Genomic DNA, 72,089 nt, shown 5'->3' with positions numbered 1-72,089 from the left:
AGTAAAGATACATGACGACATGAGTAGCCCGCCACATGTTATCCAACATGAGACCACCTCAAGGCAAGGCCGGAGACCACTCAACCGACCACCCTTCAGGTAAAGGATGGCCATCCCAAGGTTGACCGGCAACCAACTCTATCATTTCTTCACTAATACCTGAAAGTAAACAACAAAGTAAGGCTACGTATACTAATACTCAGCGAGACTTATCCGACTATGGTATATATTTACTCAACTCCTAGTATGCAAGGCTTTTGGCTGAGGGGTTTGTTTCGCCAGAAAGCAACTAAGAGTGGATCCTTACTTTCAAGTTTTAGCATCCAATTTAAAGTTTAACTAACCATTCTACATGAGCAATATTTTCAAAAATTTTAAGTGTGGAAAAATAATTGATTAGATAGCAACATCAACATCATTTTCTTTCATTACACTTCTTACTACGATGTGACATAGTGATCAAGGTTCTCTTAACCGAGAGTGGTGGCGAATCCATTAAATTTATAACTTTGCAAGGTGGACCTATACACATGGCATATGCATGCTCTGTCGAGCCGCATATGGCAAATATCTCCCTTAGAGAACTATGGCAGTTGTGAACTCCTGCGACCCTCGAGTGCTAATCCCTCGGTACCTCCCAAGGCCAGCCATGAGTTACTGACTAGCACATAAATAGGAAACAGGACCAACTCAATCTGCAATCGTGCCCTAAGGTACTAGGTTTTACCAGTTTCAACTACCTCTTACTTCCAGCATGTGTATAGTACAGTTCAAACTTGATCAGCAAGGCTACAATGAATGGACCTTAATCGACACAGGTGGAGCGCAACCACGATACTAACTTCAACTTCATTTCTATCTCCGCCCAGTCTCCAACTTTTCTTTCATCAGCGAGTCATTCTCAAGTAACTTGCCATAAATATTGAAAGGTCCTATGTCTCTCGAGCGACAGGCAATCACTCGACTTCTACCGTTCTTAATTAAGCATGGCACTTATATCTACCTACACATCATAGTATTTGAACCTAGGAGTCCTAGGTATCATGCAACTAATGTTTCATTCAACTCCTAGGAATTTAATGCATAAAAGTAAACACGTATTTAAGATAATTCCATAGTTTTGAAATTAGGGGTTATACTCCGAGGCTTGCCTTCCAAACTAGCCTTGGGCCCTTCTGAACTTTGATTCAGGTCTTGGGATGCTTCAACTGTAGAGGCTTCACGCTGCTCACTCTCGAACCGGCAATCAATTCATTAAGACCATCGACTAGCATGTTATCTACATGAAAATGCATATGTATGAGTTCATTGAAAGGTGATGACATATGCATAAAGTCAAGTTTAGAGAGTGTAGCAACTCAATCATACAACATTTAAAGATCAAAGAAGAGCATGCAAGCATATCATTATATATACAAGGAACACTAGAGTTTTCATGTGAGACATAACATTATCAACTAAGCCAATAATATTTCAGTAACTTTGGTTGTAGCATGACATGAATACCAGGTCCTAAATAAGTGATTTACCATGTCATGATGGCAACAAGATCTAGATAAAACATGCTTATGAGTGAACTATAGCAATAACATACTGGAGGCCAAATAAATGACATATATAAGCAACCATAGAGATTCTGCTAGTAAACTTTTCAAGGATAAACATGCGACTGATAAAGAGCATAAATAATAATTTGTGGGCCTACAAATCCTAGCAGCAAGTATCTTAAATAAATAAACTAACTTTCAACATGAATAAATGTCAAGGAAACCTCTGTTGGTATATGAACATGACTGATTTACAGGAGCTTTCCCCTTACACAAGCAATCTACTGCAAAAAGTTCAGTTTGATTGGGCTACTACCAAATTTATTAAAAATCAAACATGGTTACACTGCACATATGAGGAATAATTTATAACTAGAGTTCTATCATCAATTTAGTGCTACAAACTTTTCAAAATAGTTTTCAACACTATTATATACTACTATGAATTTATCAGGATTTTATGAGCAAGAGAACTATTTTTTCCAAAATAAGGAGATTAAGCAACATGCATTTTAATAAGCCACAGAAGCACATATTTTATAAGAACAAGTATTTTTACACATATTTTATAAGAACAAATATTTTTACTAGGTACATAAGAGCATCAGGAAGCCAAGAAAACATTATTTCACATTTTTATCATTTTCCTATGATTTTATACGAATTTCCCAAGTTTTAGCCATTTGAATTAAAACTAAAATAGAAAAAGAGAAAGTTACTTTCGCAGATAGGTCCTCGAAACAAAACTATCCTAGCATATTGGCCCTTGATTTTGCACTAAAGCCCCTAGATCTAGCACTTAGGCCCCTTGAAGTTTTCCACCTCCGCACCTAAACTCGAACTTTTCTACATAAACCCCCTGAACTTTCTATTCCTTCACAACTCGACCCTTGCCCCCTTTCTTCTACCTTGGGCCTACCCGAGTGCCCATAGTGGGCGGCGGTGGCGTGGCCACGCCAACGCAAGGGCGGCGCCTCCCACCCCAATGACTATTCCTAGGGCTTCCCCTAGTTCAGGCGCATCATCTCCCCTACTTCTCTCCTCAACTTTGTAAACCTAGCCCCTACCTTGACTAGCGGTGGCGCACGGCCAGCGGCGAGCTCGCGAACGCGTGCGGAAACTAACCTAAGAAGCCGAAGTGGCAAGCGCTAGGGCACCAGGAGCTCGCCGTAGCTCCGTTTGTGGGGTTAGTGGGGCAAGAGGAGGCCGGGAGGTGAGGGTTCGACGGTGAGGTGGAGCACGAGCGGGTGGTGGCAATGGCGGCTAATGGAGCTCTAATCTCTAGCGATTTGGGCCATGGCGCAGGGCAAGGAAAGGTGGAGGAGGTAGATGGAGGGGTTGAGGAGTGGTGGGCGGTGGTGATTGAAAAATGGCGAGGGTGAGTGGGAGGAACCGGCTAGCGGTTGTGACTGCTCGCTTGGCTCGTTTTGTTCTGGCACTTGGCCGTGGCATGGGAGTGAAAGGGAAAGGGAGGGTGAGACCGGCCAAGTGAGGAGGAGATAAAGCTGAGGGCGTGGTCATCGGTCGCCCTAGCGAGCAGTGGCAGCTTAGGCGCGAGTAGTGGCTGGGATGGCGTGGCATGGCGCCAGCGGCATGGCGCGGCAGAGCGGTTGGCGACGGGATAGCGGTGTACGGTGCACACAGGGTTTTGAACGCACGTGTGGTTGACTGCCGGGCCGAGTGGGTGGACGCAGGCGTGGCATGGTGGGGAGCTCGCCCTGCCATCTCTGGCAGAGCAGAGGTATGGGAGGAGGGAGAAGAAGGGTGACGAGTGGGCCCGTGCCATTTTTCTTAAAATAACTTTCCCTCTTCAAAAGAGCAAGGTGTCGTTAGTCAAAAATCCCCCAAAAATACCTATTGGAAAGATAAAATCACAAAGAACACAAAGGAGCTTGACCAACTGCAAAGCTAAAAAGGATTTCCCAGAATTTGAAAAGCAAAACAGTTAAAATTGAAAATTCACTGAATTTTTATCACTAGCACACATCACCCAAAAATTAGGAAAATTGTGCAAATTCGTCATTTTTCATCAAGTATTTAAATAAAATAAAAGGAGCTACAGTTATATTGCAAAAACTGAAGTTTCTTCACAAAGTTGCATTTGAAGAATAAATTTCAATTTAATGGAGTTTAAACTGATGCAATGACATGATGCTCATTATGCACTAATGAATTTTGTAATCCTAAGATTAATAGCTGGGGTGTTACAGAAACAATACTAAACTATTCTTCTTTGGCTCCTTCATACCCAATACTTCTGCAACATGTCTTTGTTCCAGGAATATGGCACCTCTTCGCCTTCCAATGTTTGAAGCCTGTAGGCCCCTGGTCTTGTTTCTACCTCCAGGAACGGTCCGTCCTACTTCGACTGCAATTTCCCCACTACTTTAGTTTTTCTTCACAGCACCATGTCTCTCGTAGTAATTTCTCTTGGATGCCCTTTCTTGTACTTCCATCTTCTCATTTCACCTTGGTAGACAGATTGGTTGTGCAGTGCTTGCACTCTTGCTTCTTCTCTTGTTTCTACTGCAACATCCATGTCTTCGCTGACCGGTGGCTGCTGCTCTGTACGCAGTGAACCTAGCTTTATTTCCTCCAGGACCATTGCATCTTCTCCATACAGCAGCCTGAATGGAGAGAACTTCGTTGCTCTCGACTCTGTTGTGTTGTGTGACCAGATCACTCTTGGTAACTCTTCGGCCCACTTGCCCCTTGGCATATCATTTATGTTTTTCTTGATTCCAGTGAAGATTATTCCATCGGCTCTCTCTACTGCACCATTTGACTACGGATGATAAACAGAGGCAAAACACAACTTCATTCCTATTTGAAAACAAAATTGCCTAAACTCTGTGCTATCAAATTGTTTTCTGTTGTCAACTGTTACTTCGTGTGGTTTTGCTAGAAAAACTTTTGAATGATGTTTTGCTAGAAAAACTTTTGAATGATTCATGAAGTTATCGACTGCACTGCTTTGGCTTCGATCCACTTTGAGAAGTACTCTACTGCAACAATTGCGTACTTATAGTTTCCTGGTGCAACTGGCAATGGACCCATAATGTCAATGCCCCATCTTGCAAAAGGCCAAACTAGTGGAAGCAGCTATATTTCATATAGCGAAGTCTTGCTGTAATTAGCGTGCTTCTGACAATTATCACACTTTTTCACTATTTCTTCAGCATTGAGAATTGTCGTTGGCCAATAGAACCCCTGACGAAAAGCTTTGCTCACCAATTTTCTAGTCCCAAGGTGCGAAGAGCACATTGATGACTGTATATCTTGCAATAGGCTCTTTCCTTCTTCTATTGATCGACACTTTAACATTGGTGCACACACTCTGCTGTTATATAGATTTCCCCCTTCATCAAATAACTTCTTGCTCTCAAAGCCATCCTCTTGTTGTCTGCTCGCTTTCTGGCACATAATATCCTCTCAAAAATCCGATTATTGGAGCTCTCCAATCTTCGCTCATGATAGCATTTACAAACATCACTGGGGGCTTCATCGCAATTTATTGATTTGTACTTCACAACTTCGTAGAACACATCTGGAGGCAATGGCTATTTTTTTGGTTGCTTTCTTCGTGAGTTCATCTGCTTCGCCGTTCATTTCTCTCGGTATTCTTTTGACTGTGAGGCTGAAGAAGTATTTTTCCATTGATCTCACTGTTTTCAGGTACTTTGCCATCTCTAGGTTCTTTGCTTTGTAGGATTTGCCAATATGATTTGTTATGAATTCAGAATCTATTCTGATGATTAGTCTTGCAGGCCCTACTGCCCTTGCCTTGCAAAGACCCATCAATAATTCCTCATACTCCGCAACATTGTTTTTGTGTCCCACGAAGCTCAAACAAACTGCGTACCTCAATTTGTTTCCCGAAGGCGATAATAACACAGCTTATGCTGCAGCTCCATCATCACAATATGCCCCGTCGCAATATATTTCCCAACATTTTTCTTGTGGTTCTTCGTTGTCTGTATACTCATCAAATGGGGTCCAATCTGCCACAAAATTAGCTAAGACTTGTGATTTGATCGCCGATCGTGAAGTGAAATTTACTGCATACTGTGACAACTCCGTTGCCCACTTGCCAAGTCTGCCCGAAAACTCTTTGTTTTTGAAAATATCTCTCAAAGGGAAAGAGCTTGGCACAGTGATTGTGTAACTCTGAAAGTACTGTTTTAGCTTCCTGGAAGCCATCACGACTGCAAAAACCGTTTTCTCCATCTTGAAATAAAACTTCTTCACGTCTGCCAAAGCCTCAGAAACAAAGTATACTGGTAACTGCTTCATGTGGCTGTCCACCTCTCTTACCTCTACTAACACTGCACTCAACTCCATATTGGATGCTGCGATGCATAATAGCAACTTTGCTTTCTCCCCCGGGCTTGTCAAAACTGCCATGTTTTCTAAATGTTCTTTCAACTCCTCGAATGTTTCTTGCTCTTGGGCCCCCCAAATAAATTTATTCTTCACTGCTAGTAGCTTGAAGAAAGGCAAACTTCTTTCTGCTGACTTCGAGATTAAATGCCCCAAAGCTGCAATTATGCATGTTAGTTTCTGAATATCTCTTTTTGTTAATGGTTGTTTCATTTTTCTGATTGCCTCAATTTTCTCGAGATTTGCTTGTATCCTAGACTTTGATACCATACAACCCAACAACTTTCCGTTCTTCACACTGAAGACACATTTCTCCGAATTGAGCTTGAGACCATACTTTCTCAAATTTGCAAAAGTTTCACACAAATCCGTGATGTCATATTCTTTCTTCTTACTCTGCACAACCACATCATAAACATACGCGGAGACATTTCTCCTAAGTTGAGGGCCCAACACTATTTGAATCATTCTGTTAAACATTGGCCCAGCATTGCAAAGTCCTTATGGCATTCTCACAAAACAGAATACTCCGAACAACATGATGAAGCTTGGTTTCTCTTCGTGAATTTTCCTCATCCAAATCTGATGATACCCAAAAAAGCAATCCAGTAAGGACATCATCTCGCAGCCTGCTGTGGAGTCAACTAGTATATGTATTCTTGGCAAGGGGTAGTCATCTTTGGTGCATGCCTTGTTTAACAACATGAAATCTATACACATTCTCCAATCTCCATTCTTCTTCGGGACCATCACAATGTTTGATAGCCAAGTAGTGTAGTGCACTTCATGTATCACACCGGCATCTAGGAGCTTTTGAACTTCGCACTGTGCTGCTAAAGTCTTTTTGAGGCTCAATTTTTGTCTTCGTAGAGGCATTTTTAGGTCCGTTTCTAGTTTGTGTTCAATGACACTTTGCGGGACACCCTGCAAATCTTTCTTGCTCCATGCAAACACATCCTAATTATTTATGAGACAATTTATTAATTGTTGTTCTTCTTCTTTGGATAAGTCTCTTGCTATGATGACGGTCTTGTCCAAACCATCTTCGCACAACCGCACTCTTTTGGTATGCTGAAGGGGGCGAATTCTTTCTTCGTCTTTTGACTTCTCATTTTTTTCTTTGAACTCGACTTCCTCTTCCTCCTCTTCTATCAGATGTACTGGTTTTTTATCTGTCCCAGTGTTGTGTTCTCTTTCCCTGGCGTCCTCCTGATCTCCATACACAGAGAGGACTCCGTTGTGTGTGGGAATTTTCATACACAAAAATGGCATGTGAATTACAGCCGCAAACTTGTTGATGACTCCTCTTCCAAAGATGACTAGATAAGAATATGGGATGTCAATCACATCGAAGTTGATCATTTCAGTTAGCATCAGTGCCCCTTCGCCCAAGCTCACGTTCATCTCAATAATTCCGCGAGCTTCCACTCTTTTGTTTCCGAAGCCATATAACGGTTTCATTGTTGTTTTCAATTGGTTGTCTTCAAAACCCATTCTTCTGAACAAATCATAGGTTATAACATCAGCTGAGCTCCCATTATCTACTAAGATTCTACCAACATCATTGCCTAACAAGTGTTTTGTGTTTTTGCCCATGATGGCTCTGATCACTAGCGGATCTTTGTGTGGGAATTTGTTCAATTTCATGTCTGCCTCTGTGAATATTATTGGTATGTGTGACCACTTCGATTTAAATGCTTGACTCGAAGAGACGTGACTGACTTCGCGTATGTGATCTTTCTTCTGCCTCTTGCTTTCAAACACTAGGAAGTTACAACACCCCCCCCTTTATTGCGTTGATCACGTTGACTCTATGGTCCGCATGGCCTTGTTCTTTGATAGGGTGTTGTTGCGAAGGTATTTGCTGAGGTGGGTCTATCTTGGGTGGCTGTGGCACATTGTAGTTTTGGTGCTGGTACTGTGCAGGAGGTCTCATTTGATTGTATGGTGGTGGAGGTCATGGAGGTGGGTAAAAGGTTTGTGGGAAGTAATTTGACGGTTGATAGGAATGCCAATTTGGCGCTGAGCTATATGCTGCTGATTGAAAGGTAGACAAGTGTAGTATACTGTTTTTGCCTGCTCATCTATTTCTTTTTGCTTCACAGCTTCTTTTTCACTTGCTTTGAGCGCTGCTCTACACTCATTTGTCCAATGACCTTTGTTCTTCCCATGCAACCAACAATACGTTACTTTTCTGTCTTCGGGTCCTCTACCAGCCCTGCTGCTCTACACTCATTTGTCCAATGACCTTTGTTCTTCCCATTCAACCAACAATATGTTACTTTTCTATCTTCGGTTCCTCTACCAGCTCTGCATCCTCTTGAATTTGTGTGGCCTCCCCGGCCCCCTCTTGTTCCAGAGAATTGATACGAAGAGGCTTGCATGCTGTATTGATCGGACACATTGTTGATCGTACTCTGTTTCTATTGAAAATTTGACTTTGCTGGAGCAACATAAGGTTTTTGCTCACTCCACTGCTGCGGTTGCCAATTTTGCTTTGGCCTGTCCGCCTTTTTCCTTGCATTGTACTTCTCTATTCCCCTCTATCTTCTTCTATCGGACTTGCAATACTCTTGCATTATGTCAAAGAGTTATTTTTCTGACTTTGGTCTTCGCCTGTCTAAGTATTCCCCGCACGGTCCCAGCTTTAGGCCCCCGATGACCGCATCAATCACTATGCTTTCTGCCACATGGGGCGCATTCTCCCTTGCTTTGACGAACCATCGCATGTACTCCTGCAAAGATTCTTTGTCTCCCTGCTTTATGTTGTGGAGATCTCCAAAAGTGAACCCTTGTGGCTGAAAGCCTTAAAAATTTTCAAACAACTTATCCCCAAGCTGGTCCCACAAAGAGATACTACCCTTTGGCAATGAGGCCTACCATTGCTGTGCCGAGCCGTTGAGTGCCATCACTAAAGCTTTGGCTCTAGTGGAATCATTACCTCCTCCCAAAGAGATTGCAGCATTATATCTCAACACGAAGTGTCTTGGGTCAGATTCCTCATCAAATTCCGGCATCGAAGCTAGCATTCTGAATCTTGGTGGCCACTCTGCGAATTCCAATTCGATTGTGAGCGGAGAAATTGCCCTCAGTTGATAATGAGGTTTGTGAATGTTCTCGTGCTGCACTGCGGTGTACGTTCCACCAACTCCTCGTAACCAGAATCACCTGATAAGTACCTTGTGCTTGGTGCTCATCGTTCTATGCCTGCAAAGAATTTATCTGCACTTGCAACAACCTCATCTTCTCATGCAGCTGTGCTATTCTTTGCCTTACAGTATCCTGCATTTTCTCCCTTTGTAATTGTTCTAGCACTTTCCTCTTCTTCACCACTTCTTTCAACATAGCCTAATATTTGAGTTTTTCTGCCTCTGGGCATGTACAATGGTTGTCGTCAGATCATCTGTAAGGATTGCCATGTAGGTTCAGTGATGATGTGGAGTGAAATTAATACGAGAGAGAATGTTGCCGTTGTCTCGTGAGGTGACGGCACAAGCTGGTGGCCCGATGCAAAAAAGATGACTGAGCAGGCGTTGTATGCCTCGCCTGCAGCCAGCGACGGCCCAAGCGGATCTAGTGCGGCGGTGGGTGAAGCCTGACATTGAAAGAGGGAGAGATGGCGCAAACATTCTCTCTGTCCACTCAGGTCACCACCGCCATCATTCGCAAAGCTATTTTCCTATCTTTATGTGACATGGCTTACATTTACAGACATTAGCTGTCTAAACTGTTGAACGTGTTCTCAGGGTTACCTTGCTGTGGCGCTTTTGCCTTCGCTATCGCTGCCTCGGCCTGTGCTCTTGTCTGGACATTGGATGTAGACTGTGCATCTCTGAACCTCTTCAGTAATCTTGCTTCGGTTCTCTTGAGAGCCGCTAAGTCTTCGTCTTCCACTCCTGCGTCTGTCAAGTCAACCTCAAACTGACCATCAGTGATGTCCTCAGCTTCAACTTCGTCTTCACTTTTTATCTTCGCACACACCTAGAACTTGGCATGATGTCCAAGGGGTTTGCTATTGTTGCCGATGGCTCATCAACAATATTATGTGGATTGGTAGGTTTTGCTTTCTTGTTCGGTGCCATTGCGGTTAAAGGAACGAAGCATAGTGGGCGTCAAAACTGTTGGGGTAGAAAACCGTCCTCGAAGTGGGGCTAACAAGTTTCCAAATGAAGGGAACGAGAAAGACAAGGAACTAAGAAATGACTTCAAGAGAGCTTAAAAAATCTCCCCCTTTGTCGGAACGTGTCCGTTTGCACTCCTCTTGGTCCCATTTTATAGGACCGTAATATTTACACTTTACACTACAACTCCCCACCTTTTACTCTGTGCGAAGCATATTCGAGGGTATTATAATAACATTACACCACTTTTGCCACTCCCTTTACAACTTATTATTTTGCAGCTAAGCCCGTGTGCCAACCCCACTGAACTCATCCTCATCACTTCACTCCTGGCTCTAGCCGTGAAGGTTCTCCCGAAACTGTGTCGCCAGTTGATGACTTTGCCTCTTGCATCTTGCCCCTGTCCAGCTTGACGTGTGAGCCCTTCACTCAGAAAACGCACCACTTCACCTCTCACTTAGTTAATCGCAAGGTCCGGAAATGAGGGGGGTACGGAGCGGAGTTCTTTTCCCCAACACACGGCTTCGGCTTCATGAACTGTGTCATCACTGTAGTGTGAAGTCGGTGAGGCTAAAAAAATGATTTCACCGGCTTCACCTCCTCTTCGGTTCACGCTACTCCTCGTTTTGTGTTTGGCTTCACGTTGCATTTGAGAATAGTGCAGCACAATATCGATCCTTGTAGCAAGAAGTTGAAGTCGAAACCAAGCAGAGACCTGACAGTGCTTCACGTTTTATCACTTCAGCGCACCTAGCAGTCAAATTTACTTGCGGGCAGGAGACATCAACAAATAACAATTAATTAATTGACGGTTGAAAGAACCTGCGGGCGTGTTTGGCACGGCTCCACTCCGTAACTCCAGCGACTCCAGCAAAAAATCCAGCGAAACACGTCAACTCCAAAACTCCATGGAGCTGCCAACTCCATGGAGCTGTAGTGCAATTGGGGCTGGAGTTTTGGAGCACCCCTTTTGCTGCTCCAAAACATCCTCTTTTGAACCTCCTCGTAGAGTTGGTGGGTAATTACCCACCACTGCCACTGATTACACAAAAATAACGTTTCATTCTTTCTTTTTCTCCCTCGCGCCTCTGTTTTTTCTCCCTCGCATGACTAGTCCCGCCCACGCTTGTACCTACGCTGGCAGCTAGGGTTGCGCCGATCCTAGCCGCGCCGCCGCCGTAGCCCCTGCCGGCGACCGGAGACCCACCGTCCACCCCCGCTGTAGGCCGGCCGAGCCCCGCCGCCAGCCGCCCTAGGCCCGACGCCGGTTTCCTAGCCCCGCCCGGCCGCCTAGCTCCGCCTCCCGCCGCGTCTGGAAGAGGCCCGCCCCCGAAGCCCGCCGCTGGCCGCAGCATCCCGCCGCCGAAGGCCCGACGCCGGACGTCACGCCCCGCCGCCGGCCGCAGTGCCCCGCCGCCGAAGCCCCAACGCTGGTCGTCTCGCCCCACCGCCGAAGCCCGCCACCGGCCGCAGCGCCCCACCGCCGGCGGTCGGAGCGCCCCGCCACCGAAGGCCGCCGCCGGTCGCAGCGCCCCACTGCTGGCCGCAGAGGCCCGCCACCGGGGTTGGAGAAGACCCCCCGCCCGTTCAAAGGTATGGATCCAATTAACTAGATTTTAATAGCAGTTAACATAGATACCTGAATTTTGCATCACTGTTCTGTGGTGTAAGAATATAACAACTAACGTGCATCAGTAAAGTTCAGATTTTGATGAAAGCAAGAACGGGAGAAAAACAAATTCACATTTCCCACTGATCATAACTAGAAGTAAAAAAAAAAACTGTTGGTTTCGTACAGTCTTCCATTTAAAAATGTCATACTACTGTCAATAGGACAAACATTGCAGTGACAAGTACAAATAGGATCACTTCTTGGATATATGCAAACTGTCGGCTACTATAAGCCATGCAAAGCATGGATATATGCTTCTCATAGCTGTGGATTGAGATGTACCAAATTTGGATGGTTAAATAACAACCATTTGAAGAGTAATTGTAACCAAATAATAAGTTGATGGATATAGACAATACCCTGGACATGGTTATGACTAATAAGAACTTCGAGGAAATTCGCACCAAAATTTATGATATGTTTCTATTCATTGTCAATTATTACAGAGAACACATATCAAAATTTAGCTGGCTCGGATTCGAGTCAACATGTTTCTTTAAAAAAAATGAAAAGCTAGATGTATTGTATATCTTCCCAAATGGGTTAAATCAGTACTTGGACTTGAAACAGCTACATTATCTCTAATCTCTTTTACTGTTTATCAATGACAATCCGATTGTAATGCAATTACTTGTAACAATTACCAAGAATGTGAGATTAGTAGGAATAAATTGATTTGTTAGGAATAAATTGATTTGTTAGGTAACGAGATCCGCCGACGGCCGCCTAAGTTCCGCCGTCTTCCACATCAGGAGGAGATCCCCCGCCGTCCCTGGCATCTCGAGGAGTTCCACCGGCCACAAGGTATGGCAAAAACTTTTTTTTCATTAACTGAAATGCATCAGGAGGAGTACACCTTTGATTGTGCCTTTGAGGTTGATTGTAATTGAGTTAGCTGCCTTTGCTTCAAATCGATCTGATCAGAGAAGTATGTGTCAATCGATCTGAACAGCTTTAATGCAGCGTGGCAAGGATGGTTGTCACTGCATTAGCTTGATTCAGATCGATTCTTGGGTACATGGTGGATCAAAACCAACAGGGCATATACAAGAGCCCGACCTTGTGCAGAGACCATAAGGTCCACAATATGAGTCGATGTTCACTGATAACTGATAAATAAGGCTTGATATGTAGCTATCCTATCCTTTCTAGGCCAGTAAATGTTGAACCCTGTAACTGAAACACAAAACTTCACTAGAGGTAATGGTGATCTCTGTCCCCTTCATGCTAGTCCAAGTGGTCATCAGTCTAGCTGTAATAATTGATAGCTGCAATCAGTCCAAGTTGGTTCAATGATATACTCGAGTGCTGTGTGTGTATGAAATTGATATACTCTAGTGCTGTGTGTGTATGAAATTGATATACTCTAGTGATGTGTGTGTATGAAATTGATATACTCGAGGCCTTCTAATATGAAATTTGTGAGTTCGATAGATGCCTAAAATTGATTGGAATTCGGAGAACACTCGAGTGATGTGTGTGTTGTTTGTCGAACAAGTTGAAAAAGGAAATCGGCCAAACACACACTTGAATGTACTTGGTTATGCTGAGGTTGAGAAAGGGTTCAAGGAAAGGACTGGAATTGTGGCTACCAAGGTTCATATCAAGAACAAATGGGACAAGTGTGGCGGATCCACTTCGGATTAGCTTGATTAAACAGGGTTAAGTCGCCTAACATGCGACACTCATGCCTAAGCCAAGTTAACACAAAGTGCCGTCGGATTTCATCCGATTTAACCACTTTGAACAGGATCGAGTTTAGCAATCTCACACGAAGGTGAGTGGTTCCAGAGAATACCACAAGTCCACCCAGTTAACAATTTACAACTGAACTAGATAGTTTCGAAAAGAACATCAGAGTTTTACAAGTTTTCTGAAAAACAACAGAAGAGAAAAACACTAGCGGAAGCAATCGTCAGGGTCGGATGTCCTGGTGAGGCCAGCCGGGACATCACTGATTCCTCTACTCGCCGTCCGAGGAGGGATCCCACTCGACCGTCCAGCCCGGCGGGAGCTGGGGCGGCCAAGCGCCAGCAAGAGAGGGGTCGGGAGCAGCAACTTCACCTGAAAAACAGGAGCCACAACATGGCTGAGCTACTAAGCTCAACAAGACTTAACCGATAGGAGTAAAACTACTCCTCCTTCTAGACATGCAGGGCTTTTTGGCTGAGGGGGTTTGTTTTGCCAAAAGCACTAAGTAAACCCTATTTTCAAGTTTTAGCTCCGGTTCTAGATTTATTAGCCGGTCTAGGTTTTGCAACCTATTCTAAGCAATCATAGAGCCAAACAAGGTGTATAGATATATCAACAAACATGCCATCATCAGATTCCTCATTTACTCAGGGTGACATAGCGATCAAGCAATCTCAAGCTGTGAGAGGCAGACGAATCGATTCGAGTTCTTTAACCATGCATGGTGAACCTAGCCCCACGACATCCGCGCACCCGGAGGTCGCTTCCTGTGTCGGTCTTCCCCATCAATCCCCTAACCCGTGTCGGGCCCATTTCCTTTGGTGCAAGGTTCCACAGACCCGGCCTCTGCCGTTCTGCGACCACGCATGCCACCACGTGCGACAACCAGCAGGGGAAACTCCGTTCCAAGAACAATGGGGCGACCGCTCACGTCTAGGTTCAATCCGGTACTAGGCTTCCTCATCCCATACTAAGTATGAGGCTAGTACTTTCAAACACTTGATCACGCACACCACCATTGTCGGGCCTTAGCAAGATTTCATAGACAGACGGGGCAACCATCCATCCACCAAAGAGTTACCAATCCCTACCCCGTCCATCGTCCTTATAGTTGTAACAGGAAGGTAAACATGCAACTTCTACAACTCGCGAGTGACAGGAGATCACTTGGCTTTTACCATTTCCTAGTTAAGCAATGCAACTACTCGGTCCAACAGCTAGTGCTCAGATCATGGGGACAACTAAGTCATGCATCTAGGGTTTCAAACAACTCCTATACGTAAATGCACAAGCATGTTACAGAAGGCAAGCGCAAGTCTGGTAAAACACATAGGGTTTTCATGCAACCGGGGCTTGCCTACAAACAAGGAGGAGGGAAGCTGCTCTTCTGCTTGGACGGCTTCGACTTCTGGAAGCGGGAGCTCTGCTGCTGCTTCGTCTTCTAGCGCCGGGTACAACTCGTAGAAGCCGTCGGCGAGGTGCAGCTCTACACGAATGCAATGCAAAAGTTAGCATAGATGGTTATTTCAACAGCAACACTGGCTCGCCTGAGCCCAGAAACTCGCAACAAAGAGCAGGAGGGTAAGGAGGTTCAAGAGAGCTAGATGATGATCAAGAGGCAAGGGTTGGAAAGGAACTTATGATCTGATCCTTGAACTAGAGGATGTGGTATATTAGGAAGCCTCAGACGCAAGCGCGAAAAGGTTCCTAAATTTACACATACACCCTCGGGTTGAAGAAAAGATCACAGCTGAACCCTCGGGCGAGGCGGATAAGGGTCGGCAGAACAAACAGGGTCGGGCGAGACGGAACCGGGGTCGGGCGGATAGAAGGGGTCGGGCGAGACGGACTGGGGTCGGCAACTCACCTTCTTCCTGAAAGGAAAACTTGGGGTCGGGAAGAAGCAGACTTGGGCGGAGGGACTAAAGCCTCGAACAAAGGCTAAGGCCGGGAATGCTCCGGCGGCGGCGGTGCTTCTTGCAGATCACAAGAAAGCTTTTACGCAGCACGGAGGAGCAAGCTACTGTGTGACTTGGAGAAAACTGAGAGAGAATCTGAGAGGAGAGCTCCTCAAGAACTTGGCGGGTGACGCTAGGAGCTTGAGCAGGGAGCGAGAGAATGACTAAGGCAACAATGGCGGAGGGAGCTCCGGCGACTGGTGCATTCCTTTTTATAGCTGCTGGAGACGAAGAAAGGAAGCAGCGCGGGGGAGAGAGAAGGGGAGCGACGCGAAGGCCGGGGAGAAGCAATGGAGTGCTCTGCCGGGGCGGCGATTGAGCGATGAGGGCGGTGGTCCAGGGCTCCGGGGGTGACGCCAGCGATCATTGGGCTCTGTCGTCAGGGCGGCGTAGGAGCGGGTAGACCGGTGGTTGAGATTTGGCGGAAAGCGGGCGTCGTCGTGCGGAAGATTTGATAGAAGCGACCGGTTTAACGGCGCTAGAAACGAGGGCGCACAGGTGAGAAGATGGGCATCTGCGGGCGCGTGGGCGAGCACGGAGCAACAGATTGTCGGGCGGCTTCTGACAGGGCGGGGGAAAGGAGCTGTCGCTGCCGCGGTCGGGGTTGGCGATGGGGGAATCGTCGTATAGCGGAGACCGGGCGGCGCGACTGTGGTCGAAATGACGGAAAAGATGGGCGACATCGGGCTCTGGGGCCGGGATCTGGCGGCGTGATGATGGGCGCGGGAGGCGAGGTTCCGCAGAAAGGGTGCAGAGGGGCTTCCGCTGCCATTGGGGAAGGGGGCGCGAGAACCCACTTGGTCGCTTTCCAGAGGCAAAACTGAGCGGCGGGCGTCGGAGAAGACGAGCCACGCGGCAGGGAGACTCTGAAGCGGGCATGCAACTCGAGTGCGGCTGTCGCGGAGGATCTGGGGAAAAAGATCTTGCGGGTCCACCGGTGGATAGAACGGACGGTTGAGGAAGATTAGCAGGATCCGATGGTGGGCTGAGCTTGTCGGGGTCGGGAGAAGAGTGAAACGGGAAGGGGTCGGGTCGTCCGGGGTCGAAACCAGGCGGAAGGCTGAGCACTCGGCACGGTAAAACAAGACAGATGGCTAGGATCAAGGGCTCCGATTAAGATTATCTTGGAAGGTTTTAGGGGTCGGTCGTCACAGCCTACCCCTCAAAAAAAAAGAATCTCATCCCGAGATTCAGGCATCAAAAGCGGGGTGACATCTTTACCTCCGTGACGAGATAGAAAACCTGGGAAGCGCTTGTTCAGATATTCATCCGTTTCCCATGTTGCTTCATCTTCGGTGTGGTTTCTCCAGAGGATCTTGTACATCTTTACCACTTGGCGTCGGGTGTGCGTTTCCTTCTGGTCCAGAACTCGATCTGGGTACTCGGCGTAGGTCAGGTCGGGCTCTACCTGAAGCTGTTCTTGCTCTAAGATCTCTGCTGGAACTCGGACACATTTCTTCAGTTGAGACACATGAAAAACATTGTGTATTGCCGACAGCTACTCTGGGAGTTGGATCCGGTAAGCAACGGGTCCACATATCTCCACAATCTCATAAGGGCCAATATAGCGGGGAGCTAACTTGCCTTTTACTCCAAACCGTTGTACTCCTTTGGTCGGGGAGACTCGAAGGTACACATGATCACCAAGGTCGAACTGTAGGGGTCTTCTTCGCCGGTCGGAGTAACTCTTTTGTCGAGATTGGGCCGCCTTGAGATTAGCTTGAATCACCTTTACTTGCTCTTCGTCTTCTGCCACCAAGTCAGGGCCATAGACCTGCCTTTCTCCTGGTTGGGACCAGTTCAAGGGTGTCCTGCATCTCCGGCCATACAGGGCTTCGAACGGTGCCATCTTCAAACTGGCCTGGTAGCTGTTATTGTAGGAGAATTCTACTAAGGGCAGACACTTGTCCCAATTCTTGCCATAGTGGATAACACAAGCTCTTAACATGTCTTCGAGGATCTGATTGACTCTCTCGGTTTGGCCATCGGTTTGAGGATGGTATGTTGAGCTTCGAATGAGTTTGGTGCCCATGGATGCTTGTAGTTGTTCCCAAAAGCGTGCCACAAACTGAACTCGTCGATCCGAGACGATGGTCTTAGGTACACCGTGTAGGGAAACTATGCGGTCGAGGTACAACTCTGCATACTGCTTGCCTGTGTAGGTAGTGCGAACCGGAAGGAAATGTGCTGTCTTGGTCAAACGGTCCACTATAACCCAGATGGAATCATATCGTTGTGATGTAAGGGGCAATCCAACTATAAAATCCATGCTGATGTCTTCCCATTTCCAAGAGGGAATAGGTAGCGGTTGCAGGGTACCTGCTACCTTCAAATGACTGGCCTTGACGCGTTGACTGGTGTCATATTCTGAAACATACCGAGCTATTTCCGGCTTCATTCCACTCCACCAAAAGGTTTGACGGAGATCATGGTATATCTTAGTACTGCCAGGATGGATCGAGAACTTGGAGAGATGAGCTTCATCTAGGATTTGCTTCCTCAGCTCGGGGTCGGCGGGTACAACTAGTCGGTTTCCATAATGCACACCTCCAGTTTTGTCCTGCTGGAATTGCTTATATCCCTCATCCTTTACTGAGATCTTACTGATGATCCGTTGTACTTCCGTATCTCTTACTTGTGCTGACCGGATTTGGTCTTCCAAAACTGAGTCAAGGATGATGTGACCAAGGGTTCCTTGAGAAATAATCTCCAAACCGAGTTTTCCCATCTCGTGACACAGAGTCTTGGTGTAGGCGGTTGACAACAAGCAGTTGCAATGGTGCTTGCGACTAAGGGCATTGGCTACCACATTGGCTTTGCCGGGATGATAGTGCACTTCCAATTCATAATCCTTTATCAGCTCCAGCCATCTTCTCTGGCGCATGTTGAGGTCGGCTTGAGTGAAGATGTACTTGAGGCTCTTGTGGTCGGTGTAGATGTTGCAGTGGGTTCCCATTAGGTAGTGTCTCCATATCTTCAAGGCATGTACCACTGCTGCTAGCTCCAGGTCATGGGTTGGGTAGCTTAGCTCATGAGGTCGTAACGCCCGTGAGGCATAGGCAATAACTCGATTGTCTTGCATAAGAACACATCCGAGTCCAGTGCCAGAGGCGTCACAGTATACGTCATATGGCCTAGAGGGGTCGGGCTGAGCCAAAACTGGGGATGTGGTCAGTAAGTTCTTCAGGGTCTTGAAGGCCTCTTCACACTTGTTGTCCCACACAAATTTGACCTCTTTCTTCAACAACTCGGTCATCGGCTTAGCTATCTTAGAGAAATCCGGTATGAAACGCCGATAGTAGCCAGCCAGTCCAAGGAAACTTCTGATCTAGTGCACTAAGGCAGGAGGCTTCCATTCCAGGACTTCCCGCACCTTACTGGGGTCAACGGCGATACCATCCTTGGAGATAGTGTGTCCCAAAAACTTGACACTATCTAACCAGAACTCACACTTGGAGAACTTGGCGTAGAGTTGATGATCTCTTAGCCGTTGGAGAACTATATGAAGATGGTCGGCATGCTCTTCCTCGCTCTTCGAGTACACTAGGATATCATCAATAAACACCACTACAAACTTGTCCAGCTCAGGCATGAATACCGAGTTCATGAGGTACATGAAATAGGCGGGTGCATTGGTGAGTCCAAAGGACATGACTAGGTACTCGTACAATCCATATCTGGTAGAGAAAGCTGTCTTGGGTATGTCGCAGGGTCGAATCTTGATTTGGTGATAACCAGAACGAAGATCGATCTTGGAGAACACTTTTGCTCCGGCTAACTGATCAAACAAGACATCAATGCGTGGAAGGGGGTACTTGTTCTTAACGGTCACAGCATTGAGAGGTCGGTAATCCACACACATACGTAGACTGCCGTCTTTCTTCTTCACAAACAGGGCAGGGCAACCCCAAGATGATGTACTGGGTCGGATGAAGCCTTTCTCCAACAGATCATGCAACTGGGTCTTCAGCTCGGCTAACTCAGCAGGTGGCATTCGATAGGGCCTCTTAGATATTGGGGCGGTGCCAGGGATCAATTCTATGGAGAACTCCACTTCTCTATCGGGTGGCATACCCGGCAAGTCTTCCGGAAACACATCAGGGTACTCACAGATAACAGGGAGGTCCTCTAGACGGGCTCCCGATAGGGGGTATGCACAAGGAAGCGCAGACTCGGGATGGGTCAAGGATAGGGTAGAACTGCCATGGGAGGGTGAGCTGATGCAGAGGGATCGGGCTACTGCATCTAGAACCACATGATGTCGGGCCATCCAATCCATACCAAGGATGACATCTATGCCTTCTAGGTCAAGGATGATAAGGTTTTCCTTGAAGAGGGTGGGGCCTAGCTGGAGAGGTACAAGAATAACAATCTGATCCGACGTTACCCTTCCTCCAGGAGTGGCGATCACATAAGGTTCCTTAGTGTGACCGACATCTAGCTCACATCTTTCCCTAATCTTACTCCCAATAAAGCTATGAGAGGCTCCCGAATCAAACAACACAACAACAGCTTGATTTAAAACAAGGAAGGTACCCGTCATTACTGGCGCACCTTCGGGGAGCTCGGTCAAGCTGGTGTAGTTGAGTCGGCCTTGTCGGACTTGCACCTTGGGCCTTCTTCCTCTGGCTGCCATGGGGTTCTGACCTTGCTATTGATTCTTGTTCCTGGGGCAGTCCTTTGCAAAGTGCCCTTCATTGCCGTAGGTAAAACAACGGTTACTGGCTGCCGGGCGGGGTGGTGTTGGCAGGGTCGGCCGGGGCACCTACGGTTGGAAGCCTGGAAAACGAGGCGCTGTTACTGGCGGAGGTCGGGCAATCCACCTTCCTGACTGCTGGGGTCGGCCAGGGGCTTGTGGAGGAACCATCCGGAACCTTCGAGTCGGCTGACTCGGAAATGCCACAGAGGCCTTCCTCTTCTGGTCGGCCTTGAGAGCTTGCATGCAATCCTCTTGGGAAATGGCCAGATTGACCAACTCATTGTAGGTGTCCACCTTAATGGGGTTCAGCCTTTCCCTGAGCTCCAAGCTCAGTCCTCGGCGGAATCTGTCCTGCTTCTTCTCGTCTGTGTCTGCATGATAGCCAGCATAACGGCACAGGTCATTGAAAGCTTGAGCGTAGTGCAGCACATCTCGAGTTCCTTGGGTAAGGGCCAGAAACTCGTTGAGCTTGCGCTCCAAGAGACCTTCTGGAATGTGATGCGCCTTGAACGCCGTCTTGAACTCATTCCAACTGACTACATGGCCAGCCGGCAGCATGGCATGGTAGTGATCCCACCAAAGCTGTGCGGAGCCACGCAGCTGTTGGGCTGCAAACCGAGCCTTGTTGTTGTCAGGGCACGGGGCGGTGAGAAGCTCAAACTTGGATTTGATCGTACGGACCCAGGCGTCAGCATCGAGCGGTTCCTGTGTCTTTTGGAACAAAGGGGGCTGTGTCCCCAGGAAGTCCTCGTACCGAGCGATATGCGGCTGCTGTTGAGCTCTTCCACCATGTGGCTGTTGCTGTTGCCCTTGTACCAGATGCCTTAGCAGCTCCGTTTGAGTTGCTAGGATTGCCTCCAGTGGCGATGAGGGCGGGGGCGGGGGAAGATCCTGTCGCTGTTCGCTACTGCCGGGCACAGCACTAGACCTGGTGCGGTGCGCCATCTGCAAGAGTTAATGCTCCATCAATTTCATAATCTTAGGTGTGCTCCAACAAATGGAATGTATAAATTAAATCCTTCAATGCGACTCTTGCCATTGGTGCAACACACATCCTCATAGAGAAAACACACTTTTCTCGTCCTCAGGGTAGACAACATCTATCTTGACCTGGTACTCAACTTCAGGCAAAACGTGTCATGTACAGACTCCTATGATCCAACGCAAGCCAAGGGGTCGGGCTAGGCGATCCTTCCGAGAAAAAGAGGTCGGCAACGATCTATACTTAAAAAGGGTCGGACGAGGCGGAAACTGCCTCAAGGGTCGGCGCACTCGGCCTCACAAGCTGGGGTCGGCCAACTGAACAGGCTCCCCGAAAACAGCATATGGTCATGGCGCAACTTACGTAACCTAGCATCCACATCATGCAAAGATGAAAAAGCCAGGCACCAGAATGGACTTTATATACAACGGTGTTCCAATCACAGGGAGTACTCGACTCTAGGCTAACCTATTACAACCTTTCCAAAATTTAGGCTGCCGAGGAGTACAACAAAAGAATGATTCCCTAAGAAATCTCAATCTACCAATGGACGCTATGAGTAGGAGAAGGGGCGCCATTTTCCTCGATATCCATGCTGGACGCTCCTTCGTCTTCCTCAGGGTCCTCTTGAGCTTCGAGCTGCATGTGGAGGGCATGCATATCTTCGAGCTCAGCTTGATGCTCCTCCAGATGGGCATTGGCAACTACCAACTCCAATTCCATCTCCATCCTTTCCTCCGATAGCTCTATCATGCCGTCCACCAGGTCGGCGACTTCTCCCTCAAGCTCGGAGATCCGATCTTGCATGTCATGGATCTGGATACCCCGTTGAATAAGCTGGTAGGTTTGGCCTACCATATCTCTTCGTGCCGCTTGGAGGTACCCGTGAACATCTGCTGCTGTCCGGGCGAAGAGGGTCATGGCTCTCCCTTGAAGCTCTATCAACCGGTAGAGAGCTGCCATGCACCTGATATTGGTGGATATGGTGACCATGGCGCATGTGGTGGCTAGCACCTCAATGTTCCCGACGCGGTCAAGCCATGCTGGGTCCAGCCGGTTTCTGACGGGGAAAAGGCCGATCGGGTCGAGCGTGATCTCCAAGGGATGCAGCTGGCAGAACTGCGTGAGAAGCTGAAGGGCGGCAGATTCCCATGTATCCTCAGGACCAAGGCCATAGGCTATTATACCGAAAGAGGGCCAGTCGGGCCGCACAGGGGGAGGAGGTACCACCACCTGCACTTGGCACGTCTGAATACCCTGCTCCAGATATAGCCGTCCGGCATACAAGGGTGGTGACTGGTACCCAAACCACTTCAACGTGTCCCACAGAATCGTGGGAAAACCCTCGAAATGCAGACATGTCGACTGGAAAGTACCGTCCGCTCCAAAGAGAACGTGCCCGGGAATAGCCATCTGGAACCAAGAAACCGAAACCACGTGAGATAGACTCCAAAGGTCAGATCAGGGGTCGGACAGAGAAGCATGCGGTCGTAACCGAGGGCAACAAAAAGAAACTAGAAATCCTTAGATCCCAAAAAGAACTCTTCCGAACAAGGTTGCTGTTGAGAAAGGAAACCGTACAACCTTTTTAGATATGACGCATGCACGGCCTACCTTACTCTTAACCAAAAACAACTGCCCAAAACTGTGGGTCTTACGCGGTCAGTGCCGGTGACAAGGCAACAATTACGTCCCTCCCTATAATAACTAGTCGGTTCTACAACGTCTCCTAAACGAACGCGGTTAGCGTACCTGCAGAAAAACACCAACACACGAACCTTTCGTGCCAGCACCCACGAAAGCATTCCCAAACATTACCGTTCACTATAGGAACGGCACCCATGCGTTTAAGGCTGCATGGACAGCACTCAACCGTGGAAATAGGTTCCCTTTGAATGGAACCATATAACCCTTCGCATACTCGCGATGCGGAATCAGCACACGTATGATAAACATGGCGAAACAACCGTGCTGATAGGTTCGTTGGAATCGAACCGTACCAACCTTCGTATGGAATACATACAGAACCTGCGCACGTATGATAGACGTGGGCGAAAACAACCACGAGGATAGGGTCCTTTGAATAGAACTCCCTATCAACCTTCGCATACTCGCGATGCGGAACTCGGCACACGTATGATAGACGTGGCGAAGTGCTGGAGGAGTTAGCAAGATAACCAAGTAATTATTAGTAACCTTAAAACAACCCCAAAATTCCCTAGGGCCTCTCGCACTAAGGTCATCCTTAACGATCGTACGAGATTTTTCAAAAGTTTCTGGCAACTTTTATCTTTACCAAAGAAGTGTTTAGGGCTTGTTGTGTTCTCTGAAATGCTAAACACGGCTCTGATACCAGCTGTGGCGGATCCACTTCGGATTAGCTTGATTAAACAGGGTTAAGTCGCCTAACATGCGACACCCATGCCTAAGCCAAGTTAACACAAAGTGCCGTCGGATTTCATCCGATTTAACCACTTTGAACAAGATCGAGTTTAGCAATCTCACACGAAGGTGAGTGGTTCCAGAGAATACCACAAGTCCACCCAGTTAACAATTTACAACTGAACTAGATAGTTTCGAAAAGAACATCAGAGTTTTACAAGTTTTCTGAAAAACAACAGAAGAGAAAAACACTAGCGGAAGCAATCGTCGGGGTCGGATGTCCTGGTGAGGCCAGCCGGGACATCACTGATTCCTCTACTCGCCGTCCGAGGAGGGATCCCACTCGACCGTCCAGCCCGGCGGGAGCTGGGGCGGCCAAGCGCCAGCAAGAGAGGGGTCGGGAGCAGCAACTTCACCTGAAAAACAGGAGCCACAACATGGCTGAGCTACTAAGCTCAACAAGACTTAACCGATAGGAGTAAAACTACTCCTCCTTCTAGACATGCAGGGCTTTTTGGCTGAGGGGGTTTGTTTTGCCAAAAGCACTAAGTAAACCCTATTTTCAAGTTTTAGCTCCGGTTCTAAATTTATTAGCCGGTCTAGGTTTTGCAACCTATTCTAAGCAATCATAGAGCCAAACAAGGTGTATAGATATATCAACAAACATGCCATCATCAGATTCCTCATTTACTCAGGGTGACATAGCGATCAAGCAATCTCAAGCTGTGAGAGGCAGACGAATCGATTCGAGTTCTTTAACCATGCATGGTGAACCTAGCCCCACGACATCCGCGCACCCGAAGGTCGCTTCCTGTGTCGGCCTTCCCCATCAATCCCCTAACCCGTGTCGGGCCCATTTCCTTTGGTGCAAGGTTCCACAGACCCGGCCTCTGCCGTTCTGCGACCACGCATGCCACCACGTGCGACAACCAGCAGGGGAAACTCCGTTCCAAGAACAATGGGGCGACCGCTCACGTCTAGGTTCAATCCGGTACTAGGCTTCCTCATCCCATACTAAGTATGAGGCTAGTACTTTCAAACACTTGATCACGCACACCACCACTGTCGGGCCTTAGCAAGATTTCATAGACAGACGGGGCAACCATCCATCCACCAAAGAGTTACCAATCCCTACCCCGTCCATCGTCCTTATAGTTGTAACAGGAAGGTAAACATGCAACTCCTACAACTCGCGAGTGACAGGAGATCACTCGGCTTTTACCGTTTCCTAGTTAAGCAATGCCACTACTCGGTCCAACAGCTAGTGCTCAGATCATGGGGACAACTAAGTCATGCATCTAGGGTTTCAAACAACTCCTATACGTAAATGCACTAGGGTCGGCAACTCACCTTCTTCCTGAAAGGAAAACTTGGGGTCGGGAAGAAGCAGACTTGGGCGGAGGGACTAAAGCCTCGAACAAAGGCTAAGGCCAGGAATGCTCTGGCGGCGGCGGTGCTTCTTGCAGATCACAAGAAAGCTTTTACGCAGCACGGAGGAGCAAGCTACTGTGTGACTTGGAGAAAACTGAGAGAGAATCTGAGAGGAGAGCTCCTCAAGAACTTGGCGGGTGACGCTAGGAGCTTGAGCAGGGAGCGAGAGAATGACTAAGGCAACAATGGCGGAGGGAGCTCCGGCGACTGGTGCATTCCTTTTTATAGCTGCTGGAGACGAAGAAAGGAAGCAGCGCGGGGGAGAGAGAAGGGGAGCGACGCGAAGGCCGGGGAGAAGCAATGGAGTGCTCTGCCGGGGCGGCGATTGAGCGATGAGGGCGGTGGTCCAGGGCTCCGGGGGTGACGCCAGCGATCATTGGGCTCTGTCGTCAGGGCGGCGTAGGAGCGGGTAGACCGGTGGTTGAGATTTGGCGGAAAGCGGGCGTCGTCGTGCGGAAGATTTGATAGAAGCGACCGGTTTAACGGCGCTAGAAACGAGGGCGCACAGGTGAGAAGATGGGCATCTGCGGGCGCATGGGCGAGCGCGGAGCAACAGATTGTCGGGCGGCTTCTGACAGGGCGGGGGAAAGGAGCTGTCGCTGCCGCGGTCGGGGTTGGCGATGGGGGAATCGTCGTATAGCGGAGACCGGGCGGCGCGACTGTGGTCGAAATGACGGAAAAGATGGGCGACATCGGGCTCTGGGGCCGGGATCTGGCGGCGTGATGATGGGCGCGGGAGGCGAGGTTCCGCAGAAAGGGTGCAGAGGGGCTTCCGCTGCCATTGGGGAAGGGGGCGCGAGAACCCACTTGGTCGCTTTCCAGAGGCAAAACTGAGCGGCGGGCGTCGGAGAAGACGAGCCACGCGGCAGGGAGACTCTGAAGCGGGCATGCAACTCGAGTGCGGCTGTCGCGGAGGATCTGGGGAAAAAGATCTTGCGGGTCCACCGGTGGATAGAACGGACGGTTGAGGAAGATTAGCAGGATCCGACGGTGGGCTGAGCTTGCCGGGGTCGGGAGAAGAGCGAAACGGGAAGGGGTCGGGTCGTCCGGGGTCGGAACCAGGCGGAAGGTTGAGCACTCGGCGCGGTAAAACAAGACAGATGGCTAGGATCAAGGGCTCCGATTAAGATTAACTTGGAAGGTTTTAGGGGTCGGTTGTCACAACAAGTTGAAGGAAGATTTCAAGGCATGGAAGAAACTAATGCTAAGGCAAACAGGGACTGGTTGGGATCCTATAAAGAAGACTATTGCTATGGATGATGAATGGTGGAAAAAAGCTAGAGCTGTAAGTTGGTTCAAAAATTTTGCTATATTTTTTTCATATGTCAAACCTGTTGGTAATACTTATAATAATATTATGTGCTTATTTCAGGACATTCCGGGTTGTGGCAAGTTCAAAAAGAAGGGTCTTGAGAATGAAGATGAATTAGCCAAGTGTTTTGCTGACATTACTACTATTGGTATTGATCATTGGTCTCCTCATGTTGTGAATGTTGAAGCAACCGAAAATGTTGATGTGACACAAGATGAGGCAACCAATTTTGAGCCAGAAGGTGATGATTTCATTCCTGAAACACAAGAGGAGGATATTGGTATTTCTCCTTCATCTGCGAGTGGCAAGAGACTGGCAAGGCCTGTTGACAGGAGTAGTAAAAAAGCGAAGTCTGGAAATGCACTCCTAATTCAAGAAGCAGTAACAAGTATGGCAAGTTCAGCCAATGAATATATTTTGAAGAGACATGGAAAATATTCTATTAATGAAGTGATGGAGGTTGTGATTGCTTGTGGGGCCGGCTATGATAGCAATGAACATTACATGGCGTCTGAACTGTTTGTGAAGAAGGAGCAAAGGGAGATGTTCATGACCTTGCCCACTAATGAGATTAGGTTCAATTGGCTTAGGAGGAAGTACAATGATAAATATAAAAAGTAGAAATTGGCTTAGTGAGAGTGATGTCATTTGTGTATGCTACTATTTTATTTTTGTCGCATGTGTGGTACATTTTATTTTATTGCATTTTATTTATGTATGATAGTTGTATCCTACATTTCATTTATGTCAATGTTCACAGATGTCTTCAAGTGAGTCTGATGGTGGATATTTTTTTAAAATGGTTGAGAGCTGTGGTAAGCTAGCACAAAGTTATCATGACTCATATATGGATAAGGCACCGTCGAGATTTATGTTTTCACAACAAAGTGGAATGGGATGATTGATGGAGACAGTAAACACTCCAGGGGAGTGCCATCGAATGCTTCGGATGAATGAGGTTATTTTTCAGGATCTTCATGATGTGTTGGTTGAGAGGTACGGATTAAAACCATCGAAGCACGTGAATACTTATGAAATGTTGGACATTTTCCTATTCACATGTGGTGGGTGTGAGTCAAATAGAAGAGGACAAAATAAGTTCAAACACTCAGGTGAAACTATTAGTACAAAATTTCATGAAGTTCTAAATTGTGTGGTTGCCATGGCACAAGATTTCTTGAGACCAACAGATCCTAATTTTCGCAATGTGTACAAAAGGATTAGGAATGACAAGAGAGCATACCCACACTTTAAGGATTGCATTGGTGCACTTGATGGAACCCATATTCGTGTGTATTTATCACATGAAGAACAGGTGAGATATATTGGTAAGACTGGAATTGCAACTCAAAATGTGCTTGCCGTTTGTGATTTTGATATGTGCTTCACCTATGTGGCTGCGGGTCAACCGTGTTCTTTGCATGACACTAGTGTATTGTACCATGCATTGGAAGCAGATGTAAATGTCTTCCCACATCCTCCTCAAGGTAAAGATTTTTCCTTATGTTCCTTTTCATATTTGTATGCACAAACTTATCTTATTTACATATGTGTAGGCAAGTACTATGTTGTAGACGCGGGCTATCCTAATCGTCCAGGGTATCTGGCTCCATACAAGGGTGAAAGGTACCACTTACCCGAGTGGCATCGAGGCATGAAACCAAATACTCCAAAAGAGAAGTTCAACCATATACACTCATCTGTTCGTAATGTTATTAAGCGGTCATTTGGAGTATTAAAAATAAAATGGCAAATCCTTTACAAGATGCCTGGTTATTCAATGGTCACACAAAAGAAGATTGTTGCTGCTACTATGGTTCTACACACTTTCATATGTGAACATGCTAGCGTTGATGTGGACTTTGCTAATTTTGATAGAGATCCTACCTACATGCCTACTATTCCGGAAAGATACAACAAGTATGCCGTGTCTCAACATGCCTCCGATGGATCAACTTCGGAATCAAGCTTTGTGACTATGGACCCTTTTCGTGATAGTATGGCTACATCAATTGCCCTAACATGGAATTAGTGCAATGATTATTATAACGACCTTATTTTGGAACTATGAATTTATTTCGAAATTTTAAATTTTTGGAACATGTAATTTATTATTATTTTGGACTTCAATGCATGTACTTTCATTTTATATTTGTGATAAGTAGTTCAAGTCGAACCAGGGGCAAGAAAGGCAATCTACCCTCAAACTCCTCTTTTCTGGAGCTAGGGACACCCTCGCAGTCAAACACCCTCACCAGACAGCTCCAACTCCACCCAGAGCTGGCTCCACCCAGAGTTGGAGTCATGCCAAACAGGACCATAATACATAGTTATTTTTGGGTTTTTCATATATTCTCGTTGCATTTAATTAATGACATTATATTAAAAACACCGTCTATATTTTAAAAAATAAAAAGATGTAGATCTCATCTTCCCGTTACTGCACCCCCTTTTGATCCAGGATCCTGGTGAAGCTCAAGCACCAAGGTGTGCAGACGCTAGACAATCAGTATGAGAATGAAATCAACCTCTACAAACCTGACGATGAAATTCATCAGACCTGAAGCCCCAGACTCTCCGTGACCCCCGCGTCACCTTCCTTGGCGACACGGGGGGCGCCCGCCAAGCCCACCCCCACCCCTAAACCCTAGCGCCAGTGGCCGCCGCCGTCTGTCGGCCACGGCGGGGTCAAAGTCGGCCCCGCACGCACGTTCTCTCCCTCCCTTCCTCCCTTCCCTCCTCATCTCCCCTTCAAGGTCGCCATGATCGCGGGGTTGCTACTCATCGCTGGTGAGGGTGGTCCCCAGCCACCACACGCCAGATCCAACCTCCCCTGCTTCGGATCCGCCTGTGCTTCGCCTGGCCATCGCCTCGGGGCCGTTGGAGCGCTCGCGTCGTTGTCGCCCCTACAGTCGCCACGAGTTAGTCCCCCCCACCTCCACACTTGGCGTCGGCGGCGGGCTACGGCGGGGCTTGGCTGCGCCGGCTCCTGGCTCGGTCTCGCTAGCCTAGGCCGCCACCCCTTCGCTTGGCGCCACGCCGCCTCCCCTGCCTCCGGCACCGGCCGGTCGCGGAAGGCGTCGGGGCTCGGCTTGGTCGCACCTCCATTCGCCGGTTGCACCTGCATTCGGTTCCTCCCTCCCTCGTCCTCCTGTCTTCATCCCTGGTGGTTGCGGTGGGGACCTCACCTGAGGTCGGCTTCAGCAGCCCCACGGCTGGATCCACGCGGTGGTCGGATCTGTGATGGCCACCACCGGATCTGCAGGCAACAATGGCGATGGTGAACGGAAGGGAATCTTCGAAGGTCGGTCTAGCAACAATGACGGCAGGCTCTTGCGGCCGCGTGTGGGGGCCAGGCTGCTTGCAGCAGCGGCGGCTGCTTCGGGTGCGCGTGGGCGAAGCGGCCCCCACCAGCGACTCGCCACCGTGGGTTGCTCGTTGCTATCCCATCGCTTTGGCTATCATCCAGGCCTTGGCGGTCGGCTGTGTGGAGTTGGTTCTGGGACCTTTGGCGAAAGCCTTGCCTGGCATTCGCCGGTGCCAACAACGGTTGCATTCTTCAACGTAGCTCACCTCGCTAGGGGTGTTGTTGCGGCCGCCAGATCCATTTGGTTTTGCCAGGTGAAGACTTGGTCTGCTCATCCGTGGACAGACGGACGATGGCGGCGTTGGCGTCGCGTCTTTCTCTCTTGCAGGCATCAGTTGTCTTAGGTCGTATTTAGTGTGGTGGTGGTGGTAAGGTGATTTTCTTCTCTGTTGTCGTATTTATGTGGCTCTTGTAACTCTGCACTTTGAGGTTCCTCCTGAAGTTGCATAGCGTGATTCCCTTCTTAATTATTAAGAAGAACGTGCTATGCACGTCTTAATAACAAAACTGACGATTTTAAAGTTCAATTGGGATACGCTGTGATACGATCGCGGGCAAACAACACTAGTCCGGAAGGTAACAATGCACTGCAGACTGCGTTGCCAAGAGACAAAGCTGCCGCGTCACCATCGCGCACGATTCTCATCGCACAAGAGATGCAGCATTTACTTACGTTTAGCCATGAACGATGCATACAGATCACTGAAGTTACATCCTGAGCTGACGAGCAATACGAAATATATCAATTTTCAAACATCGGATTAAGTGGGCACCACATACCTGTCTTCGAGCCATCACATTCATGACCGTCCCTAATCCACTTTGAAAGCAACGGGGCTACAAGTGGGGGGAAAACTTTAACAAAAAGAAAAGAAAACAAAGCAAAACTATACACAAATCAAAAAGAGGAGAATGAGAAGGAATCGCGTGATTGTTCCACCAAAGATATGGACGAATTGATAGCTGAATTTATATAATACAAGTTTGACATCGACAAATGAATTTCATCATACTGCAATATCAGTTCAGTGACAGAATTGAATGACCTCTACTGTTGTTTAGTGTGTCAAAATTGTGATCAACAAAGGCTGGCTGGATCTCATTGCTATCTCAGCAAAACAAAGAGAAACAGGAAAGTAACACAAGCAGACGCCTCAGCCCTGAAAACCAGAGCAATTTGCATTGCAGGGTGGGCGGCCACAAGCCAAACTGATTGCATGTTCTCCAGCACTTAAAAAAACTGGCATCTCATTTCCTTTTCTTAACTCTGATAATTCTTCTGCCAGACTTGTCATTACCACCACCAGGGCCCATCGAGAAACCACCTGAAGAAGCTTGACTCTGCTGGCCAAATCCGAAGATGCCAGGTGAGGATGATGTACTGGAAGAAAACTGAGTTGCAGGCGTACTGAATGTTGGAGTCGATGGCGAGCTGCTTGGCAAGAGAAACGGCGAAGCTGTCGGAAAGGGGGACCCATTCCCGTCTGCAGCCATGTTCCCTCCATTGATCTGTAAAGTAGGACCACCGAATGGTGTTGTGGGTGAAGGATTTGGTATTGAAGGAGTCGATGAAGGGAATGAGAATACAGCGCTTGGGGGTGGGCTGAGAAGTGAAGTAGCAGAGCCAGTATTTGGCAAGCCAAATGAAGCTGGAACGGGTGTACTCAATTTGCTGCCAAGCATTGGGGATGCTGACGATGCTTGACTGGACCCAAAACCTAAGCTTGTAGTAGATGGCGGAGCAGTCGCAGCAAAAGCAGAAGCCGAACCGGCTGCCCAAGGAAACACAGTACCTGAATTGAAAGGACCAGAACACAAAGGTGCCGAACAAACTTGTGAATCTGCAAAACTTTGTGAGCTACCATTCTCTGACTTCTCTGGAGACACGAAGCTCAAATTATTCGCTGAATTCTGTGTGAACTGGGAATTGCTATTTCCTAAGTGGCCATTCTGATTCCCAAAAAGAACTGCTGGTTGAGAGACAGATATATCCTGAGAAGTTGAAGAACTCGCAGTGCCATACTGCTGGGAAAAGCCAAAATGGTTACTGCTACCCACTGCTTTGGATTTGTCCTGAGCTGCAGAAGAACTTGCAATGCTGACCTGCTGGGAGGTACTAAAAGGGGTACTGCTGCTTAGTGCTTTAGATTTATCCAGACTAGCTGATGAACTTGCAGTTCCAAAGAGTGGAGAGGAACCGAAAGGAGTGCTGGGGCTTCCTGTACCAGATGATGCCAATGATGGTGCTGCAACAGATCGAGAGGTTGTGCCCACAAACACATTTGAGGTGGCAAAACTACCCATACTAGTATTGGGGAAAGTGAAACTGCCTCCAGTTGAACTACTCTGTGTAGACTTTAAAGCTGCAGTGGAGATGGTCAAGCCAGCAGACTGAAATGAAGCAGAGTTCGTTGATCCACTAGAAGGCTGTAGAGCTGAGACAGTAGAGTTTGACATATGCCCAGGGCCATTGCTTAAGGATGTAGGCTTCGAATTGACAACCTTAAACACAGGGTTACTCGTGAAAGATGCACCTTGCCCAGAATTCTTAAAAGGCATTGGTTTCGCATCTGCATTTAGTTTGTTATCGACTTTATGCACCATTGATCCTTCTTCAGAAACTGATTGCAAAATTCTGGAAAGACAGACATCAATGTTAGAAACCTAATGTGCTTCATTATGCTTAAATAAATTACTAGACAAGGTAGCCAAAAATAGCATACTCCAACCTAGTACATGATAACAGGTGTGGGTCATTGCCAGAAAGTAATGCTCAGTGTGAGAAAGTTTTCAACATTATGCCATTGCACATACCATATGAGAAACTAACCTGGGATGGCTTTCGTTGGAAGTATTAGCACGGAATAGTGCTGAAGATTGCTGCTTCTCAACAGGTAGTATAGGCGCAGATGCCAATGTAGGTGTTGGAGGAGCCACAGAGTGAGCACCAAGGCCTGCTTGGATAGGGAAGGTGAAGCCATTCGATGGAACTGGCATTTTGTTTCTGTCAATTTTACTGGATAATACCAGATTAGGAGCCTGGCTTCTCAAAGATGTTGAAGGCTTTTTATTATCAGACTTGTTTGATGTAGCATCAACCATCTTTTCAGTCCCTGAAGCTGGGGTATCCTTAACCTCTGATGGCGAGGGTTCCAAATGATTACTCTGGGCTGATACTTCCTTTTCTTGAGAAATAAGATTTCTGGCATCCATAGCATTCCCATGTTTCTCCCTTAATTCTGACATGTTTTCATTTTGCGCAGGAACTAATGTGTCAAGCTGCTTCAGTATCTTAGCAGCCATCTCAGCTGACTGCGCTGGAGCCTGACCAAAACTGTTTGCGTGAACTTTGTCATCTATGCTGCCAAGAGTTGCATCACCAACTCTACTCACACAACGACGCTTCTGAGTCTGTGCCAGTTGCTCAGAACCTTCATCAACATTGCTTCCATGGCCCCCAAGATATCTACAGTAACCTGGCCGTGTTTCCAACAGCGGTGATGTTCTGTTATATCTTTGATGCATTCTGCGCACAGGACCAACAGATACAATCTCATTGTTGACAGCACTACTCTTCCTCTTCAAGACCTGTCGAGTAACAATGCAAGACTGCTTCAGAAAAAAAAAAAGTAGGCAGGATTGCAGGTAGTAAGATTCCTCGTTACTTCAAAAGTCCACAAAGTGATGGCAGAACATTGGAAAAATGACATAGGGGAGTTCAAATCTGTCCGTCTAGTTGCACTATTTGGGCCTCTAAAACTCAAGCAATGGCATTCATTCCAGACATCTCAGACTACCTGATTGGCAGTGCATATCTTTTATAACAAAACAAAAGTGCAGGATGCAAATATGGCAAACTTATTCAGTTCTGTTTCTGTTTTCAGCAACTTTCTGCTAAAGTAATACGAATTAAATTGTATGAAGTCTACCAGTTATATAAGTCAACAGCGTAGAGAGGAACCTACTGCCACTGCCATTTCTGCCTGCATTCATTAACATTAAACCATAAAAATGAACTCTAACTATGCAAAACCATCTAAATGACCCCCCCCCCCCCCCCCCCGGAAGAAAAAAAGTAGGTGGCCTTGCACTGTTGCTACCATGGAGTATTACAGTGGTTGTTTCAAAAAAAAAATTAGAAGGGGAAACAGTTTTGTCCAAATAGTAGAAATAATTTAGTCACTATATCCAACATCTACAACATGGAAATTTGTGTCTGTATCCAAGCATTAAAAAACTGAAACATTAGTTGACAAATAAGAAATCAAAATCAGCTGTAGGAGCATCAGATATAAATGCTCCTGAAAGTTGCTAGTGTTAGCGCAGTGGTCCCATAAAAAAATGTTGAGCATCCACACTTGATTTCAAGGAATTACAACTTACTCCCTCCGTTTACGTTTATAAGGCATGGAATGACTTGGCACGGTTTTCCAAATTACACTTATATTATATTGTTTATGGTTATAAACTTATGATTACGAATCCAACCATATACATTTTACATTATAAAATAAAAAAATGATAGTTAAATTATTGGTCAAAGATTGTAAGTTTGAATCTTGTTATGCGTGTGCGTCTTACAAACAAAAACGGAGGGAGTATTTGCCAAAATAAAAAATATAGTATTTTGAATGAAGAACTGGTCTCCAAGGTTCCATATCAAATGACTGCAGTACTACAATATAGAAAATTAGAAGTTTAAAAAAAGTTAAATTTGCAAATCAACATTATAATCCTGAAACTTGTAAGAATCAACAAATGAAAATGCTATAAATTCAGATCGTGCTTCAATTATAAGTACCTGCCTGCCAAAAGTATGGACACTACTGGGGGTCTGATAAGGTGAAGATACAGTACTTGATATATCCTTCGATGAAACACCACTCTGAAACAGAATGATTAATTTAAATTAGAAAAGACTACCCACAAGCTGGTAGATATATGAGAATTTATGCTCCAGAAGGAAGACAAATAAGGAAATATTTATCAAAGGTGGAAACAGATATGATGATGAAACTATTGAATGTAGAAGCATCATTCTTGGTATAGAAGTTGCTACAGTGCCATCAGGCTGAACAATTAAGGTACAGTGCAGTCCTTGGGTGATTCTTCAATTTTTTATATGTACCCAAACTGGTCTATGGCTGCATACTCAAGTTGTTAAAAGAAATGAATGAAAAAAATGATACTCTAGAGAATCTGTTGTCTGCATATATGCACATGCTGATACAGAAAATAACTTGAGCTATCAATAATCTATGGAATAAAGCGAATAGGAAAAATACCTTAAAATAAGGAGATGATGACATTTTGTAGATTGCTGATCGATTCGGAGTTGTAAAGTTACTTTCAGGACGACCAGAAGTTTTGGAAACATGTAATCTTGAGCTTTGGAGAAGAGGTATTGTGGGAGGTTTAGTTTTTTGTATCATACTAGCTTCAGTTGATTTGATAGGTATAGAGGAGGGATCATGCAATCTAAGGCGTAAAGGGGAACCCTTAGAAGATTTTGAACCCATATATGCTTTCGCAATTTCGGCTGGCGAGGCAACTTGATCCTGTCGAACATAACAGATGTATATGAAGCATGTAGTCACAGAGCAACATCATACATACTCTATAGGATGGCTTGTTCCAATTTCCAATACATATAAAACGCATAGCAAGTGCAACACATGCTAGAACAGAACATTAGTTCATAGTACAATATAACGTATTAATGTTGACTAAGATCTTATTCTGAATTAAAAAATATGTTAAATTCAAGATCAGATTACTAAATAAATATCATGTTTCATTAACAGAATAGAAATAGTTTAGTATTCAATTGAATTGTATACACTAAGTTGCCAGTCATACACTCACTAAGTTGCCAGTCATACACTCATATATACTTACTGCAACACTGTATCTTGTAATGGAGAAATCAACTGGTAAGCTGGAGTGTCTAGATCCATTATCCTGCTCAGACATTGGCATTTTGCTAAAGCTACCATCTTCAGGCTTCAATGAATTTGATCCAATAGTTCTAGACCATAATAACTCAGCCAAATATTCAAATTCAGTCCTGCAATACATACAGATAATCATTTGAGAGACATACATGCTGACATACATACTACTAAACACTTACAATAAGGAAACATCATGCAATGGGGAAACCAATGCAGATGTGTGTAGTTCCCACAAATAATATGGCAATCAACTAGCATGGAAAGTTGTCCTTAGCAAAGAGCAAAAAAAAAAGGATCTTGAATATTATTCTATTGGAGTAAATTTCACAAAAACCAACCAATATCCTAGGCTAATTGTCACAAACTTACCACATTTTGTTACCATTTGCACATGTCGCAACTAGTATTTTGGGTTGTCTTCTCTTCTCACAAAACTACAACTTTGTGGCTATTCCCCTTCCATGACCAATCAGGCAATCAGGCCAACATGTCAGTCAAAGTTCATTAAATTTGACATGTGGGCCAGCTAGACATGAACATATCACTTACATGTGAGCCTGGCTGATTACAAAGTTGTAGTTTTGTGAGAATATGGCCCAAAATAGTGGTGGTTTTGTGGATGTTTAGGTGTGACCACTAGCTCAAAATATTGGTAGGTTTCTGAAAATTCTTGAATATGAATGCAGTCAGAGAAGTAGGGCACATATATAGGGCAAAAAAATATAACAAGGAAAATCAGAGTAATCAAGAAGGCATGTGGTTCAGAAAAACAGCTAGGACCATCCTACCAACGTGGTATAAATGGCAACACAAATTAGGATCTAGTAAAGGGCTGAAACAGGTAAAAATCATTTGGCAATTGTCATCTAAAGGCTAATGCAACTGGAATATAAGGCTACAGAGCATTCCCTGCTCTCTCAAAAACCATCAAGCAAATATAAGATAACCATAGTCTCTGAAGACCCAAATCCTGCACTGAAATACCAGATACTTGCCTTGTGAAAGTTTTCTGCTTCAACAGCTCTTCAAGATCCATACCACAATGGTTATCAAAATTTCTTAGAACTTCCTCTTTTTCCTTAACAGAACTTTGAGGATCACACAGATTCTGCATTAAAAGAAGCAGATACGTGGGAAATATGTTACAGAAGAAATAAAACAAAAGTAAAATAATTGTCACCCGAACTAGTCAGGATGTTACTTAAAAAAATAAACTGAGAACTTTTCCCCAGTTTGAACAAGTAAATATCTGTCAAATTGCCAAAAATCAATAAAGCTTTCAAGATTCTCCAGATATAAGTTCTCCATGGAACAAGGCTGAAAATTGCATGCTTGAAATAGATTCGCAAAGTGGTCCGCAAAGAAATGTTTTAGAATGAATTAATGAGTAAAGTTGAGTGCATATGGCAAACTCAGGTTCTAGTCGGGAATTGGGATAACATATTAAACTTTTTGCCAGTCACTCAAATATAGTAAAACAACAAATAAGTACAGTATGGATTTATGGAATCATCTTACATCATTGGCAATTGCTCCACTGTTTTCTTCACCTTGTGGAAGATTATCCTCTGTACATTGCAGGGGCAAACAAAAACTTCTGTAAGTTTTCCAGCAACCAATCAAACACAGGTAGGGTGAATAATCCTCCTCAGAGAACCAGATTACAATAGCATCCCATATACACATCATTAAAAAATTATAACTAGCTAATTTAGTTAGCACAACAGAGAGAGTAAACACCCTAATTCCCATAGTCAATAGTCCACATGTACCAGTGCAATAATGATCTATCGTCGATTAGAGCTAAACTAGTTATTCATATACTTTACAGATGATTTCCCTCTAGTGGGGAATAGTACTAATGGCTAGGCTACTACCGCATGAAAAGTTGAAAAATGAAAACCGTGCGTGCAGCAGAGCAACAGCAACCGCGAGCAAGCAAAAGACGAAGCCGAAGACACAAACCTAACGGTGGGGGCAGCAGCGAGGGCAGCGCGTCGAGAGGCTCCGAGCGCGCCTCGAGCAGCAGATCGCGCGACGGCGGCTTCTCGAGCGGCTCCGGCGGCGGCGGGACCGGCGCAGTGAGCTGAGGAGGTGGCTTCGGGAACAGGGAAGGGAGGAGGCGCGAGGCGCCGGCGGAAATGATCCGGGAGAACCACCCGCCGCCCTGCGAAGCCGACGCCGCCGCCGCGGCGGAGGCCGCAGGGGCGGGGGCGGGGGCGGGGCGCGCGTAGGGAGAGGCGGCGGCAGCGCGGGAGGGAGGGCGGCGGCGGATCTTGCCGCCGGTGCCGCCGCCGTAGTCGTAGCCCCGGGGCTCCATGCGACGGCGATGTTGGGCTAGGGTTTCGCCGGATCGCGGGGCGCAGGCTAGGGTTTAGGAGGGGGGAAGAAGCTGCGAGGAGTCCGCTGATTAATGATGACTTGAGAGCAACTCCAAAACTCCGAGAGATGGAAAAAAAAAATCTCCCAAAAACTATCTATTGGGCTTAAAAAAATTTTCTTCCAAAATCGTGTCATCTCACAACAGATCTCTAGCAACAAACTCCCCAATACTTCAAAACTAGACCATGTCAGCACGTGGACCCCTCTCGTTCTCCTTTCTTCTTCCTCTGCCATGAACAAAATCAGTACAGTGCAAGCAAGAAATAGCTCATACAAGCACAATCTGTGAAGCAGACTGGCAATATCGCTTGTAGTGCTATTTGTTTCAAACTAATCTCTTGTCCCAAACCCATTTGGCCAGTTCATGTGCCATCAAATCAATACCCAGATATCGAGAAGAAATCAAGAAAATGGATCACATGCCCACTTGTGTGTCCGATTATTGTTCCGTATTGAGCCTTCTAAGATGGACGGGACGGGGGTGGCGATTGGGCGGCATGGGTGGACGGGACGGTGGTGGCGATGGGGGCGTGGCGGCAGCGGCGGTGGCTCCTAGAGCACAGATGTGGATGAGATTGAGGCGCGAGTGGCCCAGCAGCAGGGCGCCTCGAGCGGTGGGGAAGGACCGATCCCCCGCATATATGTGGGGCGACAGAGGTGTTTTAGCGTCCACGCATTTTTACGGGAAGGATGGGGGAGTTGTTGGAGATAAGTTTTTTTAGTTTTTCCCTAAATAAGATTTTGGGGTAATTTTAAGGGATCTTTTGGAGTTGCTTTGAGGGTAGACCAACTCCAAGAGTCACAAAAATCTCCCCAAAACTATCTATTGGGGGTTCTACTAAAAAAAATTTCTTCCAAAATCAGGTCATCCCACAACAGATCCCCAATAATAAACTCACCAATACTTTAAAACTAGCCACGTCAGCATGTGGACCCCGAAAGTCAGCGGTCAAGGCAGAAGCTCTCAGCTACAGCGTGGCGCCCCAAAGTACCTCGGGGAGCATGGCAGCCTCCTCCACCGGTGACACGGCTATCTCCCACGCGTGCCGCAGGATCTCCGGCTTCACCGCGTGCTTCTCCCGTGGGCTCAGCCCCTTGCCCACCTGGAGCTGTAGAAGCAGACCGTCGCTCTGCCCCAATCGATTCGTCATGTATGATGCAGCAGAGAGAGTGGGACGATCTCGAGCGGTGCGGCGGGAGTGGGGGCGATGACAGCTCTGAGCGCGCGCAGCGGGGGCGACAACAACTCCAAGCAGCTCCGACGGAAAAGAGGCTCAGCGTGTCGTCCACCATCTGTCGGAGTTCAGCGTGCCTCAACGGCGGCTACCAAAGTCGACAGCAATCGGTAGCGTGGCCTAGCGCGGGCGCATGCAGCCCCACCGAAGGGGCGGCAGTGGGGTCGCGGCCACTACGGGCAGGCGGTGGCAGTAGGCCGAGGGGTCGCGAGCCTGCGTGAGATGGCGACAGCGACAGACGCAACCCTGTCGAAGGGAACGGTAGTCGAGGCCACTGCCACTACGGGAGAACGACAGTGGCGGCTGGGGGTCACGGGCCGGCACAAGCAGATGGCTGCGGTGGCCATGGTTCACTGCGATGGATTGGGGAAGGATCGGTTTCCTGCATATATGCGATGCGACGGAGGTGTTTTTCACGTCCGCGTATTTTTACGAGAAGGATGGGGGAGTTATTGGAGGTGAGTTTTATTTTTCCCCTAAATAAGGTTTTGGAGCAATTTTAAAGAAGCTTTCAAAGTTGCTCTTAAAGTACAAACAATTTTCCTCGATACTTCGCGGATAGGTGCGTGCGCTGACTATTTTAAAATTCCAAATTAAACTTCGACAGAACTTCCTGTATTGTTTCAACGGCGTATATACACTCGCTCATTTTCCTATATCATTTTAATATTATCCTAAATATATAATTCAATTTTAATCAAATTTATTAAAATATATTAACAACTAAGAGCAACTCCAACGGCTTACTTAAATTACCCATAATACCTTAATTATGGAGGAAAAAACTCTCCAACACCTCTCCAAACCGGCCGCAAAATATCGACCACCTAAGGCCCCGTTTGTTTCAGCAGCTTCTGGCAACTCGAAGCTGGAAAGTTGAAACAAACAGTCCAGCCGTTGGGCTGACTTTTGGAAAGCTAGAAAGCTATCTTCTAAGAAAATGAACTGAAAGCTGGCTGAGAGGAGCTTTTTCTAACTTTTGGTGTGCTGAGAAGATAAAAATTTATTAAACAAATAATAGCAAAAGGTCAGCAACCAAAAAAGTAAGCTTTCAAAAAGCTAGCTTTCAAAACTCCCACAGATTTACGCGAGTACAACCCTCCCCAATCGAACCCCGTGTTTCCTTTCCCGCGTGCCTAATCTATTCCCGTGAAGTTTTTTTTGCCCGCGCGCGGAGGCGGAAAGCCGAGCGGCGGTGGCAACGGCGCAAGAGGCCTGCAGATGCGCATGAGTGCTCCGAGGAGGTCGCCACCGGTCGAGCAGCGTAGCCACCTCGGAGACGGCCGCAACGGTGGAGGGCGCTGAGACCGGATGCCGCGAAGCCCAGGCTGAGCCGAGAGATCAGCGTGACCGCGCCGGAGGAAGAGGACAAGGGCGTCGCGGCGAGCAATGCTAGGTCGTGCTTCGTGGACCCGACGTGTAGGTGGACTTCGGCCTCTATCGTGCTGCTTCTGTGCCGCAGTCATCTCTCCTCTGTGTTTCTACGCTGGCTGCAGGAGGACATAGGGCCTGTTTGGATACATAGTGCTAAAGTTTAGCACTGCACTTTTAGCACACTTTTAGCACTTGTGCATCCAAACATGTGTGCTAAAAGTGTTGTGCTAAACTTTAGCACTACCCTTTTCATTAGCACACCCAAGGGGTGCTAAAGGGATCAACTTGTGCTAAAAGTGGTCCCCAACTCCTCCTTTTCCTGGGTTGCCCTCGCTATCTCTCTCCTCCCTGTCGTTTGCCCTCGCTCTCTCTCTCCTTCCTCTCGCAGCGTCTCCCTCCCGCATCTTCCCTTCCGCCGCTGCCATCTCCTCTCGCCGCGCAATACTCCAGCCGCCATCCCCATCCTACCCGTCCTCTCCTCCAATGCTCTCCTATCTTTGGTCCTTCGCGTAACACCGGCCATCCCCTACCCTTCCGCTGCTGCCTTGACATCTCGCCCGCCTTCCCCTCCCGCCGCCATTCCCGCTGGAAGCTCCTTCTCCTACCGGCGCCTTCCTCTCCCTGTCAACTTCATTTACCGCCGCCCGCAGATCCTCCTATCCCCGTCCGCAGGTCCTCATCTCGGTGCCCGCACATCCACCTCTCCCCGCCGCAAATCTCGTTCCTTTTATCCCCACGCCGCCCCCTAGATCCACGAGTTGCTCACCTCCAGTAGTCCACCGCCGTGCCCCCAAACTGCCCCCGATTGCTCATGGATGGCCACGGCGATGATGGATTCGAGGACTTGTTCCCCCCAGCCGATCCACAATTCCCCCCCGGCAGCTTTGATTTCTTCTCTCAGTCCGAATCTTCCCTTCCTCCTCGTCAGTGCATTGAGGGCCTAGACCTAAACTCCCAGGCTGAGGAGTTCCCTGACCTCAGTAGCTACTCCGAAATCCTTCGGGGAGTTTGAGTTCCCTAGGGCCGCGCAAGTTGTACCCTTCGCTTACGCGTGCCTCGCAATGGAGGTTCACGTGGTGGCGGTACCAGAGGAGGTGGCGGCAGCGGAGCATTTGGAGGAGGCGGCAGCAGCAAAGGAGCTGGCGGCAGTAGAGGGTCCGGCGACAACAAAGGTGTCGGCGATAGCAAAGGAGCTGGCGGCAGCAAAGTGGCTGGCAGTAGCAAAGGTGCTGGCAGCAGAGGGGGTGCAGGGTGTGCAACAAGGTCCTTGTTTCCAGGATCCTTCCCTGATGGTGGTTCTGGCAGCAAAGTTCGTGGTGGAGGACGTGTTGGTGGCCGAGCATTTCGTCCAAGACCAACAAGTGAAGCATAAGCTTTTCAGGGAGACGACGTGATTGATGTCGAGGCTGCAGAAGGTGTGGAACTTATATTTCCTGGCTCCAAGGTATTATGTTCGCGCCTTCCTTTTTTGCACAATTCATAACCATGTATGATTATGTCTTCAAAAACTTTGTGTGATCTTGTTCTGCTGAATCATGTTTGGCCATGTTGCGAGTCATGCCTTAAACTAGTATGGATACAGTAATCAATTATTTTTATGTGTGCTATGAGTTCAGCATTGTGTGATCATATTTTGTCATAAGCACCGCCATCTTTGAAACATTAGATTGTGGTACTTCCTGATTTTATCCAATATCAATATGTATATGCTATCTTAGAAACATTTTTTGTTCATATGCACTAGATAAAATGTGATAAAGCACAATGGTCAGAAAGAAATACTGGGATATTCTGTGATTTGTGGGTAGAGCAAATTAGAGCAGGAAACTGTCACAAAGGCTCAATGGTTGCAAGAGGATACAAGATACTTTCTGAAAAATATTACGTGGCCACTGGTCTAAAACATGACTCGTCACAGTTGAGGAACAGGAGTCATCAACTGAAAAAAAAGTATGAATTCTGGAAAGGCCTACAAAAGGAAACTGGGCTGGGCAGAAATCCTGGTGGAACAGTTTTTGCTCCCAATTGGTGGTGGGAGCAGCACACAAAGGTGAGATGCATATGAATCATTTCCATCAACATAACAACCACTTTACTTGCAGAGTTTCCTTGTATAACTTGGAAATATTTTTGATTTGCAGGGTAGACTAGATTTGAGGAAGTTACAGAATGGTGCTCCTGAGTACCTTGATCAACTTGAAGAAATGTTCCATGATGTTGTAGTTGATGGCAGCACATCATTTATTCCTTGAAATGAAGAGGGAGAGGAACAAGATGGTCAAGATGCCGAAGATGGACAAGATGGAGAAGATTTTGATGCTGACCATGACCAAGATGGATCTTTCTATGACAGCCCATTGAGCTCTAACAGCAGAAAGAGGTCTAATGGTAGCACAAGGTCCACTGCTACTTGTCCAGGGAAAAAATCAAGAAGCCCAATGGTGAATTTGGTGACCAATTACTTTACTAGGATGACTTAGAAGCATGACATGACTCATAACATATTCAAGAATGTTGGAGATAGAATTGTTAAATTTACCGAAGAGAAAAGATAGAAGATGAACAACAATGCAGTGGCAGACGCAGTTAAGAAGTGCCAGACGTTAGCTCTGGAATGTGGAGCAAATCATGACAATGCAGAAATGTTTGCATGTTATGATATCTGCAAGGACCAAGTTGCTTATGAATTCTTCTTCCAACTACCCTGTCCTGAAGCTAGAATGGCATTCTTGAAGAGATGGTGCCAGAACAAGAATCTAGTGTAAGATGTTAGTGGGTTCAATAAAATTGTTAGCTGGTGTCTGCTTGTTAGTCTAGGATGGTACCATGCGCATGTTTGAACCTTTTATGTGGCTGTTTGAACCTTTTTATGTGCATGTTTGAACCTTTCATGTGGTTGTTTGAACCTTTTATGTGGCTGTTTAAACCTTTCATGTGGCAAGTTGATCCTTTTATGTGGCTTTTTGAACCTTTCATGTGGCAGGCTGATCCTTTTTATGTGGCTGTTTGAACCTATCATGTGGCTGTTACTTTTTTTTTATTATGTGGCTGTTTCTATGATGCTGCATCCAATCAAAGTAACTGATTCTTTTTATGCTCACTTAGGGTGAATAATGATGGTGAAGATGGAGATTCCGATGATGAATGTTTAATTGAGGCATGCAACTTTATGCAGTTGGAACTAATTCGTCGAAAGAGGAATCAGGAGATTATGGAGTCGGCACTCATGCTCGGTATGTATTGTGATACTTACTGGAATAAAACACCATACAGGATAACCACTGTACCGGGCATAGAATGGGTACAAGAGACACTATCAAATGCAACCTCATGCTACAACATGTTTAGGATATCTTGCACATTATTTCATCAGCTTCATGACTTGTTGGTTAAGTCGTATGGTTTGAGGGCAACTAGAAAAATGTCAACGATGGAGGCATTAGGAATGTTGCTATGGATGAATGGTTCGCCCCAGTCACTTAGTCAAGTTGAGAATCGGTTTGTAAGGTCATTGGAAACAATAAGCCGCACATTCGATAATGTTTTGTCCAGTGTTCTGAAGCTAGCAGTAGATATTAGTAGGCCAAAGGACCCTCAATTTAAGACCGTGCACCAGAGATTGAAAAACCCTCGGTATGCTCCATACTTCAACAATTGTATAGGATCTTTAGATGGGACTCATGTACCAATTGTGGTCCCAGATGATAAGTTGATCCAACATACGAGCATACATGGATATCCTACACAAAATGTGCTGGCTATTTGTGACTTCGACATGAGGTTTGTATTTGTTGTTAGTGGATGGCTTGGATCATTACACAATATGCGAGTGTTCAATGATGCCATAAAAAATATGGTGACAAGTATCCACACCCTCCTCCAGGTAAATTACTTTGGCTACAAAATTATGTAAGCATGTACCAATATGTTGTCAACTTCATTTACCTCACAATATTCTTTTCATTTGTAGGCAAGTTTTATCTAGTAGACTCGGGGTATCCTAACCGTCCGGGGTACCTTGCACCATACAAGGGTACGAAGTACCATCTTCCTGAGTTCTGTAGTGGCCCACTTCCAAAAGGTATGAAAGAGACATTTAATAACACGCATTCGTCCCTTAGAAATGTTATTGAGAGGTCGTTTGGAGTTTTGAAGATGAAATGGAGGATTTTATTAGGTATTCCAAGTTTTCCAATGTACAAGCAAACCAAAATAATAGTAGCATGTATGGCACTTCACAATTTCATTAGAGAGAACGATATTGTCGATAGGGCCTTTCATATGTGCGATCCTGATAAAAATTTTGTTTCTATGGCCAAAGCATCAACCTCTGAAGGACATGCGGGAAATACCCAAGCATCGGACGTAGACAAAAATATGAATGATTTTTGTGATGAAATAGCTAATGCTTTGTACAATAGACAAGGCGATTTGTAATGGTTGAGTTGCAATGCCATTGACAATGGACTGTAGTGTATTTCTCATTCACTTGTTTCGAATAGAGCTGGCCAAATGAGAGAAAAAAAGGCCGGCAAATCATGCTAAAAAAAAGGAGATGTTGCGCCAGCAACCAGCGCACAAATTGGCGCCAAAAACCAGCAAAAAGGAGGGGCACTACCGGGGTATTTAAGAGCAGTAAATGGGGAGTAAAGTTGACATTTTTCCTCTAAGATGCTAAAGTTTAGCACCCTATCCAAACAGCTCTATGCTAAAGTTTAGCACTTGCTATTTGAGGGTGCTAAACTTTAGCACTTTGTATCCAAACAGGCCCTTAGGAAGATGAACAGTCAAGTCCCTTGGGAAAGGATAAGAGCATATGAGGCAGCTATCATTCCAAGCGTTGGATGGTTCTTGAATGGCAGATCGTGAGGGCCTCAGGGGGAAGGAGGTGGCCCAGCTAAGGGCTCATATGTGCTGATGTGGCAACTTTTGAAATATTGGGAGTTTATTATTGGAAATCTACCGTGGGATGATACGATTTTTAGAAAAAGAAAATTTAATAGAGCCCTTAATACATAGTTTTGGGGAAAAACTTTTTGGGAGACTCTTGGAGATGCTCTAGGTACCCAAATAAATAACTAACCGGATGGATTTGATATTATAAGTAACCATTGGTACTTTGGTACTCAAAGGTTTTTTTTTCCACCATCTGATCCAAAAAAAGTACTTTCTTTACCATCTGATCGAAAAAAAATAAATAAATTGAAGGATTATTTTTAGTATTTGGTCCTACCAATTTATTATTTCTTTTTAGGTATTTCAAGGTACTTCTTTTATTTCTAACGTTAGATTTATCATGGTGGACGACTCTTATTTTTCCCAATCATATTCTAAAATTTCTCTATACATATTGGCACATTTTTTCTCTATAAATAATATTTTTTCTTTACAGACATAATGAAAGGTAAAATAAGGGAGACTTAGGAAAATCTAAAACAATTTCAATTTTGTGATAGAGGGAGAATTTGGATGTATTTATTTTAAGTCGATGATGCATCCTTAAGTTACATCATAAATTATTACCTTTTCTAAGAAAATGGTAAACTACTAAACTGTAAAAACTTTATATTATATAAATTTTCATATCATTTCCACATGAGCAATAAAAATAATTCTGTTTAGATAAAGTGGTAAAATTTGAGAGGTTCGAGAACATGTTTATAAAACACATCAAATGGTTAATATTGTTGTTTTTAATTCTTGGGCTGGAAAAATGAACATGGGAACACAAAACCTATGCGAACCGCTCACTGTAAATGCAACCTTTTTAAATGGAACTTCTCGCACAAGCTTGATAGTGCATCTCATGCAGGGATGAAAATGAATCAGATACAATCGAATATCTATGGGTAGCGAATGTAGATAACTATTTTTTTCTAGTATTCAAATTCAGATATGAATAGTGTCAAATGTATCGAATATTGACATGCATTTTATTTGTATAACAGATATCTGACATGAGTATCCGGATTCAGATATAGTACAAAATATTGAATATCCGGAGTAAGATATGGACTATCCATTTAGTATCTGAACACCTTGGTTGGAGGGATAATATCTTAACCATTTTCATCCCTAATATCATGCTCATAGTAATTTTCCAGCACTTGACATTTCACCTAATTAAATTTATTTATCCTCATCTAAAACAAATATATATGTAACGGCGCATGTTTGCAAACCAACAAAGTTACTCCTCTCAATATTTAGGGATTATATATATTGTTGTTTTTTCTATTTGCTATTATATTGTTGTTTTGATTTCTACTCTTTCAAATGTTTTTCGGGTTGTTTTTCAGTATTTTCTATGAGTTCTCTTGAACCTTAAAAAGCTTCAGGAGGAGTTGCAGCGTCTGCGGGTGTGGTCAAGCCAATCTTAGGGCCAGTTTGGCAGGGCTCCGGCTCCAGCTCCGTGCGCTTACCGAAGCACGGAGGAGCCGGAGCCGCACCAAACGGCATTGACCGTGGAGCCATTTTTTAGCACATTTGGGAGGAGCCGGAGCCGTTTTAGGCTTGCATGGAGGAGCCCAAAAAAGTGGCTCCGTGGCTCCGGCTCCGGCTCCGCACGAGGAGCCCCTCGCGAGGAGCCCTGCCAAACTCGCCCTTAGTGCACAGTTTTATGGTGCTGTTACCAAGACTAGATACTTGTAGCTGAGTTTGATAGATTTTATGGGTATGAAACTTCTCTCTCATTTGATGAAACTTCCCCTCCTCTCTCCTTATAATAATCCTACTAAATCAGTAAAGTTGCTGAAATTTTCCATTAAAACCGATCTTATCCATCCTCAAGCGCCTTAACGTCCCACGACCCACTCATCGATGGCCGCAAATCCGTCCTCTCCGATGCCCTCAACAAGGTCATTCCCATACCCCCGCTGCGTGGCCGGTTCACTGCTCCTCACTCCTGAGGAAGGACTGCCATTTTTCGATTATTTCAGTTTTAGTTTTCAGTAGACTTTTTGTTTGCTGATCGCTCTCAAAATCAATAAAATTTGATTTCTCTTCACCCAATTTATCTTCACTGAATACTGCTACACGGCATGACTTTATTAAGTAAGAATTTGATGGAAACAAGTACAAAAATGATTATTGCGTACTGATGATCTTTTAAATACTAAAGGTTATGCAAGTATTAGGATCATGCCCATGTGTTGTTATGGGCAAAAAAATTTATCTATAATCGCCTAGTTGCATGGATTTCACAAGGACTATAAATTTGGCTCATTTAACTTTAATGTAGATATTATTCCAAAACATTTAACTTTTACATAGATAGTACTACGGGCAAAAAAAATCCAACATTATTGTTATTTAGAAAGAGGAGAGAAGAAAATGATACCAGCACGCGGGGTACTAATCCTCGGTAGCTATGGACTGTAGAAATATTTTAAAAATACAATATCAAGATGCAACACATATCATGCGTTGCCAGAAAAAGTTTTAACGTAATGCACGGAGCATGACAAAAATAAATCCAACATTATTGTTATCTAGAAAGAGGAGAGAAGAAAATGATACCAACACGCGGGGTACTAATCCTTGCTAGCTATGGACTGTATAAATATTTTAAAAATACAATATCAAGATGCAACACATATCATGCGTTGCCAGAAAAAGTTTTAACGTAATGCACGGAGCATGACAAAAATAAATCCAACATTATTGTTATCTATAAAGAGAAGAGAAGAAAATGATACCAGCACGCGGGTAACTAATCCTTGATAGCTATGGACTGTGAAAATATTTTAAAAATACAATATCAAGATGCAACACATATCAGGCGTTGCTAGAAAAAGTTTTAGCGTAATGCACGGAGCATGACAAAAATATGGTATTGAAAGTACCTAGGTGTGCCCACTGGTATAAAGCTAAGCATTAATTTCGGTTGGGAAGGATCATATCTCTTCAATGTCCAATCAAGATCCATCCAGGACTAAAAATCCCTTTAATCCCGGTTGGTGTTACCAACCGCGACTAAAAATTTTTGAAAAAAATAAAAAAAGCCACACCACGCCTATCGGCCGCCCCGCTCCGCCTGGCCGCCGGCTGCCGCCGGCGCTCGCCCTCGGCTCCACCCCGCCGCCGCCGCCTTGGCCCTCCTCGGCTCCGCCCCGCCCCGCTGCCGGTCCAACTGCTCCGCTCCGCACCACCGACCTGCCCGCCCGCACGCTGTTGCCTGCCCTCCCCCCACTGCCGCCCCTCACTACTAGTGAGGGGCGGCAGAGGGGGAATGGGAGGGGAGCAGAGGGGGAGGGGCGCAGGAGAGGATGAGAGGGAGGGGAGGAAAAGGAGAAGATAGGAGGAGGAGATAGGCACCGGTGGAAGATAAGGAAAAAGGAAAGAGAGAAGGAAAAGAGAGAGAGGAGGAGAACTTATGTGGAGAGAGAAGGGTGATGTTGGAGGGGGTTTTGTCCCGGTTGGTAATTCCAACTGGGAATAAATCTTTTACCTTTATTCCCGGTTGAAATTACCAACCAGGACAGGAGGGGTCTTTTGTCACGTCCGTACCAGATCTTTACAACCGGGACTAAAGCTCCTTCCGTCGATGTTCTTTCGGTGCCTTATTTTTTAACCTTGAACTAAAACACTTAAGTCCCAGGTCCGATATCATCCAGGATAAAAAATAGTTGGATAGAAGGTCGTTTCCGCACACTCCAACTGAAGACTGAATCTATGCCTCTGTTACCCTACGTGAGGGATCTCTTGTTCACGTTCCGAATTCTTACTTCTCTGCACACTTCGGTCAACTCTTGTTTGCAATCCTATAGTTTCACACATATATATTATTTGTATTCTTATAACTAATAAGTTAACCGCTTTTTATGTGAATCGCAAATTTGCACCAACTATTTTATGGAACAACTATACTTGAAACATTTGAAGAACATTTACTTTTTAATGATTATTTTTCAATGCTATATTTTGAATTAATTTACACCACAAAGTGAATCACAACGCAAAAAAAAAAAATACAAAAGAAAATTTCCGAGGAGCGGAGCGGCTTTTCTAACGGAGGTGAAGCCAACTGCGCCGGCCGGGGCTGGAACTGGGCGGGGCCGCGAGGGGCTGCGCGGCCGTCGACGGAGGAGCTCGAAGCCCCGTCCCCTTCCCTGGCTCCGCTACAGCTACTCCGTCGCCCCCGTGCTCGAATCGGCGGCGTCGTTGCCCCCGTGCTCGAATCGGCGGCGCCCTCACCCCCGTGTTCGAATCGGCAGCGCCCGTTGGTGTTTCACCGCGCTGGATCCGGCGGCTGCCGCTTCGGCATTGGATCCACCGGCTGTCGCTTCGGGATCCGCCGGCGCTCTCCCTCTGCCTCTCTCTACGCTGCTGCTCCGAAGCTGGCTTTAGGCAGCCTACTCGCGCTGGGGCGGTGAGGATTTGCGGGCTCCCTAGGCATGAGTGACTGATGTGCAGGTACGAGGACCTCTCGATGGCTCTCGAGAAGATGTTCATATGCTTCATTACTGGTGTGTGATGTTCGGTTCTAAGATTCTCTTTGATGTGTTTCTCTCTTGTGGTTAAACAAGTGCTACTCCTATTATTTCCATGTTAGTCATATGTGCTGTGACTACAGCGGTATTACTTATATACTTCATTGTAATTATGACAATCACTTTGTCCAAAAAGTCTGCATACCAATGCATTTTAAGATACCTCCAGCATTTGACAATCACTTGTTAACAGGTACAGATAATCGAAATGGAGGTATTCCACCATCGCCATCAGAAATTAAGCGATCCACTAACCCATTCGACGATGACAGACCAATTGGGATAGCATTACAACCAGGACAATCAGCAAGCATCCATCCCCAACCAATGCACGACAGTCAACAAGGTAATGGATTCGTGCCTGTACAACCAATGTCAAGGGGACAGCCAGGAGGAATACAGTTGCAGCCAGTCACTGTGGCACGCAGCTGATGCCTCCACAGCCACGGCCTACGCAAATGAACATGCAGTATGGTGTAATGTACCCCTCGATGCAAATGAACCAAAGAATGGGCATGTATTCCTAGCCGGCGTTTGGAGAAGGATTTTATGGGATGAACCAACCGCAGCTGTATGGTGTTCAGATGTCTGGTTATGGATATGGCCAAGCATATCACTATATTCCAAACGCTGCATATGCGTATGCTAGCGCAAATGAGCTTTCCCAGAGGATGAAGGGCCTTTCAGTTCAAAATGGTGGTTCAAATGGAACGACGACAAATAAGCAGAGCAGACCTGAAGATTCACTCTTCGGTGATGTTTTGAGCATCGCCAAAATGAAGCAGAGCACACATGCAGCTGGTAAGGTTCGTGGCTGACAAGGGCAATTGAGTGGATACATAGGCTCACCTTATTTGAAAGCTACAGAAGCATTTCCTGATAGTACATAATTCTTTTGCCACTTTTTGTGCAATGCCAGATGGCTTATCGATGCCATGTCATCTGAGTCTGAATTCATAATGGAAAGTAGGGATTGTGATATTTGATAAGCTTATGGGCAATGCTTCATAAAAAGAGTATACACCTTGAGTTCAGTAGTAATATATGAAGTCATAAGTTCCCTATGCACAAATACAATGCAGGAACAGAGGATTCCTGGTGTCCCTAGCCACATACATCTGCTCCTTTTCCCCTTATCATCTTCAGATTTCTTCTTTGTAGCACTGCCTGATTCAGGTTAGTGACTATTTCATCAGGTTGTCTTGGTTGTGCTGTCTCTAACCTGATGCCAACAGAGACAGCACTTAGGTTTCTTCTTGGGTCAGTGCATTCAAATATTTCATCAGGTTAGAGACAGCACTTAGATTTCTTTTTAGCTGTAGAGATGGGAAGATGGATAGGTATTCTGATTTAGTTTTTTTTTTAGAAAAATTCTGATTTAGCTTTTGGCACACGGCGTGCCAAGATGGGTTTGAAGAAGTCCTTGCTCCAGCAGCAATTTTAGCCCACGAGGTTGGGTCCGCTTCAACAGCAAACCCTGGCCGGCCCAACCAAAATTCATCGTGGCTACTTTTTCTTTTGTCAGACTAAAATTCATCGTTACTTTTTACTTCCGTATAAATAAGTAATCATGGTCAAGCTGACAGAAACTGCTACAAGTAAATCTTCCATGTGAAGGATGCTCTGAGCCTCTGACCAGTGATCACCATATACATGTTGGTGTACTATAAGTACTCCCGATTTCAGCTCAGTTTCCATAACGCCTAGCCCCTGCAAGGCTGCAATCACCTGTGCTGTGTGCCCCCTTTCCTCACTCTTTCCACCTATTATTTGCGACCCATGTGGTGTGCAAATTTGCATCTCTCTTAGGAATGAGCGGCACGAGGAAAACATTATCGACGAACCTAATTGTGTTGTCAACTTGGCTCCACAACTGGTGCTTCGCTTTGCGCACTAGTGCGTAGGGATAGAATCATTTTGCTACTGCCATGATTGATTTTTGCCAGAGCAATGAGATAAATTGTAGTAGCAGTAGGGTTGAGATATTCGGCGGCCATTTGGTTGCGTTGGAAGCGGGTTTCTTATTTTTTTCCAAGAAATTAATTGATGGTTACTTTATTGAAGCACATGTAGTCAAGTCAAGAAACATGGCACGAAAAACATGAAGTTTAGTTTGTGACTGTAACCGCGTTGAGTACCTTACTTATCTTTACTATGGACACATTTGGATTTTGGTATTGACAGTATGCAAGATCCTATAGTTGCTATTATTAGCATGCACCTCCGTTTATACATTCTACATCTCCTTCCCTGCATGATCATTTGTACACTCCATACCTCATCTCTTTGGTTCTTTACAATCTTTCTCTCCACCAAGCAGTTAACGGAGGTCAATATGACATCTACATCTGCGCATCACTTAAGTTTGAAATGTGGGGAATCTGATAAAAATATTCAGGAAAATAGTGAGTGTTGGCAGCTCAGGACGATGATAGTGGAGGATCTCACTTAGCTACTATTGTAGGGATAGATAGCCATTCGGTGTCCCTGCTTACCCCTCTACCAGCGGGTGCTCCGATGAAGGCCTTGTTCCCAATTTGGGAGTGGTAAAATTGGCATTTTGCCATAAATGCGTAACTGTAGCATTTCGTTTGTATTTGTGAATTATTATCCAAACATTGACTAATTAGGCTCAAAAGATTCATCTCGCAAAGTACAACAAAACTGTGCAATTAGTTTTTGATTTCGTCTACATTTAGTATTCCATGCATGTACCGCAAGTTTGATATGATGGGGAATCTTCTTTTTGCATAGTGTCAAAGTTGGGAATTTGGGGGTAACTAAACATGGCCGAAGAAGAATTGGGGCGGGAAGAGGTGGAGGGTGTAGAGAAAAGTTAAGTCATATCAAAATTTTGAAAGTTGATATGAGCCATTTATTTTGGAGTCATCCTAAAACAAATAGGACATAAACAATTGGGCTGACAATTTCATGCCTTAATTGAGCAGATAGATGGGTGGTTGATGACATGCGTGTGCGAGCAATGATTCGGCCCAATAACTGGTGCCAGCCAGCCATGATAATTGAACCAGTCCACACTGCTGTCTGTGAAGACTTCGTACCTGAATCGCCGATAGAAACTGCTATAAGTTTTTTTAGAAAAAAGAATGGTCTCCCGCCTCTGCAACCCATATTTTTACAAAATTTTCAGCTCGCAAGCTGATAACATATAATAAAAAAAGTACGTATGGGAAGAAATAAAAAGTAAAATCTATTCTTGCTTCTCCATCCATTCTTGACAAAGATATCCAAAGGTGACGACTTCCAACGCATTACTTGCTAAATGGATGGTCTTCCTTGTATCCTCTCGCCGCTGTAACAAAGACCAAAATCACAGCCAATACGCTCCCTAAAAACAATTTGCATAAAAAAGTGAATGATTTTTTTCTCAAAAATCACATCGTTTCACGTACATCAAATTGTCCACACGAGAGCTACAACCCTAACGAAAATAAAAACTTCTATCATTCTTTCTTATGCCTACGCGCCGATAGAAACTGCTATAAGTAAATCTTCACTGTTAAAGATGCTCCGATCACCGTACACGTTGCAGCGCAAAAGTTTTATGTCGTACTTCAAGTAAGACTCACGCTGATCTCTAAAGAAATGAAAACAAGATTGAAGGGCATGCTCACTTGTGTCCTACAATTAATATCGACTTCAGCTAAGTTTTCACATGTCCAGCTCCTGCAAAGACCTGTTGGGGTAAAAAACCGTCTCCCGAAATGGAGAGCCAACAAGTAGCTAGAGTAAGAAAACTCGAGTGATGAAAAAGACTTCAAGAAAGACACTGTAACGACCCAGGAGTTAAAAGTGTTATTAATGGTGTTGTTGACGCAAAAATCGAGAGATGACTCTCGCGCACTAACACATGAAATCTGAGAGAATGTGCTTCGCTCCTGTTCGGGTTGTAGCCCTATCGATCCGTGGTGTGCCAGTCAATCTGACCTGTTGATTGATAAGGACAAATAAAATATCAAATACAAGAGCAAATCGGCTGGCGTTCCGAATCGCTCCACAGGACGTATCGGCAAAGCTGCCAACACGAGAAAAGACAATCGGCTAGATCAGCTGATGCGGATGTAGTAGATGTAAAGGAAGCGTAAAGTACAATCTAAATAGTACTACGTGAACAACACTTAAAACAGATCTAACCGACTGTGTGACGGTAAATTTGTAAGTAAAAGCTGATCGGAACATGTTCTAAGCTGGATAATTGTGATAAAAACTAAAACAACAAGATTTAATGAATAAAACTTGCAGATCTAGTAAATATCGATAACTTGTGAATAAATCTAGACAAAACGACAATGGTGCGCCTGAAGTTAAAGCCTAGGAAGTTTTCGGTAAATGCGGAACTTACAGTCTAGCTGGAGATCGAAGCGATACAGCCCAACTAGTTTGGAAGAACTCGTGAAGAAACGAAAACGGTGGCGAAGTCGCCGACTTGAAAGTAAATTACGAAAATAGTAGATTTGTATTGATTATGATGTGTGTCTCCAGACCTTACAAGGCTCCTATTCATACCCTATACATCAAGATTTCTAATCCTAGTCGGTTACGACAAATCATAAGATCTATCTCTAAAGAAATAAACTTTCTAAATAAAAAAACTTGTGCAGGAGTCGGAAATGAACTTGGCCTCTACCGGCCAAAACCTGCTCCTCATCGGCCGAACCTCCAACATTTCCAATTGGCTAGAACCCTCCTACTCGCATCGGCTGACTCCATCGGCTAAGCCCCTGTGATCCCATCGGCTAGACTTCTGCCTTACTCTATTGGCTAAACCCTCTGCAACCTCACCTGCCGATTCCATTAGCCTGCTCTCTTTTGACGCCATCTTTGACGTATGTCAAAAAACGGTGTCAATAGGTGTATAGTTTATAAAATATTTAAATTCATCGTTTATGATTGGTAGTCCATGAACTAATAGATTGTGCTTTTGAGCAAAATACGCTTTGTATGTTAGAAAGTGTAAAATGTGTACATGTTGACCGGATGTTTTAAGGAGGGACAAAAGTTGACTTTCTGATCCATAGCTCATATAGAAAATTGGTGATCGTGGATGCGTAGATCTCTTCGAAAGCACTCCGTTTGGCTACTCACATGTAGTATTTGGATTTAACATCATGAAGTTTTGTGCAACCAAAGAATGAAGGGATGAGATGAATCAAATCAAGAAAAATAGAGGAGGCACGTAACCCTTACCCCCACCTCCTTTTCTAGCCGCCCCCAGCACCACCACCTTCCCCCCTCCTCACGAAACCCCTCCCCCGACATGCCTCCTCCTCCCTCTACTGCCCCTCCCCCCTCTAGATCTCCTCCACTGCAGCAAGGATTGATAAGAGAAGGAACAAGATGGATTCAGGAGGAAGAGAGGATCAAGGAGATATGCTAGATTGGTGTTTCCCCAACCTCCTCTTGCGGATTTTCATGGGGAAGCCTTGGGTAAGAGTGGGATCCGTCTCCTTTCCCTGTAATTAAGTGTTTTTGGAGGTTTTGCCCATGGGGGATTAGAGGACTAGAGGTTGGATTGGAGTTTAACGTCGTTTTCTAGTTGCGGTTTCCTGGTAGATTTGACAATTTGTCTAGGGTACGAGTTTTGGATATGTTAGGTGCGGAATTGATTCTTGAGATATATTAGGAAGTTATGGAGGATTTAGTATTTTTTCCAAATTGTATTTAATTGTAATTTTGGTGAAGTAGAACTCCAGTTATGGCCAGTTCAATGTGACTGTTCGTGTTTGCCTAGCAGATAGAGTCAGGTCTGTTCATTGGTGGTTTTTACATGGTAAATGGCCAAATGGAGTCTTCTAATTGTGAAAACTTTTGTAGAGGGATAAAAGTTCTTCATGTTAGCAAAATTTCATAATTTTTGGTTGCATAGTTTAGGAGATATGAATTTTTATATGTTGCTGCCTGGGCTGTTAGGCAGATTTAGAAGTGCCATTTTGAGTTGTGTTTTAGGTCACCTTTAGATGCCTGATAAAATTATAGTTTTGCTACCAAAGTTTTAGTTTATTCTCTAAAATTTTCAAATATATATTTATTTGATACCTAATCTGTTGTATAGAAATAAATATGAAAAAGAGAAGCATTGCTGCTGTTCATCGATGACGGTGACAAGAATTGTAGTTTGTCTGTTCTCGTCCATTTAGGTTTGTTGTGATGATATGCGGTGGTTTAGTAAGTGGTGTTGCTACGAGGCTTGTACGTCTACATGGTCTGCAAAGGCAAGTGAACATAGCTATGTGTCGCTACAACTTTAACATATTATTTTTACTGCCTCCACTTATAAAATGTAGCACACATAATTATATGTCATAATCTAAAATTTTATACATGATGTTTATAATTATAAGAAGAGTATGAATATGTCATTGCTAATTTAGGTATATGATGTGTATATAGCTCTTTACTTTAACATGGGTGAATAGATGAATGGATTGATCAATAGATGAGAAATTTTGAAAATATGGGGCTGAAAGTATATTTTACATATAGCATAATACTTGGTGATTTATTCTATGATATGTTTTTTCCCTACTGTACTGAAGTCTATGGAATTCTATGGAATCCTTAGTGGTTTCATAGCTGACGGGTTTGTTTTAAAGGAATGTGATCTTGGTGCGGTATTTATGGTACTTTATGTCTCCTAGTGCTAATATGTGCGGATCAAATGAAGTTTGGGTTATGAATAAGGTCAGAAGTAATTTCTAGAAGTCTTTGGTTATATGTGTTCAAACTTAAGAATTAAGTTTCGGGTTGACTAGCTCTATTTTAGAAGTTCCTTTTTAATATGATATACATGGTTTGGGCTTAGATTATGGATTTGGTGCTTTACTCCATATTTAAAATGATAATACTTACATTCTATCCTATACATGTTAAAATGAAGGTGACCCATAGATAACATGATATGGAGAGTGGTTTTGTTGATACTTGGCATACATGAGATTCTATCATTCAATTATGGTTGATACTATATATATCAAATAAGCTCTTTGTGCTTCTCTTTGTATATATTATCATGGCTTGTTCTCTTATCATTATGGACTATGTGGTATTTGGATTTTGGAGATAGCATTTATCTTGTGGCATTGCATTTCATTGCATTGCGTGGTATTTGGAGTTATGTCGCGAACCTAGTGTTCCGATCATACCAGTACAACATCGTTTATTGGGTATATCGATGCAACTTCATACCTTGTTGGGTGTGAAGGTAGAAGTTTACATGCATATGCATAAAGCATCATTTAATTGGTATAACGATGTAGCTTCATACCTTGATGGGTATGAAGGCAGGAGTTTCATATACACTGATATTCATTTCGAGATGGTTTGAATGTTGGATGTGATGAAGTTACAATGTGAATATACTATGGTAAATTATGCTCTTATGTTGACATGCATTGTGGTATGGCATATGGGATTTCCGATACACGATATGTGGGCTTTTGCATTCACATGCTTTGTTTTAACTATATTTGAATATTGGATTGATATAGTTACATTGGAGCAAATATGGTAAGGGGTTCCTCTTGATGGTCATGTGTGTGATATGGCTTGTGTGATTATGGAGATATTATGTGTGTTGTTGCCTTGCATTCCAAGGAACTTCAATTACATTGCAAATGATATTTCATTTTTTTGTTACGGTATATGTTCTGCACTTTATGCTACCTTTATTTCTAATTGTTATGGAGACCTGTATGCTATGGCTTTCTTTGCAGGCTGCTAACCATCATCCTACATGGATCTTATATTAATTATTATGGTAGCTCTTGTACAAACTAATTTTGTTTTGTCTTGTCATGATCGCCTAATTCTTGGTATATCAAGTAGATTGGTGGAGTTGTTAATACTTGTTACTTTATCAAATGATTGGTTAATCTACTGTGGTTTAAATAGCTTGTTAAAATAGTTCGCTTGCTAAGATTATTCAATCTCACTCTTGTTTTTCCCTCCCCAGGTTGTCCTTTGAAGCTAGTATGGAGGGAAGTGGGTTAGTTGCAGAACATACACTTTCATGTTATCCCACATAATGCTAAGATGCATTCTTCTAAGTTCATGATATGTTAGGGTATACTTATTCTTGTTTGTTAAAGATGTATGGTTATCATGTTGGAGAATCACGCTTCATATATAGTCTACTTTGTTGCTCTGCATTGTGCTTGTTTCAAGGTATATGCTGCCGAAATTTTCTAATTTGGCATTTTAGTGTAGTTGTGTAGCATTCTAGGGCTACGTGGTACCTAGGGTGTTACGGAAACAATCCTTTCCCTCTGTCCACAATGTGTCTCCATTTCCATTCATTACACCGCTATTTATTGGACGGACAATTTACACTTTATATGCGGTACCCTTCTAACAACTACATCCCTAATGTGTCCCCGTTTCCATTCATTACACCGTTATTTATTGAGCGGACAATTTACACTTTACATGCAGTAACTACATCCAAAAGTAATGTTCAAGATTATAACAGTAACATTATCGCACATCCTAACAGACTTTACACGGCAACACTTTACACCTCAGCTTGGCTGGCTGCCCTTCCCGAAGTCGCCTCGGATCCCTTCGTGCTAGAGCCCCTTGACTACACCGCTTCCAAAGTCACGCTTCGCGTGCCTACGCTTCAGTCTTCCAACTTCGCTCTCTGAATGGACAAAGTCGGCCTTCCAACTTTGTTGTCTTCGTCTTTGCCGCGAGTGACTTCGCTCTCTAAATGGATGAAGTCGGACTTCCAACTTCGCCTTCTCCACCTTTGCCGCGAGCGGGCCTTCCCTGGGGAAACTGAACAAATAGAGTAGAGACTTAGGGCGTGTTTGGTACGGCTCCACTCCATAACTCCAGCGACTCCAGCAAAAAATCCAGCCAAACACGTCAACTCCAAAACTCCATGGAGCTGCCAACTCCATGGAGCTGTAGTGCAAATGGGGCTGGAGTTTTGGAGCACCTCTTTTGCTACTCCAAAACGTCCTCTTTTGAACCTCCTCGTGGAGTTGGTGGGTAATTACCCATCATTGCCACTGATTACACAAAAATAACGTTTCATTCTTTCTGTTTGCCTCACGCCTCTGTTTCTTTTTGCCCACCCCCGCCGCAGGCCGGCCGAGCCTCGCCGCCAGCCGCCCTAGGCCCGACGCCGGTTTCCTAGCCCCGCCCGGCCGCCTAGCCCCGCCCGGCCGCCTAGCTCCGCCTCCCGCCGCGTCTGCACGAGGCCCGCCGCCGGCCGTCGCACCCCGCCGCCGAAGCCCCGACACCGGCCATCTCGCCCCGTCGCCGAAGCCCGCCATCGGCCATCACGCCCCGCCGCCGAAGCCCGCGGCCGGCCGTAGCGCTCCGCCGCCGAAGCCCCGACGCCGGCCGTCGCAACCCACCGCCGAAGCCTGCCGCCGGCCGCAGTGCCCCACCGCCGGCCGCAGAGGCCCGCCGCCGACGTTCGGAGGAGATCCCCCGCCCGTTCACAAGGTATGGCACTCCGATGTCTCATAAAGTTCTTCGCACAATAGGCTACTGCTTCCAGAAGAGGTGATTTCGAACTTGTTATTTTGGAGAAAGAAAACATAACAAGATATACTATAATCTTGTTTTTGGTTCCATAGATGCCATGTCACATTGAAATTTGAAGTGCAGTTCATCTGATAATATTTCCTGAGTAATTAACTTCAATATAGCTGACAAACATAGCACTAACAGTGAAGTGTCCTTGTTGATTAGTGGATGGCTTCCTAGTTTACAACCTTGCTTGCTGCTGATCTGGTGAAAATTGTTGACATATACCTGTGTAGTCTTGATGGGTGTTCACTCGTGTTTACTGAGTATCTCAGCACTTGTTTCCTATAGGATATTCGAGCACTTTCTTTGAAGGAAATCAAGACAACTGATGGCGCGATTCGTTTAGAGTTGAGAGCGCCGCCAAGGAAACATATGACAGAACGTTCATGGAACTTCCTCGATAAATATGGATTCCACTATGGTGGTTCTTCGCACAATAGGCTACTGCTTCCAGAAGAGGTGATATTCTCATAAAGTTTGTTTTCTAGACTTGTTTGGTAGCTTTGGTGGAAAACCCAGGTTGTTTGAACAACTTCACTGATTCATTCCTCTGTTATTTGTTAGGCATTGAATATATTGAAGAAGGTTCCAGATGATACTAGGAGAAAGCTAGCCGCACGGGGATACACCGTGCAGTCTGGGTATGTGATGAAGTACCTGAGTTCACTGATGGGCAGAGCATCATGTCCTATGTGAGTTTTCTAGTCAATTTACCTGGTAACTTAATTGTTTTACCAACTGGTTTAATCCTGTCTGATGTCATAAGCTTTTCGTATCAAGATATTTCAATAGCTTTGTTGAAGAAGGTGCTTCAGAAGATAGAGCAGATCAAAAGGTCAAGATCTGGTTCCCCAAACTTCGAATCACATGAAGAGGAATCGTGTGATATACAACTTGCTGTTGGGCAATACATCCATTTAAGGGGGACTACAAGGGTATGTCACATGATTTAAGACAATCTGAATCTTGTTTACATGGTTTATGGCAAACAAATTCAAAAGGTGTTGAATCACTAGAATTGGACAAAACCCTGCAGCTGTGCATTACCATTTTGTGTGTTGACCAATTTATGTGCCACTTGCATTTATTTCTGATCAACCTTTTTATTCTAACAGTATCGCGTTTCTTATTCTCCATGATAACTTTCATATCTTGTTTTGAAGGGACCTCAAGACAATAGCAAGCGATTTGCAGTTGGCACTGATACAGCTGCATTGTCGACAAAACAATGGCTAGAAAAAATGAGGACGTTATTTATCAGCAAGATACAACAAGTATGCCGTGTCTCAACATGTCTCTGATGGATCAACTTCGGAATCAAGCTTTGTGACTATAGATACCTTTCGTGATAGTATGGCTACATCAATTTCCCTAACATGGAATTAGTGCAATGATTATTGTAACGACCTTATTTTGGAACTATGAATTTATTTCAAAATTTTAAATTTGTGGATCATGTAATTTATTATTATTTTGGACTTCAATGCATGTACTTTCATTTTATATTTGTGATAAGTAATTCAAATCGAATCAGGGGCAAGAAAGCCAATCTACCCTCAAACTCCTCTTTTCTAGAGCTAGGGACACCCTCCCAACCAAATACCCTCACCAGACAGCTCCAACTCCATCCAGAGCTGGTTCCACCTGGAGTTCTGGAGTGGAGCAGCTCCAGCCAGAGTTGGAGTCATACCAAACAGGACCTTAGATAGGCGCCCCGGAGTTGCGACGCGAAGTCCTATTTGCTCACTGCAAAAAATTGAAGCCAATTTTGTGTGCGATCCGTGTACATATTAGGAATGAGCGGTATCAAGAGAACATTTTCAACACACCTTTTTGCTTGCTGCCAATTTGACATCTTAAACTGTGCTTCGCCTTATGGAGAAGTGTGCAGGCTGGAGTAGTCCTGGTACTACCATTACTGATGATTTTGTGGAGACTAATGAGACAAATGGTGGTGATTTGGTTGCGTTGGAAGTGGTTGGCCTAGTTTGTCCGATGTAACTAAATGATGATTTGTTTTATGGAAGCATATGTAGTCAAGAAACATTTTGTTCCTTGTAACCGGTTCCTCCCACTTTTTAACATTGGATCTGAACCAAGGACGGCTCTTACAATTTCCGAGCGCCGTAAAATTTCTCTTTTCTTAAGGGTGTGTTTCTAACAACGATGGCGGCTAGTGTCAAGGCCACTTTCTGCTCGTTACAAGTGCACCTCGACACTGCCCGCCGGAGTTGCAGTGCCCGAGAGCATTGGTGCTACTGCCAGTGGTGATCCGGGATACCCTGTCAGAACTCAGGAATGAATGAAAATTCCTTGCTCCCGTGTAATGTTATTTCTTGCTTTCACGGTAATATAAAATTTCAGGAATATAATCCTGGATCCAAGTAAATTTGCTATTTTTTTCTCATGCTGTCACGATTGAGTCAGTGGAACAAATCATCCCCACTTCACCAGTTTTGCATCAGTTCATGATGGACTCCTGCTCAAATCAAGAGGGTCATAAGGTGCATAGGATCCATATCCTAAGCAATTAGTCAGTCATTCAACTCTCTATCTCCTATCCACTAATCATATTTTTTCCTATCTATCATGTAGATACCACTCTCTTCCAATGTAAAGTTCAGTAGTGTGTAGTTCATTGGTTTTCTCGTTTAACCCACATTTTGCATGAGACTATGTTTTCTTGATCTCCCCCTTTCTTTCTCATTTCACATTGCGATATGACAACTACAAAACTTCGGTGGCACTGTAATTGATGCCGTCAAGATCATCATAGTTGGAGTGTCTAAAGGTACTCCCTCTATCCCAAATTACTATTCGTTTTAAATTTTTCAGGTACATAACTTTTACTATATATCTAGATATAGTATATATATCTAGTGCATATAAAAAATTATGTACCTAGAAAAGACAAAATGAATAGTAATTTAGGATGGAGAGAGTACGATTATGACATGGATGTTTTTGCACTAACATTTAAATGTGTGCACATTCAAAGTAGTACAATCACTACACCAAACTGGATTTGCCTTGGCGGCCATGGATTTCCTTACCGGCCAAAATTAAGCCGCTAAGGAATATAGTGTTCCAAGGAAATGTAATTTCATGGCAGCCTTCATGAGCTGCGAAATGATGCATTTCCTTTGCTGCAAGGAAACATGGCATTTCCTTAGCTGTTTTAGTTACCCGCCAAAGAAACAGTGAAAATGATATATTTTCTTGGCTATTTTGGTGAGCCGCCAAGTAAATTTCACATTATCTTATTTATCTATATTCTAAGCAACAAGCAAATTTCTCATTACATTGATATATTCCAATCTGCCAAACAAATTGCAATACATCACGCTTCTTACTTATGTACATTGTTAATATTGTTTTCAAGTGTTTGTCTTGTTATGTCCATTAACACACATATGCCACTTAAACTTGGATGAATATTTTCTGCCCACTAAAGTTACTACATATCAGCAATGCATTTGTTTCTGTGCCATGTTTGGCTGCACATTTATGTGATAACAATGGCAATTTGCTTGTTACTACCTTGATCAGTGGAACTCGTGGCGAATCGAATGCTTGATGGATGTAGTTAGAATTACACATGTATCTAAACTATAATCTGTATCCATTAGCTGATGATACATATAAATAATTTTTTGTTGGCTGTTTATATTTCTTTAGCGGTTGACAGTAAAGGAAATAACTATTTAGCTTGGCGACTGAGCGCTGCCAAGTAAATAACTTACCATGGCAGCCAACAACCGCCAAGTAAATAGCTTTCTTTGTGACGAACCAAAAAGTGTCATAAACATGTTTTTTCATCATAGACCATGATTTATGACGCTCGAGTGACGAAAACCTTCATCATTAATCGAGAGTCATAAACCACGACCAGGGACGTTCCTTATTTCGGTGAGTCACTAAGATAATGACGAATGAAAATTCGTCCCACAAGTCATCGTCAACTGGCTCCTATGTAGCATGCCACGTTGAACCACAGCCTGATGTGGCATGACGGTTGTGATGAACCATTTCACCATAGATTGAATTAGGCCCAGTTCTTGTTGGACCGAGCCCAATAATTGATGTCATCATAGATTGATTTAGGCCCGATTCTTGTTGTGCCGAGCCCAATAATTGATGTCGTCATAGATTGATTTAGACCCAATTCTTCTTGTACTGAGCCCAATAATTGCTATTGTCATAACTTGGTTTAGGTCCAATTCTTGTTGAATCAAGCGCAACATATGCTGACATCATAACTTTGTTTAAGCCCAATTCCTAATGGATTTAGCCGAACATTTGCTTGCGTCATAACTTTGTGTAGGCCCATGAAATAATGGGCCAGGGGGCGAGCCCATGAAATTTTGAGCCCAGTTATTTTCGGGTGTAGCCCAGGTAGCTCTTAATTAAAATATAATCTAATTTAATGTTACGTACAAATCAATTCTGTAATTAATAATTCGAATAATCTGTAAATACCATAAATACAAATAAATGTTTCTCATCACATTTCACATACTATTATTCATGTCCAAAGAACAATAACAAACATAATATCCTTAAGAGATCACAAACCACTACAAATGATATCTCTCTGATCAAGAACAAAGCTGACCTAGGTCACAAACCAGCACACGTAGCTGGGAGGATATGAGCAGATGCCTAAGAAATACATTGACCTTACCCTCTGAAGTTTAGCAGTTGATGAAGGAGGTACTTAGTTTGTCTTACTGCTTTCTTCAAACTCTTAATCTCCTCAGACTGCATTTTCATTGCTGCATCTGAAGATTGTGCCTTCATCTTCAAGTCGCTCAACATTTGCTCCTGTTCAACAACTTATTGTCTTAGTTTACAGCTTCTTGCAGCCCTCCCAAAGAAACCTCAGATATTGAGCTTGTAGCTGAGGCTGGCTACATGACAATATAATCAAGGAAGGGACTTGACTGCAAATCTTGAGGACCAAAATTTGGTACTGCAACCCTAAGGATTATTTTCAATATTTCAGCCTACAAATGAAAGGAGCACAAGTCAAACTTCAATCTTAAACAAAGCAACCGAATAAAGTAAAGAATATATGAGCATAATAATCACTTGTTTAGTTACATACAACAACATGCGATTGAATTTCAGCAATGTAGGAATGTGGAACTAGGCCCTCCACAATAAATATTTGGTTAGTTGTCTTGGATATAAGGAACATAATGTACCATGACCATAGAAATGCATATGCCAGCCTTGCAGAGAGATATAAAGTGGCCAAGGTAAGAGAAGGAGCTCAAATCTAACACAATACACCGTGAAATTTACTGTTCACTAAAGAAATATTCCAGCAACATGGGCGCCGTGGCCACCTCTAGGCGTAACTAGGCTCTGCTCGAGATGGAAATAAACTTGAGCAACGTGCTCTCCAGTGAAGCAGATGTAGATTCAGAAAAATTAGAGGGGACTATAGAGAAAAGAAATGAGATTCTCACTGGTGGAGCTCGAAGATGCAGTGGTGCATAGTTGGATGGGGTAGCCGGTGCTTTCGCAGCATCCTTGCTCAACTACTCAGCTGCGCTAGCATGGGCGCAGCTCCTGCAAGGATGCTGAGATGTTCCTCTGAGACTGGCACCAACCATCTCAGACCTTGATGCCCGCTGCTCGTGGAGCATGCGTCGCCGCTGAGGTACCCTGCGACTGCCGAGGTTGGTCACCACTGCAGATCTAGTTGGACTTTACAACCAACAGAGAGGAGAGTGCTGATTTGGGAAATACAAGGTGAGAGTTTGGAGGGCAGAGCGGTAGCCGTGTTTTTATTATTTGGGGGGGGGTGAGGGAATGCATAATTTAGAGATCCCGCTTTCAAGTTCCTAGGCGCGAAATAAAAATTTGTAAGCTGCACTTGCAAGATTGTGCACTCTTATCGGACCCATTTATCAATGAAGCTGGGTGTGTTTCATCTTGCATACAACATAGGCGAGAGATGAATATCTGGAAGAGGCCCACGTTTCATGAACCTAGGTGCGTTTCTAGTCGCTGACCACAAAGGGGAACAACTACTTTCTCCAACTATAATGTCTATGCGTCTATTTTTTTAAACTTATGTGGATGTAAGGATTTTCCTTCTTTTTATCTTGACCAAATCGCACTCGTGTACCAGCCGAATATTTCACATGCTTACCCGTGAACGAAAGCCTGCATATTCTGCCCAATACTTGGGGCAGGATTCCTGATCAGTGTAGACCTGCATATTCCAAGCATCCCATGTATTTTCATGGCTACTGTAATCCCGTGAGGTGTGAGCTGCGAGAAGGTACACTATGTTGTTGATCGGTCATGGTGCTTCAATATATAGGTGTGCCACAAGACCTTTGCTCATTGGATCTTCATCTTTCACATTGTTACTGGTTGTGGTAGATGACCTACTTGGTTCTACGCCTTGTAAGAAGTGAGCTCATAGCTTCCGCATCTTTTTTATAGGTTATCATCATTGCTTGTCATTTTTATAGTTCTATTGTTAAGTGCTTGTAGGAGGATGGTTGGTCATGCGAACGGAGCAAGCTACTTTGATCCTATGCCATCTCCACAACAGCCAAGCTTCGTTGATCCATATGACTCGTACGACATGGAAGAAGTAGATGAGGATGAAACAGAGGAGCTGAAGAAATCTATGTTCGCTTGGCTGTAGGACCACGATCACACTCATGTGCGTCGCCATGGTCGCTTTGTGTGCTGTTTCTGCCATCTTGCTCACCAGGTTTAGGGTATTCGTGACATTGTGCAACATTCGTCTGGCATTGGTCACCCGGGTCATGTTACCCTGGACTCGAGGGCTAGGCATCGTGCATTGGAGGACTATCTCCACAACGACTCTCATGTTGCTGCATTCCGTGCTGCCGCAAGTATGCTGGAATAAGATTATGCCATATCCATCTCCATGACCGTGTCCATTGTCTTTTTGTTGCCATGTCCGTGTCCAATGCATTGCATGTGCGTAGGAGAAGCACCCCTTGAGAAATAAATGAGGGAAGACCAAAAATTAGTTTAAGTGCGAGTAACCATATCTACATGGGAACCAAGGAAGAGAGAAAGGGTGAGGGAGAGCCAACAGAGCAGGAAAACAGGGGATTGATCTTCCATACAAAAGGAATTCGTTATGATTCTTGGCGAAGCTAGATGAAAGTTATGTTTTCACAAAAGTGAATATGGTGGACTAAACTTTTCAATCCTTTGTTGTGAAAATTGTTTGAATGTACGAAAATGAGTGTGGAGTTAGTCAAAAACATTTGAGTGGCGCAGTGGTGGATAGCAACTATCTCACAATCCTTGGCCTTTAGCCACCGCCACTGCATCCTCCTTCACCTTTAGCTCCGCCACAACCTTCCCCCACGCCGCTTCCAACACCAGTGCAGAAGCTGCCTCCGCCTGCTTCCTCTTCTTGGCCTCCCATTCCGCCGCTGCTGCCACTTCCTCCTCCTTCTCCTCCGCCGCCACCGCCTCCTCGTCCTCCACGTCATCATCGTCCGAGTTCTCCTCAACGTAGGTCTCGTCATCGTTGTCCTCCTTCTCCTCCTTCTCGTACTTGGTCTCCTCGTCATAGGAGTACCTGGGTGACTTAGGTACAATGGAGGGGTTCGACTCGTAATACGGTGACCCACCATACTCGATAGGGCCACCATTATCGTCGGAGTAGTTGGAAGAAAGAGAAGAAGCAATCGAAGAAGAAGCCATGGTAGTTTTCTAGTGGAAGAGAGCGTGGAGGCAAGGCAATGGAGGGGTTGGTTAATACATGAGGAGGGTATCGGTATATTAATGGATCTCAGTTGCCAAGGAAAAGCCAAGGGTCGCATCGGGAGTCAGGGGATGGAAAATGGCAAGAGGTGCATCGATCTCTAATAATGTAACGGTCTTTTGCAAGTGAATAACATTGAAATCTCAGTGAATTCTGGTAGAGAAATAAAGAACTAAATTAAATTTGAAGTACTAGAACATCAACAATATTGCAAAGATAAACGATCTACATAATTTCCCTAGGGTTGCCCAGGGACTCCCAGTCACCCTCAAAGATGTTGAAGTGACTGACACGGCAGAAGATGATGACCTCTTTCCACCACTGCCAGGTGTGACCATGAAGGCGGTCAACACCCTGGGAGGATGGAAGCACGGTGAAGACAAGCTTGGAGGAGGTGTCGTGTGCCATCCTGAAGTTGTGATGGGCTAGCGAAGTGCTGATGCAGACCGATGCGGTGTGCCATGGAGCATGGTGGTCTTGCTCGGAAATATAGCCGCCACCACACGGTCAGCAATACCGTTCCAGACACCAAGGTGGAGCAGCATGACCTCACTGATGGTGAGTTCCAGCGGTGGAGTTGGAGCATCTATGTCGACAATCTTGAAATGCACATAGAAATTAGTTTGATCAAAGAGGGGGCAAGGTCGAATGCACATACAAATTGATACAGATACTAGGGAGAGAGCACCGTACTTGTGCTGAGAGGAGATGTGGAAGGGTTTTCTTGCGCCAAGAGGAGGAGATGCAGAAGGATTTTCCTATGCTTGCGGCCGGCTGAAGAAGAAGTGGAGGGCCATCGCATTTATAACAAAACCACCGCTCCTTCGCCGGCAAGCCTCCCAAAAGAACCGGTTGTGTGGACATGAACGTAGATGATGTGACATTACACATTGCTGGAACATGGACGGTTGCCACATTAATCCTCGGGTAAAAGTAAGAGTTCGTTACAAGACCAAAATTGCTGCAAATATATTTTGTACGAGACTAGAATTTTTTGGTCACATCTTAGTGGAGTAGCAGAGATAGTTGCGTTTCTTGACGAGGTGAGGATGTGTGTTCCATTGTAGGAAAAGTGAATAGCCAGACTAATATTTTCGATCCTATGTTGGCAAAAAGGTGCTTGGTTTGAATTTGGGCAAGGTGACCAAGGATTTCATTGCTTTTGAGAGTGTGCCAAATAGGCTCACATTATTTGTTACTATTTTGTCCCATATTGATTTTCAACCTCTCCAAAAACCGATGCACTATTCCAACTAAAAGTGGCGAAGCTAGAGCAAATTGAATGGGGGTGCACTTGCCTTGTGGTTGCATATAGTTGAATCATGAGGGGTGAAAATATAGTGAAAATTTGAACATATCAACTCTTTATCAAAATTTTGGGGGTGCATTAGCACCCCCTAACAACTACCTACCTTCACCCTATCTAAAATCACATTAAATTGGTTTCAAGTAACCACATCTACACGAGAACCAAGGAAGAGAGAAAGGATGAGGGAGAGGAAACGCGAGAGACACGAGAACCTTCTACTTATGTTCCCACAAGATTTATGGCTCTCCCAACCTAGCAAGGAATGACATGACAGTGCCTCGTAGGCACACTGAACCCGCCACATGTTGACGTGGCTCTTTCCGTGGGTGGAGGAGATGCAGAAGGGTTTTCTTATGCTTGAGGCCGGCTGAAGAAGAAGTGGAGGCGTGCCGCATTTATAACAAAACCACCGCTCCTTTGCCGGCAAGCCTCCCAAAACAACCGGCAGGGTTTTCTTATGCTTGAGGCTGGCTGAAGAAGAAGTGGAGGCGTGTTGCATTTATAGCAAAACCACCACTCCTTTGCCGGAAAGCCTCCCAAAACAACCCGCTGCATGGACGTGGATGATGTGACATTACACGATGCTAGAACATGGACGGTTGCCATGTTAATCCTCGAATAAAAATTAGAATTCATTACAATTTTTGGGATGTATGATCTGTTGTCGGACAAGTGAATAGGCTGGACTAAAATGTTCAATCCTTTTTTGGAAAAAAGTGAATAGGCTTGGTTTGAATTTGGGCAAGGTGAGCAAGGAGCGGTGGTTTTGGACAAAAGATGCACAGAGAAGGAAAATAGGGGATTGATGTTCCATCCAAATGGAAACAGTCCATGGATCTTACAAACAAAAGAGCACCAATGTTCCAATGAAATCTAAAGTTACTAGTTCACAACACATTAAAGATAAACAATCCATTGATCTTACAAACAAAAGAACACCGATGTTCCAATGAAATTTAAAGTTACTAATTAACACATAATAAAGATAAATGATTTAATTAATCTCCCTAGGGTTACCCAGGCCCTCCAGAAGCAGGTCCTGAAAAGGTAGAAGTGGCTCACTCGACGGAAGATGATGACCTCGTTCCCCCACTAGCAGGTGTGATCATGAAGGTGGTCAATATCCTGGGATGATGGAAGCACGATGAGGACAAGTGGGAGGTGTCATCGTTTGCTATCCAGAAGTTGTGGTGGCCAAGCGAAGCACCGATGCAGGCCGACGCGGCATACCAAGGATCATACTGGTGCTTCTCGATGACACAAGCCGCCACCACCCAATCAACCTCACCCTCCCGGAGACCAAGATGTTGCAGCACGGGCAAGGAGATGCTGGTGACCAGCGGCGGAGGTGCAGCAGCCATGTCAACGATCCTAAAATGCGCATAGAAATTAGTTTGATCAAAGAAGGCACAAGGTCTAATGCATATACAAATGGATACAAAGACTAGGGAGAGAGCTCTATACTTGCACCGAGAAGAGATGCAAAAGGGTCTTGTTGCGCCGAGAGGAGGAGATGCAAAAGGGTTTTCCTGTGCTTGAGCCCAGCTGAAGAAGAAGTGGAGGGCCATCGCATTTATAACAAAATCACTGCTCCTTCACCTCCCAAAACAACTGTGGGGCAATAGAAACTTTTGCTCACTTCTTATCGACGGGCTCCACCATTACACGTGGCAAGTCTCGCAAAACAACCATCGCCGGAACTTGGATGGTTGCCACTTTGATTTTGGGGTAAAAATATGAATTCATTATCTATGTGGAGTTAGTTGAAAATATTTGAGTAGTGCAGTGGTGGATAGGAACTGCCACACAACCCTTGGCCTATGTTCAAAACCGTGCGGCTTGTCAATTTGTGCTCACTTATTATCTGCGGGCTCCACCACTAGATGTGGCAAAGAAAAAATTTTGTTGTCCCCAACTTGCAAAGCTTTCCTTGCCAAGTCTTGGCATGTAAGGCTAGTAGGCAAGCTTGGGGAAGACAACCAAGGAGACCTAGAGTTTCATCCATGGTTTAATTTTTATTTGTTGATCTAGCACTCTTGGAAACAACAAAATGAAATCATGCAATAAGATTGGCAAAAGTGATAGTACATCATCAGCACAATGTTTAGAAACATAAGGCAACATAATCAAAATTACACTTGAGATTCTTGGCGAGGTACAGACGTATGATCCATTGTCGAAAAAGTAAATAGGAAGGACTAAAATTTTTGATCCTTTGTTGTGAAAATGGTTTGAATTTTGGCAAGGTGAGCAAGGATTTTCTTACTTTTGAGAGAGAACCAAGTAGGATCACATTATTTGTTAATGTTCATCCCAAATTGATTTTCAACCTCTCCAAAAATTGATAGACTATTCCAACTACAATCACATTAAATGAAACATAAATTCGATCCATCTTGGCCTCTCGAGATATGTGAGTAGGAGAGCCACCCCTTGGGAATTAAATGATGGAAGATCAGAAATTGGTTTCAAGTGCGAGTAACCATGTCTACACAGGAACCAAGGAGGAGAGAAAGGGTGAGGGAGAGGAAACAGAGCAAACAGAGTAGGAAAATAGAGGATTGATCTTCCATCCAAAAGGAAACAATCCATTGATGATACAAACAAAATATAACAGCATAGCAAAGATGGCTAGGATTCCAACAAGAAATCTAAAGTTACTAATTAATTTACACCATCCATGGCGAGGCACAGCATGGCTCACTCACACCATCGACCCATCGTTTCGGGCCACGACGAGGTGTCGGCTCCACTTCTTCTTGTTCTCACCCCTTAGGGGCATGGACGTTGCCATCCCTAGGACGTGGTCCTTGACCTCATTCATGATCGTTCACCGGTGCCTCATGGCGGGGCAAACGGGACACACGAAGGTGTTGTCAGCGTGGCCAAAGACGCGCAGAGTGTCGCCCCTAGGGTAGGGCATACGGTAGCTGTGGCGACGGTCGTCAGATGAGTCCATCTCAGTCTGGGACTCGAAGTGGGAGTTGAACGCATCAGCTGGAAGGGTCACTGTCAAGGTCAACTTTTGGGGTGGTGACTAGGGCGTGGGGGTGGAGGAAGCTGCTCCAACCACTAGAGGAGGCTGGGAATGCGCCGGGAAGGCCGCAGTGGCTTCGCGGCGACCATCCATGGGCAACAGTGGGTTGAGGTCGGTGGCGTCGGAGCGCGATCCCAGTGAGGAGCGCGATGGCCACCCGAGGTCATCGTCGTCGGAGCGGGATGCTGACACAGAAGTGCCACCATAGCAGGACGATCGCGTCGCGTCAACGTAGCACCGTAGCACTGTTGTGAAGTTGCGGCCGGTGGTGTGGTGGGAACGCGATGAGAAATAGCCACGGGAGTGCGACAATGAGGAGGAGGCGCCGGAGGATCGGTTGATGCGTGAGGGGGAGCCGGTGGGGGAAAGGCGGCATGATGGTGAGATGGAGGAGGCGGGGGCCGAGGGGGACACGGATCACTTCATGGT

General features: G+C 45.1%; 2 protein-coding genes and 1 long non-coding RNA gene across 3 annotated transcripts; 2 read left to right on the top strand and 1 right to left on the bottom strand.

Annotated features, from left to right (window-relative positions):
• Positions 1-30,474: 30,474 nt before the first annotated feature.
• On the bottom strand, positions 30,475-37,893 carry LOC117848769 (uncharacterized). The gene is made up of 8 exons (XM_034730304.2): positions 37,463-37,893; positions 37,016-37,065; positions 36,493-36,605; positions 35,442-35,610; positions 34,829-35,101; positions 34,345-34,428; positions 32,374-33,131; positions 30,475-32,178 (listed from the first exon to the last, which is right to left on the bottom strand). The coding sequence occupies exons 1-8, from the start codon at positions 37,815-37,817 to the stop codon at positions 30,792-30,794; spliced, it is 3,189 nt and encodes a 1,062-aa protein (XP_034586195.1). The 5' UTR covers positions 37,818-37,893; the 3' UTR covers positions 30,475-30,791.
• Positions 37,894-42,331: 4,438 nt separating this feature from the next.
• Positions 42,332-42,740, top strand: LOC117849266 (uncharacterized). The gene is made up of 2 exons (XM_034730830.1): positions 42,332-42,538; positions 42,630-42,740. The coding sequence occupies exons 1-2, from the start codon at positions 42,332-42,334 to the stop codon at positions 42,738-42,740; spliced, it is 318 nt and encodes a 105-aa protein (XP_034586721.1).
• Positions 42,741-49,470: 6,730 nt separating this feature from the next.
• On the top strand, positions 49,471-51,013 carry LOC117847501 (uncharacterized). Its single transcript, XR_004638651.2, has 2 exons — positions 49,471-49,902; positions 50,173-51,013. It is a non-coding gene; the product is annotated as an uncharacterized lncRNA (long non-coding RNA).
• Positions 51,014-72,089: the final 21,076 nt, after the last annotated feature.

This window comes from Setaria viridis, chromosome 3 (genome assembly GCF_005286985.2).
Source record: "Setaria viridis chromosome 3, Setaria_viridis_v4.0, whole genome shotgun sequence".
In the NCBI taxonomy this organism is placed as follows: Eukaryota; Viridiplantae; Streptophyta; class Magnoliopsida; order Poales; family Poaceae; genus Setaria; species Setaria viridis.
Note: the sequence above shows the minus strand (reverse complement) of the source record. Positions and strands in the feature narration are given on the sequence as shown.

What these genes read in the sequence shown, in the direction of transcription:
- LOC117848769 (XM_034730304.2), bottom strand. Translation starts at nt 37,817, where the DNA reads ATGGAGCCCCGGGGCTACGACTACGGCGGCGGCACCGGCGGCAAGATC. An exon ending in GTGGAGCAATTGCCAATGAT is followed by an intron (nt 36,606 to 37,015) that starts GTAAGATGATTC and finishes CTTTTAATGCAG; the next exon opens with AATCTGTGTGATCCTCAAAG. An exon ending in AAGCAGAAAACTTTCACAAG is followed by an intron (nt 35,611 to 36,492) that starts GCAAGTATCTGG and finishes TATGTATTGCAG; the next exon opens with GACTGAATTTGAATATTTGG.
- LOC117849266 (XM_034730830.1), top strand. Translation starts at nt 42,332, where the DNA reads ATGGTTGCAAGAGGATACAAGATACTTTCTGAAAAATATTACGTGGCC. An exon ending in GGTGGGAGCAGCACACAAAG is followed by an intron (nt 42,539 to 42,629) that starts GTGAGATGCATA and finishes TTTGATTTGCAG; the next exon opens with GGTAGACTAGATTTGAGGAA.